Source organism: Gossypium hirsutum, chromosome A10 (genome assembly GCF_007990345.1).
Source record: "Gossypium hirsutum isolate 1008001.06 chromosome A10, Gossypium_hirsutum_v2.1, whole genome shotgun sequence".
NCBI lineage: Eukaryota > Viridiplantae > Streptophyta > Magnoliopsida > Malvales > Malvaceae > Gossypium > Gossypium hirsutum.
The window spans coordinates 78,731,562-78,803,650 of record NC_053433.1 but is presented as its reverse complement, the minus strand read 5'-3'; the positions used below and the strand labels follow the sequence as shown (position 1 = coordinate 78,803,650).

Below are 72,089 nucleotides of genomic sequence, written 5' to 3'. Positions count from 1 at the left end.
TCGGCAGCTTGAAGCTTAGATTTTTTCTTTCTTTCTTTGTTTGCTGCTGGAGATTTGTTTGTTTTGGGGGGGTTTAGTATTAAAAAAGAAATATTTTAGTTAATGGGTTAGTTTATGTAAGGTTTGATGGGTTAAATTTAATTTGGGTTAATTAGTGGGTTGGGTGATGATATGTTAAGTTAGTGGGTTGGGTTGGTTGTGTTGGATTATTAAGTTAGTGGGCTGAGATTGATTTGTGTTGGGTTGAAGTAATTTGGATTTTGTATATTTTATGTAGATTTTATTTGTAATTGTTCTAAACAAAAATTGGTCTTAAAAAAATAAAAAAACAATAAAAATATTAAATTTTAAAATGGTCGGGTCAACCTGACTCTATTGGCAGCAATCTGATCCGGTTAAGATCACCCACAAAGCCCCATTTCAATAGCCCGAGAAGAAAAGAGATTAATTTCAGTAATCCATAATATTGGGGCTTCGGTATATTCTTACCCTTTTTATTATTATTTACCTATTTCGAATTTAATATATATTTTTTATAACTATATTATGTACATATATATATATGTACATATCATTATTTTATATTATTGTTGTAAAAATTTTTTTATGTATTTTTTATGTATGTTTCCTAATATTTTATTTTATTGTAGATATTATTATTATTATTACATACTTTTATTATATGCATATACATATATATATATGTATTTTTATGCACATATTATTATTATTATTATTATTACCAAATATATCATTTTTTCTTATTTTATTATTAGTACATGATTTGTTTTTATTTTCCTTTTTTGTAAATATCATTATTATTGTTATTCTAATATTCTAGTATTCCATGTTAATATTTTTCATTAATGATATCATTTTTTTTGCGTCGTTTATCTATTTTTAATTTCTCACTTTAGGAATATTTTTTTCTCATGTTTTAATTAATTTCAATAAATAAGGCAATATTTCGCCTTTTGGAACATCAAAGAATTGTGCCCTAACTTACGGGGTTTCGGTTCTCTCGTTGGTTCTAAATAGCTAAATATCCTTTTGAGTTTTGAAATACACGGATTTCCAATTTAAATTAAAAGACGACCTTGTGCTCGGGAATTTATGGTATTGTGTCCTAACTTACGGGATGTGATACTCCGATATCTCGACATAAGGAAATCTTTAAACAAATCGATTTAAGTTAATTCAAGAATTTTAAAATCAGTATTAATAGAAAAGATCATATTTCAAGTCTCTTCCCGATTTTTAATTTTCGACATTAAGACACTAACTAATCAATTCGGTACCAATTTTTTGGGCATGTCGAGGGTGCTAATCCTTCCTCACACGTAACCGACTCCCGAACTCATTCTCTCAAGTTTCGTAGACCAAAGGCCCTGTTTTAGTAAACTAAAATTGATTTATTAAAACAAAGGTGATCCGATCACACCTAATAAAAGATTGGTGGCGACTCTCGTTTTAATTTTCACTTTCAAACAAAGTCGATCCTCGTTTTCAAAAGAATGGTTTCGACAGCTTGGCGACTCCACTGGGGACCTCGAGAGTCGAGCCTTAAATTGATTATTTTTTGTCTTTTGTCAAAAATCAAAAATCGGTTTTAAATTTACTGCATTGCATGTTGTCTGTTATTTTCGCGACTCTCTTCATAATATGCTTGCTTTAAGTGGTTTAATTCTTTGAGGGATCTTTGCATATCGCATCGCATTATTGGTCAATTTCACCCTCTTAAGTGGAAGTGAAAAACTACTCCTTCGTGAGGTCTTCACCTCCGTATAGGATAGTGGATCGCTTTCGGGATACATCCGTACCTGCGTCTTCATGAGGTTTTCACCTTTGTATAGCCGTAGGGAAATGTATTCCCCTGAATCGAACTCGGTCTGTATGAACCTATAATGGGTGAGGATCGAGGAATCTGCTGATTCAGGTACCTTTACTTTAGAACCAAACTACATGTAATGAGCCATAGGAGCCTACCCTAGGTAGAACCACACCGAACCCTAGTGGTTACCTGATTAGGTGCTTATTTACTCCTTATTTGCTTTGATTTCTATTCTTTGTATATAATACTGACTTGTTGTATTTTGATTATTTTCGCATGACATTTCATCATAAAAGGGTGTTGATTTACGTTCGGTTACTAATTAGAAGAGTTTAGCATGGAAAAAAGATTTCTTGATAGAGTGGAGGATAATGCGGCCGTCCGAGTGTGGTCTGAGAGAACGCAACAGGAGAAAGGAGATAGTTTGATCGAGGGATATGAATCAGAGTTATGGGATTTCACTCGCATCAGTGTGACTCAGAACGACCTGCAAGAGTTAAAGGACATATGGAATAGTTGGAATGGCAAAGTCAAACAACTCTTTTACTGTAACTACAGTGACTTACCCTATTTGCTCGATGTAAAAGTGGACAAGTACTTGTTTCGGGCCCTCGCGCAATTTTGGAATCCCGCTTACAGTTGCTTCACTTTCGGAAGAGTTGATTTAGTACCTACGGTGGAGGAATACATGGCGTTACTTAATTTCTCGAAGATTCAGGCTGATAGGGCTTATTCAAGACCTGTCAACGTCCCTCCCTTTTTGAAGAAATTGATGAATATCACAGGGATGAGCGAGTAATGGATTACGGCCCGCATCAAGCAAAAAGGGGATAGTAAATGTATTCCTTGGAGGAATTTGAGGGACTTGATCCTTGCACACCCAGATTCAAAGAAAAAGGTTGATGTTCTTGCCTTAAGCATCTATGGTTTGATCGTATTTCCTAAAGCACTTGGACACATAGATGAAGCCGTCTCAGATTTATTCGATCGACTTGATAAAGGTACCACACCCGTCCCGGCAATCCTAGCAGAAACTTTTCGATCCTTGAATGCATGTCGGAGAGCGGGCGAAGGAAGATTTATTGGTTGCGCACAGCTTCTTTTAGCTTGGTTCCATAGTCATTTTTAGAAGGTGGAAAATGTCTCCTATCGGGTATTCTCTAAGGATTATTCCCCATTAAGAGAATTAGTGGCCACATCGAAGCGGGACGACATCTCCGAAGTGAGGTGGATAACTATTCTCTAAAATTTACGGGCCGAAGACGTTGAATGGAGGGCTCTACGGTTGATTCTTGACGAGATCTTATATAGGTACGGTGATTTTGACTGGGTCCCTCCGGCTGGAATATGGGGAGCCGTTGGATACGCTCCACTGATGGTATAAGGCAGTATCGATCAAGGCAGTTTATACCGGTGACACAAGGGTTGGCACAATGTGAGTTCCCCTATAAAGACAACAATTATAAGAAGAGGGTTCGCGAGATATCAGATGCATGGAACAAAACTCGAAGAATGAAAGGATTCACCGCAGGCCCAATACGGTTAAGGTTTCCAGTCGGACATGCGTCAAAGAAGAAGGCAGTGGAAGAAAGATCAGGAAAGAAGGATCGCGAGAACCTTAGGCTGAGAACCAGAATGGTAGCCTATGGAATTCCCTCTTTTGTCAAGAACATTTACGTCTGCGGGAATGATATACCCAGGGCGGGATAATGCACAAGGCACAATGTTAATGATCGAAAAGGGTTTTCAGAATATCAGTATAAACGTCATTGACAAAGGAGCTAACGCAAATAAAGACGTCTCAAGGATACGTCCTTATCCCCTGGGTTTCAGGTTGAACAATTGGACTGCCGAGGATCTTCTTGTAGTTTATAAGTCTTCAGAGTAATGCTCAAACGTTAACATTTTGTTATGTCCTTAGATATAATAGAATTCTTTTTTAAGAGCCTACATTCGCTCTTTATCATTCAAATGAATATCAATGAAGATACATTTTGTCATAATCTTTCACATTATCACTAATTTCATAATCATTTTCTCATTTCATAGCCAATCCTTACATTTGCCTCATGCCATGCCATAACATTTCGTTTGTTGTTTCAAATACTTGGATGCCCCTCTATAGTTTCCTTTTCCATTTAACTTTCAGGTGCTCAGATGTCAACAGCATGAACAAATCCGTTACGAGTCCTGAAATCGATTTTGAGAAGGTTGTTTGTTTAGGAGAATTCGAAGCCGAAGAAAATGCTGAAGACTATATCTCGTCTCCTGACTTGCTAAGAATGGTGGAACAAGAGGATAAATAGATTTTGTCTCATCAAGAATCTGTTGAAACAATAAATCTGGAAACTGAAGAAAGGAAGCAAGAAGTAAAGATTGGGACTTCTATTTTAGGGGGCACTAGGCATAATTTGATTGCTTTGCTCCGCGAGTACAAAGATGTATTCGTATGGTCATATCAGGACATGCCAAGATTGGATGAAGATGTAGCGGTCCATAAGCTCCCGTTAAAACCAGAATGCAAACCCTTTCAGCAAAAGCTAAGACGGATGAGACCTGAGATGCTGTTAAAGATAAAAGAAGAGGCCAAAAAGCAATTCGATACGAGTTTCTTACAAGCTTCCAAATATCCAGAATGGGTGGCTAATGTAGTCCCGGTGCCAAAGAAAGACGGCAAAGTACGAATGTGCGTGGATTATCGTGACCTGAATCGAGCAAGTCCTAAAGATAATTTTCCCTTACCGCACATTGATACGTTGGTAGATAACACAGCAAAACATTCATTGTTTTCTTTCATGGATGGATTCTCGGGGTATAATCAAATTAAAAGGGCCCCTGAGGATATAGAAAAAACTACCTTCGTAACAATGTGGGGAACATTCTGCTATAAGGTGATGCCATTTGGGCTAAAAAATGCTGGGGCAACATATCAGAGGGCTATGGTGATGTTATTCCATGACATGATGCATAAAGAAATAGAGGTCTATGTCGACGATATGATCGCTAAGTCCCGAGGGGAAGAAGAACATGTGGTGAACCTCAAGAAGTTGTTCGGAAGGCTGAGAAAGTTTCAGCTAAAACTTAATCAAGCCAAATATACGTTTGGGGCTACCTTAGGAAAGTTGCTAGGCTTCATTATCAGTGAAAGAGGTGTCGAGGTTGATCCGGATAAAATAAAAGCCATTCAAGAGTTACCACCTCCGCGCATGAAAAAAGAAGTCAAAGGATTTTTAGGGAGGTTAAACTACATCGCCCGATTCATCGCTCAACTTACCAACCAGTGCGACCCAATCTTCGGCTTCTTCGAAAACATAACTCGAGAGAATGGAATGAGGAATGCCAGATGGCCTTTGATAAGATAAAACAATATTTGTCTAGTCCTCCAGTGCTAGTACCGCCAACTCCGGGAAAACCATTGATATTGTATTTGACTGTGTTCAAAAATTCAATGGGTTGCGTACTGGGGCAACACGACGAGTCAGGAAAGAAAGAAAATGAGATCTACTATCTCAGTAAAAAGTTCACTGAATATGAGGCAAAGTATTCATCCATTGAAAAATACTGTTGCGCTCTGGTTTGGGTAGCTCGGGGACTCAGGCAATACATGTTGTATTATACAACATGGTTAATTTGAAAGCTGGATTCAATAAAGTACATGATGGAATCACCGGCACTCTCAGGAAGAATAGCACGATGGCAGATCCTCCTATCGGAATACGACATTGCCTATGTAAGTCAGAAGTCGATAAAAGGGAGCGCAATAGTTGATTTCTTAGCCGCTCGAACGACAAAGGAATATGAGCCCTTGAGATTTGATTTCCCGGATGAAGACTTGATATGCATTACAGAAAAAGAATACGAGTCATCAAAAAATAAGTCATGGAAGATGAGCTTTGATGGTGCATCGAACGCATTGGGGCATGGAATTGGAGCAGTCTTAGTATCGCCAGAAGGGAACCATTACCCACTCACTGCCAGGTTGAACTTTTTCTGTACCAATAACATAGCAGAATATGAGACTTGTATCATGGGACTTCGTGCAGCAATTGGACGAAACATCAAAACTTTAGAGGTATACGGAGACTCAGCCTTGGTGATATACCAAATCTGTGGAGATTGGGAAGTGAGAGATTCGAAACTGGTCAAATACAGTGATCTAGTGGCAGGGCTGATTAAAGAATTCGAAGAAATAACTTTTAATTACCTCCCACGAGAAGAAAACCAATTGGCTGATGCCCTGGCCACTTTGGCTTCAATGTTCAAAGCAAACAGAGAAACAGAAATAATGCCTCTTCAAATGAGCATATATGAAGTCCCTGCACATTGTTTCAGCATTGAAAAAGAGCCAGATGGACGACCATGGTTCCATGATGTCTTAGAATATATTAAGAATCAAAAGTATCCCGAACACGCAAATGAGAACGACAAAAGAACAATCAGAAGAATGGCAGCTGGATTTGTTCTTGATGGGTATATCCTGTACAAAAGAGGAAAAGATCAGGTGCTCTTGAGATGCATAGATGCTGTTGAAGCCAGAAAAATACTTGAAGATGTCCACGAGGGAATTGGTGGGACACATGCCAACGGTTTCACTATGGCCAGGAAGATTATGAGACTCGGTTACTACTGGCTGACGATGGAAAGCAACTGCATTAGTTTTGCAAGAAAATACCACAAATGTCAAATTTATGGCGATAAGATTCATGTAGCCCCTTCGCCCCTTCATGTCATGACTTCTCCGTGGCCCTTTTCTATGTGGGGCATGGATGTTATAGGGCCAATTCCCCCAAAAGCTTCTAATGGACACCGGTTCATTTTTGTGGTTATTGATTACTTCACAAAATGGATAGAAGCTGCTTCGTTTGCCAATGTGAGAAAAACTGCAGTTTGTAAATTTTTGAAAAAGGAAATCATTGGTCGATATGGTTTGCCTGAGAGAATCATTTCAGATAACGCCTTGAATCTAAACAACAAGATGATGAAGGAAGTGTGTGAGCAGTTTTAAATAAAGCATCATAACTCGTCACCCTATCGCCCGAAAATGAACGAAGCTGTTGAAGCGGCCAACAAAAATATTAAGAAGATTATTAGGAAAATGACTGAGACATATAAAGATTGGCACGAGAAGCTACCATTTTCTTTGTATGCATATCGCACATTTGTACGGACATCTACGGGGGCAACTCCTTTCTCTCTGGTTTATGGAATGGAAGCTGTGCTACCTATCGAAGTTGAGATCCCCTCTTTACGAGTTTTAATGGATTCGAAACTAGAGGAGGCAGAATGGGTTCGAGCTCGATATGACCAGTTAAACCTCATCAAAGAAAAACGTTTAAAGGCAATTTGTCACGGACAGATGTACCAGAAGAGAATGATCACGACTCATGACAAGAAAGTACGGCCAAGAGAATTCCACGAAGGAAAACTCGTACTGAGAAAGATTCTTCCAATACAGAAGGACTTAAGAGGAAAATGGGCACCAAATTGGGAAGGACCATACATCGTAAAGAAGGCATTCTCGGGCGGAGCTTTAATTCTCACTGAGATGGATGGGAAGGAGTTACCGAATCCAATGAACTCAGATGCTGTGAAGAAATATTATGCCTGAAAAAAAAAGAGAATCAAGGTAAAAACCCAAAAAGGGCATATTGATTAACACAAAAGATTAGGATGGAAACCCGAAAGGGCATTCTAATGAAGCAAACCCGGGCTTAAAGAGCAAGGCGGTTGAACGGTGGGTTAAACAGCGAGACTACAGCATTTGAAGCATTTTTCAGTAGCTCAAAATCTTCTACGCAAGAAGCCATGCTCGAAAAGATTCTTGATAAGAAACATGGAAAAGTTCGTGTGTTGAATATCTAGAGCATCTGTATCCATTAAATGCGATCCCTTTTCTCTTTATGACACTTTCTCATTATCATTGGTTAATTTTCTTTGTTTGCCACGTTTGAAATAAATAAATGTGAGGTATCCCTTTGTCCCTACCTGACCATTTTCATGCATCTCATTATGTCGTTTATTTTCATGATAAATAGTGAAATGACATACTCTAAACAAAAGAAATGTTAAGCATTACCTGGATAAGAACTCGATAAGTACAAGAGCCTCAAAGCAAAGACAAAGTTTAACCAGGGGCAAGAGAGCGATAACTAAGAAACGCAGATTGTTCGTGAAGCCTGAGGACGGGTACAGGGCCTAAAGAGAAAGTCAAGAGCCGAAGTAATGAATACAGGTTATTGCAAAAATCATAACGAAGAAGGACATATGACAAACATGCCTAAAGCTCATAGCATAATCATGTAGGCATAAAATCATTCAAGACAACCATGTGCATATCATGATAACGTCATGCATGACATATACAGATACTCCAGTAGAGCGAGAGGATGTGATGATAGCTGTACTAAATCAAAGGAAAAGACACTTGAGTTCCACCAGATGACAGGTTTTGGTATTTTGATGTTGTTACTTCCGTTTTCAAAATTCAACTCATATTGCGAGAAATGAGTTGAGCCTCAAGACACGTTGAGGTAATTTCAATTTATGTTTTCAAAATTCAACTCATATTGCGAGAAATGAGTTGAGCCTTAAGACATGCTGAGGTATTTTCAATTTCTATTTTTCAAAAAAAAATCAACTCATATTACGAGAAATGGGTTGAGCCTCAAGACATGCTGAGGTATGTCTTTCAAAAAAAAATCAACTCATATTGCGAGAGGTGAGTTGAGCCTCAGGACACGCTGAGGTAATTTCAATTTCTATTGTCAAAAAAATCAACTCGTATTGCGAGAGGCGAGTTAAGCCTCAGGTCACACGTCGAGGTATTTTCAATTTCCATTTTTCAATTTCTACCTTTCAAAAAAAAATCGACTCATATTACGAGAGGTGAGTTGAGCCTTGGCTCACGTGCTGAGCTATTTTCAATTTTTGTCTTTCAAAAAAATCAACTCATATTGCGAGAGGTGAGTTGAGCTTCAGATCACACACTGAGGTATTTTTTCAATTTATATTTTTCAAAAAAATCAACTCACATTGCGAGATGTGAGTTGAGCCTCAGGTCACATGTCGAGGTATTTTCAAAATCTGTTTTTCAAATTCTGTTTTCAAAAATCAACTCATATTGCGAGAAGTGAGTTGAGCCTTGGCTTACGTGCTGAGCTATTCAATTTCTGTTTTTTTTTAATTCAACTCATATTGCAAGAGGTGAGTTGAGCTTTTTAATTTCTACGAGAGGTGAGTTGAGCCTTTTGCAAATTCTGTTTTTAAAAATCAACTCATATTGCGAGAAGTGAGTTGAGCCTTGGCTCACGTGCTGAGCTATTTTCAATTTCTATTTTTAATATCTAGTTTTAAATAGTCAATTCATATTACGAGAAATGAGTTGAGCTCAGGATCACATACCGAGTAAAGAATAAAGATTGGACAATTGAACAAATTTTAGTGCTTTTAAGTCTTTGCACTATCCTTGTTTCACAATGATGAGCAAAGAGGGGCAGCTGTAAGCACTAAATTTTTGTCCGACTAGAGTTTGTGTTTAATTTTCAAAATTTCAAAAAAAAATTAATAAAAAAATTACATTTTGACCCCTAAACTTTCTTTAAATTTCACTTAGACCTCTAAACTTTCCTTATATTACATTTTAACCTTAAATTTTCTAAAAATTACATTTAACCCCAGAAGTTTTGCTACATTTGTGATTTGATCCTTCAGATAGATTACGTGATTTGGGGCACCCACTTCCCAGATTTTCAGGCCAAAAACATGGGTAGTTGTTCCTTCTTCACCCACTACCTGCAAATGGCATAAAAAAGAAGCAAAATGGTAGAAATAAAGGAAAAGACCACACCAAAAAGAGAGGATTCTCTCCCATTGGAGAAAAAAGAGCAAAAAAAATTCCAGCAAAAAAAATTCCAAAAAAAAAAATTTTCAGCAAAAAAAACAAAAAAAAGGAACATTCAGCAATCTAAGCAAGAAAAAACTTCAATATCCGGCAAGCAACCAAGCAACCAAGGACTAACCACCATTAACACCACAACCAAGCTCCCAAACCGAAACCCACTCTAAATACTCGAGCCAATCGATTATAAGCCACCCCAAAACCCAAACCTTAACTACCCATAGCTTGATTTCACGTGGCGCATACGATAGCTGTTGGTGGCATGCACGGTGGAAGGAGAAAGAGGGGTTCGGCAGCTTGAAGCTTGGATTTTTTTTTCTTTCTTTGTTTGCTGCTGGAGATTTGTTTTTTTTTGGGGGGGGGGTTAGTATTAAAAAAGAAATATTTTAGTTAATGGGTTGGTTTATGTAAGGTTTGATGGGTTAAATTTAGTTTGGGTTAATTAGTGGGTTGGGTGATGATATGTTAAGTTAGTGGGTTGGGTTGGTTGTGTTGGATTATAAAGTTAGTGGGCTGAGATTGATTTGTGTTGGGTTGAAGTAATTTGAATTTTGTATATTTTACGTAGATTTTATTTGTAATTGTTCTAAACAAAAATTGGTCTTAAAAAATAAAAAAACAATAAAAAAATATTAAATTTTAAAATGGTCGAGTCAACCTGACTCTATTGGCGGCAATCTGATCCGGTTAAGATCACCCACAAAGGCCCATTTCAACAGCCTGAGAAGAAAAGAGATTAATTTCAGTAATCCATAATATTGGGGCTTCGGTATATTCTTACCCTTTTTATTATTATTTACCTATTTCGAATTTAATATATATATTTTTATAACTATATTATGTACATATATATATTTGTACATATCATTATTTTATATTATTGTTGTAAAAAAATTTATGTATTTTTTATGTACATTTCCTAATATTTTCTTTTATTGTAGATATTATTATTATTACATACTTTTATTATATGCATATATATATGTATTTTTATGTACATATTATTATTATTATTACCAAATATATCATTTTTTCCTATTTTATTATTAGTACATGATTTGTTTTTATTTTCCTTTTTTGTAAATATCATCATTATTGTTATTCTAATATTCTAGTATTCCATGTTAATATTTTTCATTAATGATATCATTTTTTGTGTCGTTTATCTATTTTTAATTTCTCACTTTAGGAATATTTTTTCTCATGTTTTAATTAATTTCAATAAATAAGGCAATGTTTCGCATTTTGGAACATCAAAGAATTGTGCCCTAACTTACGGGGTTTCGGTTCTCTCGTTGGTTCTAAATAGCTAAATATCATTTTGAGTTTTGAAATACACGGATTTCCAATTTAAATTAAAAGACGACCTTGTGCTCGGGAATTCATGGTATTGTGTCCTAACTTACATGATGTGATACTCCAATATCTCGAGATAAGGAAATCTTTAAACAAATCGATTTAAGTTAATTCAAGAATTTTAAAATCAGTATTAATAGAAAAGATCATATTTCAAGTCCCTTCCCGATTTTTAATTTTCGACATTAAGACACTAACTAATCAATTCGGTACCAATTTTTTGGGCGTGTCGAGGGTGCTAATCCTTCCTCACACGTAATCGACTCCCGAACTCATTCTCTCAAGTTTCGTAAACCAAAGGCCCTGTTTTAGTAAACTAAAATTGATTTATTAAAACAAAGGTGATCCGATCACACCTAATAAAAGATTGGTGGCGACTCCCATTTTAATTTTCACTTTCAAACAAAGTCGATCCCCGTTCTCAAAAGAATGGTTTCGACAATAATAATAATAATAATAATAATAATAAAGAAAAAAAAGAATGATAGTGGATGCATGCAAATTAAACAAAGAAAAGAAAAGAAAAAAAGAAAGAAAGAAAAGGAAAAAGGAGAAGAAGTGCACGGCTTAAGGGGGTTTGAAGTTCAAATCCAAATTGGTTAGTGCAATTTAGTCCTTATACTTGTAATTTTTTACATTTTTGGAATCCTGGTACTTAGGGCTACCCGACCCATATTGTAATTTTTAATATTGTTCAAGATTTTAGAAGTTGACATTGTTGAATAGTTTAAGTATTAGGGATTAAATAGATAGATTTTTAAGTTAGAAATGGAAAAGGACTAAATTATGGAATTAATTGTTGATTTTGAATAAAAGGGACTAAATTGTAAAAATTTTGAAATTAAAGGGTCAAATTGGAAAAGAAGTTAAATGTCGTTTAGAGTGAAATTAGTATAAAAATATGAAGTTAATTGTGAAGGTTAAAATTAGTCTCGGTTTAGGGACTAAATTGAAGAATAAGTAAAATATAGTGTAAAAATTGAAATTTAATGTGAAGTTGAAATGTGTAATATTAATGTGATTTAATTGTTTTATTCCATAGCTAACGTCGTACCAGAATCCTTAAGTAAAAAGGGGAAGGATAAAATCGACGTCGAATAGCTTGAAAATCACGATTTGTGTTTCTATAATCCGGAATTAAATAGTAGATTATTGCATATATAATTGTTTGCATATGGTAAGCATTTGAGGTGAGTACTTTGATACTTGGGAATTGAATTAAATTCATAATTGAAAAGAAATAGGTTGATTTTGTATATTATGAAATATATTGATTATGAATATATTTGTATTGAGAAAAATATGATTATTATCAAATTGAATATATGCTTATATGTGATGATATATATTCATGAAATTGAGCAATTGGTTGTATTGAAAAGTAAAATGAATCTCTATTAACCGTATTGGGCTGAGTCGGATATAGATAGCATGCCATAGGATAGGAAGAGTTCAGGGATTACTTCGACCTCTAGTCGATGAGGCACTGGGTGCCAATTTGCTTCGGTTTAACTGATGAGACACTGGGTGCTAATTTATATAGCGCTGGATGCAGTTATTACTTTGGATTTATCCTATGAGGCACTGGGTGCCAAACTGGTGTGTTGGTTGGATCCGTGTATCCGTCCGAGTCCGAGTCCGTGTCCGCGTCGTGTTAATTAATCTATCTGAAAAATTACAAGTGTACATGTAACACCCTGAAAATTTCTACAGTAAGATATTTTCCTTAATATAGTAAAATAAGGAAATAAAGTGACAAGAAGAGGAAAATTGAGTTATGTCATTGGGAAGTATATTATGACATATTGATTCAAGAAAGGACTAAATTGTAAAAGTAAGAAAAGTTTTTGTGGCCCAAGAGTAAATACTCAAAATTTGAGGGATTAAAGTGTAAATATGAAAATTTTGAAGGACTAATAGTGAAAATATTTTAAGGGTGGAATGATCTAGAAACTAAGAAAAATGGATGAATTAGGACTAGATTGAATAGGTGAAGAATTATGAGGGACTAAATAGTAATTTTACCAGATTAAGTGATGACTAAGGATGGAATTTTAAAAGATCACAAAGGGCAAAATGGTCAATTGGAAGAGAGAGAAATCTATAAAGTAATGATGATGTTGATGATATTTTATAATTATTTAATTAGAAAAATATAATTTTATTAATATTTAATAAGATATTTATTATTATTTTATTATTTTATTTAGTATATATATGTGTGTGTGTGTGGAAAGAAAAAAAGAGAAGAGAGGGAACAACACCATCCATTTCCATGCATCCCACGTCAAAAAGAAAAGAGAAGAAGAAACTTTTCTTTCTTTACAATTTAGTCCTTCCACAAAAAATTCACCATTTTCATTTAGAAATCAAAAGAATTTCTATATCTACCAAGAGAGAAAAATGTTAAGGAGACCAAGGGGAGCTAGAATATCAAGTTAGATTCAAGAAATAGAAGCTGGAGGAGAGAGAAAATCAAGTTAAAGATTGGAAACAATAAGACAAGGTAAGAACATCAAGATTTCCATGTATTTTTAAGTTTGATATTATTGAAAAAGCATGGAAATGAAGCTAAAGTAGAGTTTTCTTATATATGGTTCTATGTTCTTGATATATTAGTGAAAAGAAATAAGAGAAAGTGGTGGGAAATATTGTAGAGAAAGGAAATAAGGGTGTTATAAACTTAATAATTAACATTTTGCACTGAAACAGTTTTGGGCAGCAGCAGTAGTCTAACTTGAAAAAATCACCAAAAATTGTATAAATCGAATTAGAGAATGAATAAAATATTAAATTAAAGCTTATTAAGTATAGTTTCTTATAGAAGAAATTTTGTAGGTAATGAAATTGTGAATCATGAGATATAATAAATTTTGTGAGATAAAGTCAGAATGATTTTGGGTTCCCCTGTTCTGACTTTAGAAAATCATAAAAAATTGGAGAAAAATAATTAGGTTCTTAAAGTTATATGCTTAAAATTATGAATGAGTCTAATTTCAATATAAAAAAACGAGAACATCATCTGAATCTTGTACAATGAGATACTTAATTTTTAGTAAAGAATGGTCAAAATTGTCGACAGCAGAATATGAGTGATTTTAAAGAATAAACTGTACTTAATGGATAAACCAAAATTTTTTAAAATTTTATGGTAATAATATTCATAAGTCTAGTTTCATGTAAAATTAGCGGATATTAATTTCGAGTTCTGTAGCTCAAGATATAAATAATTTAGTGACTATGACGCAAATGGATAGTTTTGAATATACATATAAGTAAATAGTAAAATTATTGATAATGTTACTTGTAGCATGTTATATAAATTAAGGATTGGAATGGAGAGGAGGAGGAGGAAAATATGTATGAATATTCAACTAGCATGGCTAATTTGCATGTTTTAGGCTCAGGGACTAAATTGAATAAAAGTAAAACTTTTTGGGAAATTTTGTAAAAATGTTAGAAATAACCAATTTGCATGAAATGAATTATTTTATTATTTAAAATTACAAAATTTAATGAAATTATTAATTTAGTTCATGTTGAAATTATGGAAAATTCTGATATTTTTTAGAATTCATGGGGTTGTTATCAATTTGTATGAGAATAACGACTGGAAATAAGGATTAAATTGCAAGAATTTTATTTTTGAGCCTAAGGATGAAATCGTCATTAATTAAAAGTTTAGGGGTAAAATAGTAATTTTGTTTAGAGCATTAATTGAATGTATTAGAACATGAAATAAATGAAAACGACGATCAAATTTATTTGTAAAGACCCGGATAACTCGAATACAAGACTTGAACGTGGAAAAGAAAAGATATCTGATTAATGAAATTATAAACATGAACAAGCAACGAGGTAAGTTAGTGTAACTTGAATTGTATTTTTAAATGCATGAAATATCGATATAATGAACTATCTGATTTATGTTTATGAAGAAATGACAAGAGAATGATATTTATCATGCATGTAAATATGTGATTATCTTTAATACGTTGATACAAGGAAATTAAGTATATTGAGATGAGTAATAAATTCAAGTAAAACATGTCGAGAAAAATAAGTACGTTTAAGGGACAATATGTTTGATTTTAATTGGTTCCAAATATGAATGTTAGATGAAATAAAATATCTGATAAATAAAGCGACAACTCTGGTAATGCTCCGTAACTCTATTCCGGTGATGGATTCGGGTTAGGAGCGTTACAGTACATAAATGAAAATAATACACTTAGGGTACTGGATCCAACAATAATACATTTGTAATTCTCCCTAATTTGATTTCTAACTTTTTTTTCCTAATAAAGTAAGAAGTCCTGCTAGAAATTCTCTTTCCAGAATGGTTGTTGATTATCAAATCTTTACATGACCCAAATTATAAAATCATCTTTATACCATTTAAAATCTGTTAATTTTTTGCATTTTAAATTTGATAATAATTCTGAATTTCTATCTTTGAGAGTAAAATGATCTCCTATAAAGTATTTAGAGATTGAGAAAATCAAAGTTGCAATTGAATCTTAGATTTCTCTTCCTTGTTCATTTAAAATATTTTTTCCTTGATCATATTTTTTATTTTTTTAGAGTTTCTTCCTGTTTGTTTTAGTGAGTGCATGGTACCTTCATCCTTTTAATTGGCCAGTAAATCCAACAATCAAAAGGTTGATTGTAGCTTGATAACTAATCAACCCATGTTGGTTTTGAGTATTATAAACATTTGAGACATTGTCATTTGTTGCAATAATTTGGGAATATTTTATTCAAAAATTCCGTATATATTCCATTCATAAATAGTGTTAGCATTGTATTTATTTTGAAAAACAAAATTTTCTTCTATAGTAATGTTAGGTGCAATGATTTTTAGGTAATATAAATTTTTTGGTTCTTTGCAAGTCATTTTGTTAATTTATGATTCATCTGACTAGTCAAAGTCACATTGGGAAGATTGGTGCAATGTGTTTACTAACTGTTGGTCTTGCATTGAAGTACCTGGTGTCATTAATTCAGACTTGTAACCTTCCAAATTTGAATCTTCCAAAGCATTAAGTTTATTTTGGATTTCTGTTAAGAAATTATTTTGGGGATTTTGATTTTGGTATTTTATATGGTGTAAATATTGGTCCTTTAGAACATTTTTCAGTTATTTTTTATTGGTTCTTTCATAATTGGTTGGCTTTCTACCAAATTTTCAAAATAATCTAATTATTTTTATATTGTATGAAGGCTGAGATTAGTATAGTTGTTTTGTACCACTATCATTTTAATATCTTTTGATGATATTTGTTCTCTTGCATCAGGAGCTCTCATTCTTAAATGGTTTGCTTTTATTCTAGTATTTTTATGAAGATATTGAACCTCCGTTAAGTGGGATGTTGAGATTCAACTTCTCCTCCATTGTTTGCCATCTAGTATTATTTTGTATTGTATTAATAGATTTCAAATAAGGTTCTTCAAACCATTCAAATAATTTTATATGAATTTTATGAGTGTTCATAAATTTGTAATCTTCTTGGAGAATGCTCTCTTTCTTATTATTATAATTTTTAAAGTAATCTTCTCTCTCTCTCTCTCTCTCTCTCTCTCTCTCTCTCTCTCTCTCTCTCTCTCTCTCTTTTTGTTTATTCTTGTTAGAATAGAAGTGTCTTTTACACAATTCTTTATTTATCTCAAAAGATTTTCTAGTACAAAAAATTTCTGAATTTTATTCTAGCCTTGCATTATTAGTCATTGATGACTATGTTGGTGACATTTTAGGTAAATTTTGGGAGCTCCCTTCCTCTATGGTATAGATAGGTTGGGTTATATTTGATAAATTATCTATTCATTGTAAATTGGTTCTAAATGTTGTTGTGATGGAAGAGACAGAGCTCTACCAATCCTAAAGTTTGTTCTTTGTGTTTTAGGATTTGATTCTTATTCTATATTTAACCTTCTAAAGGTTGTATTGGTACTTCTTATTTCAAAAGAATGTCTTGGGGGCATTCTGGATGGCCTATTGAATATATTGGTGTTAAGAAATTTCACTTAAAGAAGTGTTTTTAATAGGGGTTGGTGCTACAAATGCTATAACACCTTCTAACTTCCATTTGACAAAGAGATTGGTTTTATGCCATTGTATTGTTTTTAGAATTATGATATGAAATCTTAAGGTGTTTGTTTCTATTAAATGATTTTTCTTTTTGGGCTCTGAAGTAAAATTTTGGTGTTTACTATGAAATACATGACTTTGAAATGGAATCGATAAACTAACGTTAGTACTTCGGATCCAGGGTGCATTTTGTAATTATGAGTATGAATTTGAAGAGTTAATGATTTTAAAATGTTTTTATCAGTTAATGAAACCATAAAATTTGGGTAGCAATTAAAATGTAATGGGTCAGTATATAGGCTTATTTTAATTATTCCTAGTAAGGAATCATTAAACATTATGTGTCTTTGGCCCTTTAGGACAATTAAAATTAAGATAATTTGGTGGCTTCAACACTAAGTAGTTTGACACCGACTTGGACTACTCCAAAATGGATATATTTATAATTTTCTTCCTTAAGTTTATTGATAACTATGCTATCTAATAATTAGATAGTTTCATATTCTTTTTGGATAGGTAAACTTTTTTCTTTTGTTTTTATTGCATAACTATAAAAGGCATTTAAAGTTTCAAATGTTGTTGTTGTTGTTGTTGTTTTTCTTTAATAAATTTGATTTGTTGAAACTCTCGTACGAGTCCAATTATCATATACTTGGGAAACATTTTCATAATATTCTTCTTATTCATTGACAATGTTATTTGATGTTTGGTCAGACTCTTAGAATTGATTGGAGGTAAAACTTGCAAAAGAATTGGTTCTCTTAAGGAAAAGAAACATCTTTTTATTTTCGAATGTCCTTTAGGGGTTCTACTATCATAATTTTTGGATTACTAAAATTGACTACAGGGATACTTTCTCCTTAACACGCCTAACCCATAGCTAATCAGACTGTGTATCAATACTTAGCAAAAATAATAATACATTAATAAAGACTGTTAAACCAAAACTCGAAAATATTGAAAACAAATTTGAAGATTTTCAAAACTTAGAACTACCTATTTCTTGTTGACTTTGATAATCAATAAAACACTTAAATATAGTATAGATTTTAAACTTTATTTAATAATTAATATCAGTGGAGTGGTAACAAATTTGTATTTTAATACTATTGAATACGTGTTTGGTTTTTAAATTTGTAATTATTTTATTTATAAATGATATAAAAGTATGAAAACACAAAAGTGTTATCATAATAATTTTAATTATAATTAAAAAAAGAAGAATTTTTTTTTGGTAATTTCATAGTCAAATTGGTGACATCAACTTAGTAAAAAACTTCAATATAGCATAGGTACATTTATTAATAAAAATTACGAGAAAAGGTAAAGAGTCATTATTTTTTATTATTAAAAAATTCAATTTTAAAAATAAAAAGTATTTTTTATTTATAAAAATTAAAGGAATTAAATAGCTCTCCTTTTATTTTGTTATTGTGATTTTAATTTTAAGTAATTTTATTGATTGAGATGATACCGAGTTAACTTGTGACATTAATTTAGTCATATTTTTTTTATTATAGTAAAAATATGACACATATTGGATAATATAGACATCACACACTTATAATTAGAATAATCACATATTATTTACTATCATAAAAAGTTATTCTAAAATAAAATTGATCTAATATTACTAAGCTTAATTAAGCGTCGTTTATTGAGTAAAGTATGAAAAAGATATATATAAATATTCCGTATTAGTGTTATGATCCGGAATTACACATCACCCTTTGATTGCCCTCCCTTTCACTTTTAAAAAAAAAAAAAAAGGGAAAGTTTTTTTCTCCTTTTATTTTCTTTTGTTTCGGATGCTTGGTTGAATTTTTGGAACCAAGCCTACCTGCCATGACCGAGCTTTGCCTGGATCTTAGTGTTCTTAGAAGCATGCTTCAACAAAAGACTTGACAATCACAGAGTGTCTCCTTGAGTTGGGATTGAAGATTCGGTTCCTGGTTAGGGATGGCAACGGGGCGGCACAGGGGGATTTTTGTCCACCCCGACCTTGTTCTGATTTCGACTCTTAAGAAAAAAAATTCGTCTAAAACCTGAATCTGAAATTTAATAAGAGACTCGATTTTGACTCAGCTTGAATTTAATGTAATTGTTTTATTTTTTTATTTTGAAGCAAATAAAATTATATTTTTAATTATTTTATTTTTTATTTTGAAGCAAATAATTTTTTTTTTGAGTTTAGACTTAAAACTTAATATATATATATGTATGTATTGATGATATTTTTGTAAATATCTTGAGGTGGGGTAGATTTACCTCAAACCTAACCTTGATTAATTTTCTAAATTCACCCGACCTAATTTGAACATGATTTTTCAAAAAAAAAAATTCAACCCTAACAAATCAAGTCTAATCGAAACCGTTGGATTCGAATTTATTTTGTCATCCCTATTTTTGGTTGGTTGGGAGATTAGTTTGTATATGATTGTTTGTTTCTTTTCTTCTCCTTGTTTGGTAAATCAAACAATGCCTATTCGTACTTGATTCACTTCATAAATATGATTCTTATTTTTAAAAGTAAAAAGTGATAAATATATTGTTTAAATGTCAGATTGTTAAGTAAAACAAACATGATATATAATAATTTGATTTATTATTTATTGTCATAAAATTTTAATTATCAAATAAAATATAAATCATTATGTAATTAATTTCTAACCGCTAATAGATTAATTGAAAATTAACATAATATGCAAATGTTACACACTTCTCATTTGACCTCTTCAGTTCTGGAGCTCACCGACCCTGGAAGGGAGCTAGCGTTACACTATATGGTCTCAATTGTGTCGACATATTTCTACGCGATACTATAAAAAAATGCCCAAGGCAATCTAAAGCGAACTCTATCAGAAGTCATCACCATAACCTAAAGCTTCCCTACAGCAAAAGCTCTGCAAATCTTCAAACTTCTCCAGTAAAATGAAGTTCCTACCAAACCTACTCCATGCATGTTTAATTATCATTATTATTTAATATTAGATAGGTTTACTATTATTTTAATTTAATAATATTTGTATTTGTTGGTAAATATTATGTTAAAGACAATGTAATATTAAAGTAATGATTTCTTGTAGATAAAATTTTGACTCATATTTGAATGATAAATTATTTTATTTAATTATTTAATGTTTTATTATAAGTTATTTCTAACAGTTTATTCTCTAAATCATTTTATAAAATTAATAAAATTTTACTATAAATTAGATTAATTCTTATTTATTTTTAAAAATTATAAAAATATATTATTTAATAGATTTTAAAGTAAATATGTAAAATTATGTGAAACCCACATAATACAAAAAATAATTTCATATAAAGATTTTTTATCACTTTATCTTGGACTTGATCATAGGCCGAACCGCCTGAAAAATGAAAGGGTTAGGATAAAAATTTAAGTCCAAAAAATAAATTTGGACAAAAAATGAGGCCCATTTTCAAAATGGACTAAACTTAGGGTACGATTTTTTTGCCCTGGCCAGGGCCCGACTTGGCCTAGATTTGTAATACTGAATATTTAATGTTATTTTTAATTTTTATACTAATTTACTTATACTAACCTCTCGTGTCCCATCTTCTCCCCTTAGCCTTCCCAAATCTCAAATCAATTGCTTCTTCTGTCATTGGCGTTCTTCCACCACACGGTCACGCACCCATTGGTCCATTGTTGTTCATCACAGTCGCAGCAGGACTAAGAACCTGAACCCAACTCAAGTTAGGTTTCTCCCTTTCTCTCCCAATCTTTACATTTATAACTTCAAGTCCATTCTTAACATTTTTGAGGCCCTAGACAAAATAATAAAATGAGGTTTTAGATTCCTTAAAAATTAAAAAAAAAAAATTTAAGTCCCTTAAAAGTTGGTAAAAAAAATTTTAGACATTTAAAAGTTAAAATTTTTTTAAACCCCTTAAAAATAAAAAATAATATTTTAGACCCTTTCAACTTTAAACCCTCAAAAATCTCACCTCATGAGCGCAGGGCAGGCATGCATAACTTTATATGGGATTGGGTTATGTCGTTAGATATTATATTATTTGGTTGTAGTCTTTCTATTGTTGGGTATCAAAACAATGAGTATACTACCCGAGCACCCCCCCCCCATATTTCATTTTCGACAATGCGAATTAGAATAGTGAATTATCTATTTTTATTTTCTTGAGTATTGCCATGCCAGCAGCAATAGCATGACTGAAGACTCGAAGTGCAAAGGCTCCCGATACTGTTGTTGCGCAATTTAACAGGAAGAGAATATTGTTATATGAGAGTGAGGGAGCCATGATTTGAATGTTAGGTTGATGAATTGATTGTAGGCAGTAGCTAGTTTTGGGAGCCAAAATGCTTGTCTAAACAAATAGAAATACGGGTCGGGTCAGATTGACTTCAAATTTAAGTATTATAATTTGGGTTGAGTTTAGATATATTTTTAAACTATTTTTTTAGTTAAGTTTGGGTATAAAAATGAAAATTGTGACCTGAGACCTTACCGGATGACCTCAACTCTACCCATAATAATTTGTCAAAATAATTTTATAATGAAAGTAGAAATTTTATGGGTTCATCGTTCCAAGCGAGAAAGGTATCTCTTTGCAGAAAAAACGTGTGGTTTTGATTGAGTATGTGAAAGGTAAGGGTTTAAATTGTTGGTACTGTAATTTTTTTTATGACTTATAAATTCTATACTGAACTTTCTAACAGTTAATTTTTCAATTTATTAAAAAACACTAAATTTTTTTAGGATAGATAACTAAATATAAAAATTAAGAAAGAAAAAGCTTATGCCCCAACTCTAGAGAAAAAAATTACAATTAAAAATATTACGGACATTTAACATTCATATATAGTTGTTATGATTTTTCTTAATGATTATAATTATTAATTTTCATGTCTGTTTTTTTTATACAATACCTATAATTATTTATAGTCCCCATTTAACTTATAAATAGGAGGATAATACGCTTCAGCGTACTCGAACATATACCCATACCAATCGAATTAAGACTCAATTGTTATTTATTATTAAATTTTAAGTAGATGGAATAAGAAAAATATTGCTTGAGCAAAAATGAAATTAGACACTGGATTGGTTTGAAGTGTTGGAGCAATGGATATGTTTTGATTATGAGAAATTCAAGTCTAATGATGAGACTTCGTGACACTTGAAATTAACATGTTGTAAACATTGATGGTTTAAGATGGTGTGTAGGACTACAATTTGCATGGTATCGTCTCTTTTTCCTTTGTACATTATAAAATGTAATGTATATTGTTAATAGAAAGTAGGTTGAAAGGCAAAGATTGAGGTGATTGGTTAAATATAAAACTAGTTCACCAGCTTTGAACCTGAGCCATGATCCTCAAAATTATTCCTTTCTGAACAACTATTTATAAGTTGTTCCATTGCTGCTGCTGCTTTAGATGATCCATCCCCACTGTTGCTCAAATCAAAACATGCATTCCTTGGACTCCTCTTTATGTCCAATGATCTTTGCCACACTTGTATCTTTTTTTCTTACACTTTCTCATTCATTAACGTTACAATCAGACATTGAAGCTCTTCAAGCCTTGAAACTTTCTGTTGATCCAAACATGATTCCACCATCATCGTACTTCACTACTTGGGATTTCTCCGTTGATCCATGCGACAATATAGGTCCCAAATTTCTAGGAATCTTATGTTCTTCCCCTTCAAACAATTCGAAAAGCCGAATAACAACACTTGAACTTGATGGCGCCGGATATGATGGCTTTTTACCACCCAGAATAGGAACCCTTACTGAACTAACCTCCCTTGATCTTAGCAGAAATAGATTCAGAGGGCCATTGCCTGATGCCTTAAAGAATCTCAACAAGCTAACTAAACTTTCTCTTTCAGGCAATTTTTTCACCGGCGGTATCTGGACATGGATATACAGATTGAAGAAGGTTGAAAGGATAGACTTGTCGGAAAACTGCCTCTCCGGCCGGATCCCTGCTCGGATTTCCAAACTACGAAGATTAACTCAGTTAATCTTGTCAAAAAATGAATTTTCAGAAAGGATTCCCAACATATATGCATTACAAAAGCTCCAGATATTGGACCTTGACTCCAATATGTTGATTGGAAGCTTGCCAAAGCTTCCACCTAGACTAAGAACTTTGAGACTGTCCCACAACAAGCTTACAGGGCATATCACATCATTAGTTAATCTTGATCATCTAATATCCGTAGATGTGAGTGATAACTGGTTTACAGGACCCATTAATAGGGGGGTTCTTGCATTACCTCGATTGAGTCACCTTAATGTGTCCTTCAACCAGTTCACAAAAATGGAGGTGAACAACTATTTCGGAAGTGGATCCCGGCTTCGAACACTAGATGCGCAAAGGAACCACTTGCGAGGTCATTTACCAGTTAAATTAGTGAATTTTGAGAGATTAGAAGTAATTAATTTAGCCCACAATCAATTTACAGGTCAAATCCCCATGGCATATGGGCAGAGATTGGGGAGACCATGGAGAACCCTGTTTTTAGATTATAACTTCTTATCAGGTCGTATTCCACCGGAGTTTGGCCCCGTCGCCGTGAGGATCAGAGGCAGCCTTGCAAATAATTGCTTGAGCTGCCCTTTAAGGATCCCACTTTGTAGGGGACAGCAGAGGCATGCTTCGGCATGCCATGGTGTGACTGATGGATAATTCACAAATAGTGAGATGAGATAACAAAATACAAAGTGAGTTTTTTACTGATTCCTTTATTTCTCTGATTTTAGATGTTACAAATGAATTATTATTTACATAGGATTAATATACTAAACATGTCGATTTTAATTTAAATTTAAAAATTTAATTTGATCAACCTAATTTTATAATGAGAAATTAATAATTTGAACTCGGAATAATCAAACAAGTAACTTAAAACTTAAATTAAATAAATATTTTTAAAAAAATTAATAAAAATAATGCTTATAAACTAAATTATTATTTCACTTTAAGTATAACTTGTAAATGTAACTGTCATTGTCTATTATCATAAAATATGCAATTTCAGCTTCTATCGATTGATAGAAAATTCCAAATAATAAATACGTAATAGAAAATTATATTTTATCTATTTATTTCCAAGTAAAATTAATAAGTGAAGAGAAATTATCAAATTACGATGCAAAGTTTCAAAAAAAATTGATATATTTCAAAATCTAAATATCTTTTATTTTTATTTTATTTGGCTATAAAAATTGAAATTTATTTTTATTCTAATTTATTTAAAATTTATAAAAATATTTTAAAAAATTTTTTCTTTTAGTTTATACATATCTTTTAAATTCTAAAAATCTAATCCCACAAATTTTTAATTAAAATATTGTTATTAACGAAAAAAATTAAAATTTGAGATTAAAAATATTATTAACAATAAAATATTTATAACATTTAAAAATAATGTAAATAAAAATAATTATTTTCACCTATCCAAAGATTCAACTTTTTATCGTTTTATATATTATGGACTAATTAATTTAAATTTATTATATTTTATTTCAAACTTATTTCTGATAATTATTAATTTTTATAATAAATTTAAACCGATTTAATTTTATTTTAAAATTAACAAATTAAAATTTATCGACTTTAATAATCAAATCTAAATCTTGCAAGTAACTTGATTTTAAACTTATTTGATTCAACAGAATCATTGTATTAAATTAAAATTGAATGACTAAACATGAAATGATCATAACCCGAACTTATAATGATCTAATGAGAATTACTCACTCACCACAGTGTTATTACATTTATACATTGGCCTATTCAATTAAATCAAATGATTGTTTGATTAATTGTATGATTTTATTAGTTATAATTCATTAAATTGGATTAATGATTATATAATTAATGTCATAATTATTCAATAACATTAGTAGACGGAAGGGTTTATAATTGATCAATACGGTTAAATTGATCAAAAATTTAAAATTAAACATTAGTGGTCCAAAGTTTTGATATATTTTACTATATGATAATAAATTCCACATATGTATGCTCAATGTTGTGTTTACATAGACCAATTTAATTGGATCAATAATTGTACAATTAGTTATACAATTTATTTAATTGAATCAATGGCTGTACGATTAATGTCATAATTCCTTTGATTACACTAGTATTTAGAGGAATATACAATGGATCAATACCTTTAAAAATACTTATACACTATGTACGATTAATGTCATAATTCCTTTGATTACACTAGTATTTAGAGGAATATACAATGGATCAATACCTTTAAAAATACTTATACACTACAATGCCATTAACTTCATAAATAGATTCATTCAATTAGAAAAATGATTGTACAATTAATATCATAACTTAAACTACGTTAAAAATTAGAAAAATGTAAAATTGATTATTACTTTTCAAGTTACTTGTACATCACAATGTTAGTACATTTGTACATAGATCCGATTCAATTGGTTCAATGTCATAAGCATTCAATTGCATTTGTAGTTAGGAGTGCATAATTGATAAATACTCTTAAATTGATCAAAAACTTAAAATTAAACATCGATGGTCCAAAATTTTGATATATTTCACTATATGATAATGAATTCCAAAATGTATATTCAATGTTGCGCTTGCATGGACCAATTTAATTGGATCAATCATTGTACCATTAATTATACAATTTATTCAATTAGATCAATGGTTGTACGATTAATGTCACAATTCATTCGATATTATTATTATTATTATTTTTAGTGAAAGGAAACAAAGAAACAACTAATTAATTACGCTCATACAATCAAATAGAAAACCTCTAGATTGGTCCACCTCTAAGAGATTCCGAACCATATCAAGAGGAAAATAAAAAAAATTGCAAATCAGCTCTAGAAGATAAAGCTCTTTTTGCCAAGCGATCCGCAATTGCATTTTGCTCCCTAGGATTATAACGCAATAGCCAAAAGTTCTCTTGAGAAAGAATACTCTAGATTCACTTAATCAGAGCAAAAGTTGTCGTAGTTAAAAAACTTCCTTGAATGGCCCGGATAACGTCCAGACTATCCAAAAGGATTATTAAGCAATCATAACCTCTTGGTTGAACGAGCTTTAGTCCTTCTAAAATGCCCCAAAGTTCAGCTTCAAAAATTGAGAGCACTTTCCAAGATATCGATTAAAACCAAATAGCTACTGTCCATTCCTATCTCTCGCAACCCCCCAAGCAAATGCATTTCCAGTGTCCAGTTGTATAGCCCCATCTGTGTTGAGGATGATCTTAGATCCATAAGCTTGTTTTTCCAATAGAGAACCAAGTCCGCCACTGGGAGTAACTCTAGAAGGTGAATACCATTGAGTAGCCCAACACAATGAATTATTGACAATCTCTCTCGAACTCCATGGTTGATCTTGAAAAATGAAAAGATTACGATTCTTCCAAGGTCACTAAATCAATATCCCAAAGAGACCAGCCCAGCTAGTTCCTCCCTCCGAAATCACTGAGACATCCTACACATTCAAAAGAATCCAATCTTGTAAATTAAGAGAGAAAAAATTTGTTAAACGATTACCTGGTATGATTGGGCTCTACACATCCTTAGCTACATTACAATCTCTAAGAATATGAAGAATATTTTCTGTAGGAGAGCCACATATAAAGCATGAATGATCAGCTGCTAACCTCTTTTAACCCTTTCAACATTGCTGAGGATACGTTGCTTAAGAACCAACCAAATAAAGAACCAAACTCTTTGTGGGCCTAGAGTCTTCTAAACGCACTTTCATTTTTCCTCCTTCGTATTCCACTCATCGTCCTTACAAATCTTGTAAGCACTTTTAGCCTAGAAATTTCCAGACGAAGTATGGCACCAAGTGATTCTGTCTGGCCCCTCAGATGGAAGAGGGAGAGGAATACCCATAATCAACTCGATCACCTCCTATGGAAGCCAAATTCTAAACAACTTAAGGTTCCACGAGCCGTCCTCATTGACCATATCTTTAAGACAGCACCCTGAGTCAAAATTAACACTAGCCGGAGTAAACTTGATCAGTTTCCCCACACAAGGAATCCAAACATCTTCCCAACATCGAATTTGACACCTTTTCCCAATAGACCAACATAAATTTTCTCAAAGTAACAACTAAATTTTAGTAAGAGACTTCCAAAGAAAAGAACTCCTATCCCTCCCAATAGAATTAGGAAAGATACCTTCCATACGGTATTTAGCTCTGATAACCCGAACACAAAGAGCATTTTACAAATTTATTTCACATTTCAACCCCTCAATTTACAAATTTCATAATTTAATCATATTTAAGCATTTTCATCAAAAATCACTTTACAAAACATGATAATCTATCACTTATCTTTCATTTTTCATCATCATCAACCACAAAGCTCAAGCATTCATCAATGTCATTTCACAAAATCATCAATACTTTCAAAAATTAAAGCATGGGCTAGCTAGAATACAAAGCAATGATCACAAAAATGTAGAAATCATAAAAAATTAAGCTAGCAACATACCTCAATCAAGAACAACAAGAGCTGAACCTTAAAATGCTTCCAAAGCTTTATTTTCTTTTGTTATTCGGTTAAGATGAAGAGAAATAAAAATAATATGGCTTTTGTTTTGTTAATTTCTTCATTAATAACCAAATTACTATTTTAACCTTATTATAAAACATTTAATATCATTTATTTAATGCCCATTTGTAACAGTCTGGTTTAGACCCTAGTCAGAACAGTGGTTTCGGGACCACATATCCGAGTTAGAAAAATATTTAAATAATATTTTTCATGCTTATGATATGTGAATGAGCATGTGTGAAAATCTCGTATGAAAATTTGAATGTTTGAAAAAGGACCTAATCGCGTAAAATATGAAAGTTACTTGCTACTTGTTAAAAGTGCTTAATCGATTTGGATTTATGATTGAGAGGTCCTATGATGCAATTCAACCATTGAACATATGAGTAGACATTTATGACCTTATAAGTTAATGTTTTAAATACTTATAATATAAGTGTAAAATGGTAATTAAAGAATTAATATATGTTTAATAAAATTAAATGCATGAAATTAGCCATTTTATTCATGTTTTTGCCGAATTCATCAAAAGAAAAAGAAAAAAAATAAAAGCTAGGGTTCGGCTTTGATTTTCTTTGATTAGGGTATGGTTTTGACTCGGTTTTTGATAATTTTTACGTTTTTGTAATTGTTGCTTCGTATACTATCAAGCCCAAGTCTCAATTTCTGATTTTTATGATGATTTTGAAATGTTCCATGGATGAATTCATGAGCTTTATGTTGTTAATTGATGAAATATGAAAGTTTGATGTTGGGTTTATATGTTTTGTCTTTGGATTTTTGATGATTTTGAGTAAAATGGGCTAAATTGTAAAATTTGTAATTTGAGGGACTAAAATGTAAAATAAATGAAATGTGTGGACTTGAATAAGAGCTATGAATATTTGGCCAAACATAAGTATATGCAAATTATGTGTATTTTGTGATTTTGTGAATTAGGGACTAAAATGTCAAAATGTGAAAAGGTGAGGGCTAGTTTGCAAATTGCCCTAAATATGTATCTATGGATTGTTTTGAATGAATTTGTGATTGAATAAGTTAAATTTAAATTTATATAGATCAAGAATTAAAGAAAACCAAAATTAGATCGGGGAAAGTTGAAAGTTGTCGAGTAACCGTTCTCATCCATCCGAATCCGTACGAGGTAAGTCAATATACAATAAACGTGTTTGAATTGAATTATTATTGTTCATATGATATTGAATTATGATGAATGAATATTCAAGCTCAATATGTGCTATTCGAGAAAATATCGACAAAGTTCCGACGTCTGAAAAGCCCCGTATTAACTCTAGGAATAGTTAGGATACATATGTCATGACATAGGATTGCGTTATGTGATTTCCTGTAAAACCACGTCTGGGACATTGGTATCGACTTCTGTTTTAAGTGTAAAACCATATTTGGGACATCAGCATCGTATCTGATTTCGTGTAAGACCCTATTTGGGACAGTGGCATCGATGTTTGATTACATGTAAGACCACGTCTGAGACATTGGCATTGTATATGTTCTCTGAGCTATCTACGTATCCTTATGTTTCCGAACGGTTCAATGGGCATTCCGAGAAAATGAATGAATAAGTGAACATGTATTCGATTCAGGTACGTTTGAATTGTGTACTATATTTGAAATGAAAGGTAAGTATATGTGCAAATGATGATCTATGATTCAAGTATATGAATATGAGGTTTGTGTTGGTATTTGGATCCAAAGTATAAGTAATTTGATGATGTTTATATGCTTTAAATGATAAGTTTATTTTTATATCGCTTACTAAGCTTTTGAAAGCTTACTTTGTGTGTGTTTACATTGTTTTATAGATATCAAAGCTACTGTGAGCTCAGGGATTGTCGAGGATCATCACCACACTATCGAATCTCATTTTGGTACCATTTGAAAATGTATATAGTAAAGTATGGCATGTATAGGCTAGAAGTACTTTGGATAGGATTTGTAATATTTATATTTAGATATGTGATATGGCTTGATATAGTTGTGTTTATGTTTTGATTTTGGTATATGAAATGTGATGCAAAATTATCTATTTGATGTGTTCATGAATGGCTAAGAGAAATGGTAAGTTTGGCAAGTTTTGGTATGAGATTTGGTCATGAGTTTAGAGATTATGAAACCATATGTTTTGATATGATTTAATCTTATGTTTTGGCACAATTGAGTTGAGTTTATAAGCATGTAAATGGTTGATAATGTTTTGGTATGAATGTTGTATGGTTTGGTTTAGAAATTGGTTGAAATTTTTGTGTAAATATGCTTGGTTTGGTGCTTATAGGTTTGACCCAATTGGGGTGGCAAGTTGGCTATTCAAATAGCCTATTTTTGTCCAAACGGATAGAGGCACAGGTGTATGTCTCAGCTGTGTGTGACACACTGCTATGTTGCACAGCCGTGTGTCCCCTGGGGTACCCTACAATGGTAAGTCAGGCTCGAGCATGGTCAAGGCACACGAGCGTGTGGCTAGTCGTGTGGCCCAAGTCAGATTCGACCACGACTAAGGCACACGGGTGTGTCTTGTGGTCGTGTAAGCAAGTCAGTATGTACGCCCTATTTCGACACGGCTTAGAAGCACGAGCGTGTCTAATACCATGTAAGGCACATAGCCTGTTTTCACGGGCGTGTGACCTGTACTTTTTTGAAAATGTTTAAGTTTTAGAAAAATTTGTATGTGTTCGATTTAGTCCTGACTCCTTTCTGATGTATGTTTAAGGTTTCGATGACCTATATAAAGGACTTTATATTGATATTTGATCTCTGATGCTTTGATGATTATGAAATGTATGTTAATTGTTTCGATTCGTCTGGTAATGCCTTTAACCCTAGTCTAGCGACGGATACGAGTTAAGGGTGATACATTTGGTTAGTATTAGAGCTATGGTTTAGTTGGTTCTAGGACTATCAAAGTGTATGTGAGTCTAGCTATACATGTCATATTTATGAACTGTGATAGTGTGATGAATCCTGACACTAAAATTTGCTTTTATATAGCAAATGGATCCTGATCGAGCTGTAGCGGATGATGTTGAAAGTAATGTGCTTGCTCCTGTGCAAGGGACGGCGCCATCCGATTCTAGACCGGCTACGAGTAGCCGTGATGGTGAGGCTAGACAAGCTTTTTATCAGATGATGAACGATTGGTTTAGCCAATATATTAGAACCAATCTGGCTGTTCAACAACCTCCACCCCCAGTTAATTCGCCACAATCTCCTGTTATGCCATCAGTGAATCCAGTTCAGTTAAGGAAGCCTCCGGTAGATAAGATTAGAAAGTATGGGGCTGAAGAGTTCCGAGCTATAACGAATGATGATGCTGAAAAGGCCGAGTTCTGGTTAGAGAACATGATCAGAGTATTTGATGAATTGTCTTTGAATCCTAAGGAATGTATAAAATGTACCGTTTCACTTCTGAGAGATACAGCGTACCATTGGTGGAAGACTTTGACATTTGCAGTTCCGAGTGAACGGGTTATTTGGGATTTCTTTCAAGCCAAATTTTGGAAGAAATATATCAGTCAGAGATTCATCGATCAAAAATGTAAAGAGTTTCTTGAGATGTCTATTACAGAATACGAACGAGAATTCGTAAAATTAAGTCAGTATGCTCATGAATGTGTATCTTTCGAGGCAATAATGTGCAAAAGATTTGAGGATGGCTTAAACGAAGATATTCGTTTGCTGGTTGGGATTCTTGAGATTAAAGAATTTATTGTGCTTGTTGAACGACCATGTAAAGCTAAAGATCTTGGGAATGAGAAAAGAAAAGTTGATTATGAAGCTAGAGAAATGCGAAAGAGATCATCGGGCAAGTCATTTCAACCTGCATCAAAGAAGTTTAGAGATGATAATAGCTGCTCAAAGGCTAATGTGGGATATCCGAATAGAGATCGTGCTAGATCGCATTCAAACTTCAAAGCTCCAGCTACATCTGTTGCCAGTGTCGAAAATACTAAATCCAATCGCCCTGAGTGCAAGTATTGTGGTAAAAGACATCTCGGTAATTGTAGACTGTATGATCGGGCTTGTTTCCGATATGAATCCTTAGAACATTTTATTCATGATTTCCCTGAATCTGTCGAGTAAGAAATTGTACAAAATCCGAGGCCAAGTGGCAATGCATCTCGTGGTAGACCTTCCAGAAATACAGGAAATGTGAGTGGCAATCAGAGGGGAACAAAATATGCAGCTATTAGATCCGAGGCTTGTGCACCTGCCAAAGCCTATACAATTCGAGCTCGTGAGGAAGCTTCATCGCCAGATGTGATTATGGGTACATTTATTCTTTATGATACTTCTTTGATTGCTTTGATAGATCCTGGATCAACACATTCGTATATATGCATGAACTTAGTGAACAGTAAGACTTTGCCTGTAGAGTCTACTGAATTTGTAATTAGAGTTTCAAACCCGTAGGCAGATGTGTTTTGGTTGATAAAGTCTGCAAAAATTGTCCGTTAATGTTTCGAGACATTTGTTTTCCGGCTAATCTGATGCTGTTACCTTTCGATGAATTTGATATAATTCTGGGTATAGATTGGTTAACTTTATATGATGCCATTGTGAACTGCAAACGAAAAACTATTGATTTGAGATGCAAGAGTGATGAAATAATCCGAATTGAATCTAGTGATTTGAATGGATTGCCTGCTGTGATATCTTCGATAAAAGCTTTGAGTATTGTGAGAAAGGGTTGTGAAGCCTACTTTGTTTATGTAATCAATTCGAAAGTGTCAGAAAAGAAAGTTGAATCAGTGCCTGTTAAATGTGAGTTTCCTGATGTGTTTCCTGAAGAACTTCAGGGTTTACCTCCTATTAGAGAAGCTGAATTTGGCATTGAATTGGTACCTGGTACTACTCCGATTTTGATAGCTCCATATAGAATGGCTCCGACTGAATTGAAAGAATTAAAGTCTCAGTTGCAAGAATTGATCGATAGAGGGTTTGCTAGACCTAGTTTCTCACCTTGGGGTGCTCCGATTCTATTTTTAAAAAAGAAAGACGGTACAACTAGAATGTGTATAGATTATCGTCAGTTGAATAAAGTGACTATCAAGAATAAGTATTCTCTGCCTCAAATTGATGATTTGTTTGATCAGTTGAAAGGAACTGTTGTATTTTCAAAAATAGATTTGAGATCGGGCTATTATCAGTTATGAGTAAAAAAGCACAGACATTTTGAAAACTACTTTCAGAAGAGGTATGGCCACTATGAATTCTTAGTTATGTCTTTCGGATTAACTAACACACCTGCTATCTTTATGGATTTGATGAATAAAATTTTCAGACCGTATCTAGATCAATTTGTTATTGTATTCATTGATGACATATTGATTTATTCACGTGATGAATCCAAACATGCTGAGCATTTGAGATTACTGCTACAGATTCTACGAGATAAATAGTTATATGCAAAGTTTAGTAAATGCGAATTCTGGTTGCGAGAAGTTGGTTTTCTGGGTTATATTGCATCAACATCTGGTATTCGAGTTGATCCGAGCAAGAATTTAGCTATTTTAGATTGGAAACCTCCGAGAAATGTCTCTGAAGTTTGCAGTTTTTTGGGACTTGCCAGTTATTATATAATGTTCGTAAAAGGCTTTTCTATGATTGCAACTCCGTTAATGAAGCTACTTCAAAAAGATGTGAAGTTTGAATGGCCTAAAAAGTGTCAGAATAGCTTTGATCATTTGAAAACTTTGTTGACTGAAGCTCTGGTATTGATACAACCCGAATCGGGTAAAGAATTTGTGATTTACAGTGATGCTTCGTTGATCGGTTTGGGGTGTGTTTTGATGCAAGAAGGTAAAGTCATTGCTTATGCTTCGAGACAATTGAAGCCTCATGAAAAGAACTACCCAACGTATGACCTTGAGTTAGCTACGATTGTTTTTGATTTAAAGATTTGACGCCATTATCTATTTGGTGAGAAATGTCACGTATATTATGGTCATAAGAGTTTGAAGTATATGATGACTCAGAAATATTTGAATCTACGATAGAGAAAGTGGCTTGAATTGCTTAAAGACTATGAACTTGTGATAGATTATCATCCGGGAAAAGCAAATGTTGTTGCTGATGCCTTGAGTTGAAAGTCGTTGTTTGCGTTGCATGCGATGAATGTTCATTTGGTTTTGTCCGATGATGTTTCAGTTTTAGCTGAATTGAAAGCAAGACCTTCGTTCTTACAACGGATTATTAAAGCTCAGAAGATTGATAATGAATTTTAGCTAAACAAGCTCAGTGTGATTTATAGTTGATAAACCGTAATTTATACATATTTCTATCCCATGCTTAGCACATTTTATGGATGATTTTTCCTTAAAATTGGTGAATTCGTTGCTCCTAATGCCTTAATTTCATGTTTTATACTTAGGAGAGCATAGGAGAGTGAAAGGAACGAGAAACGGGCCAAAAACGAAGAAAATTAGCCAACGTACGAAATCAACATGGCCTGGACTTCCTCACACGGGTAGACCACACGGCCGTGTCCCTTTGGCAAGGTCAAAGCACGATTTACACGGGTAGATCACACGCCCGTGCCCATTTAACAGCCTTGAACACGACCTTAAGCAATCACACACGGGCGTGTCCCTGCTAAGCCCAAGTTTAGTCCAATTCAGAAAAAGCCAATTTTGAGGGCTCTTAGGCATTCCAAAGCCTATTTAAACATCTGATGAGGCACTTAGACGGGGGACGCAGAGGAGGAAGCAAGGAATTGCTCAAGGAAAGCCGATCGATCCATCTCAGAAGCCAGATTCACCATCAAGATTGAAGATCTCCCTTCAAATTCCCTCAGGAGTTTTGGGTTTTCTTATGTTTTGTTATTTTTATTCTTTTGAGATGTTTTCTTTCATTAGTATGAACTAAAACCCTTAAATACCTAAGGGGAATGAAACCCAAGACGGATCTTGTTATTATTATCTGAATTGTATGATAAATATTTGACTTGTTCTTAATTATGTGTTCTTAATTCTTGTTTTGATATTCCAGGATATTGATTCAAATTAAGCTCTTATTTACAGGAGGAATAGACCCTGTCTATGAGTAAATTTGTCATAATTAAGCGGAGTTGATTGCGCGCCTAGAGATAGGGTGACAAGATTTTACCGGATTAGGGTGAAACCTAATAAGTGGATGGCATTAATTAGAAAGAGATTTCAATTATTCACTCTAGGGTTAGACGTTGTTAGTCTTGAGAGAGATAATAATATAACTTAGGGATCTCTACGGAACAAGTTGAATGAATAAATCGTCTGATTTAGAGTCAAAACAAGTGAAGTCTAGGTGGATTTTTCATTAGGTATTGTCTTAATCAATCGAGTTTTCCAAAAAGTATTTTCCCTAAATTTCTTTTTCTGTAATTTCTTAGTTTAATTAATTAGTCAGATAAACAAAACCCTTTTATTTTTTAGGCTAGATAGTAAAAAGAAAGTTGATACTAGTAATTTTAGTTCCTTTGGGTTCGATAATTCGGTCTTGCTAAAGCTATACTACTGTTCGATAGGTACATTTGCCTTCATCGTGATAATAGTAAGTTTCAAGAACGATTCATTATAAATATTTAAAACCTGTCACGAATATCACGTATCAAGTTTTTGGTGCTGTTTTCGGGGAGCTAAGATATTAGGAACACTCGATTTTTATTACTTTAGCCATTTTACTTTTATTGTAATTTAAATTTTTATTTTCTTTTCTAATTCTTCATTTATTTTCTTCTGACAGGTTTTTCTAGTTTATAACCAGGAGAAACCCGTAAGGACCATAACTGTTTGATAGTGAGATCGATCGCACAGTTCGCAGAAACCGATGAGAAATAAGGTGAAGCTTACGTTACACAGAAAAGCAAGAGGAAGATAATTCAACCACCACCGAGGAGATGGCTGAAAACCAAGAAAATCTGCTACCTCCTGTGATTGCTGTTAGTCCAGTAAATCAGAATCCTGCTCTGCGCACTATGTATGATTATGCTAAACCTTCTTTAACAGAAACTGAATCGAGCATAGTTAGACCTGTTGTAGCTGCAAATACTTTTGAACTGAAACCTAACACAATTCAAATGATACAATAATTTGTTCAGTTTGATGGTTTGCAGGACGAAGATCCCAATGCTCACTTAGCAAAATTTTTGGAACTATGCGGTACATTTAAAATTAATGGTGTTTTTGATGACGCCATTCGCCTTCGGTTATTCCCTTTTTTTTTGAGAAACAAAGCTAAACAGTGGTTGAATTCGTTACCACAAGGGTCAATCACTACTTGGGAACAAATGATCGAAAAGTTCTTATTAAAATACTTTCTGCCGACTAAAACGGCTAAATTACGTAATGATATCTCTTCTTTTGTGCAGATGGATTTAGAAATACTCTACGATGCGTGGGAGAGATACAAGGACCTTTTGCAAAGATGCCCTCGCCATGGGTTACCACCCTGGCTACAGGTTCAAACTTTTCACAATGGCCTGAATCCTTCGACTCGACAAATGGTTGACGCAGCTGCTGGCGAAACCATCAATAATAAAATATCTGAAAATGCCTATGAATTTATAGAAGAGATGTCACTGAATAACTATTAGTGGCAAGTCATGAGGATAAAGCCAATGAAAACAGTCGGTGTTTATAATGTCGATTCGGTCACCATGCTCTCTAATCAGGTAGAACTCTTGAATAAGAAAATTGATGGTTTTCTTAGTTCTTCACAGGTTCACCTAGTAATGCAGTGCGAAGCAAATGGAGGTGGATCGAGCAATTCAGAATACCCACCTTATGGCCACAACATGGAGAATGAGCAGTTAAATTACATGGGTAATAATCCTCGATCTCAAAACAATCCATATAACAACAATTACAATACAGGTTGGAGGAATCACCCAAATTTTTCATCGGGAGGCCAAGGAAATCAAAAACCACCACCCCCTCCAGGCTTTTAGCAACCACCATACCAACAGGATAAAAAGCCAAACCTTGAGGAGATGCTAACCAAATTCATCTCGGTGTCAAAGACTCGTTTTCAAAATACCGAGACAACACTCAAATCAACAAGTATCGATCCAAAGGCTCGAAACTCAAATTGGATAGCTGGCTAAGATAATTTCAGAAAGAGCACCAGGAAATCTACCTAGTAACACCGAACCCAATCCAAAAGCACATGTGAAAGCAGTTACACTAAGGAGTGGGAAAGTGTTAGCTGAATCGAAAAAGAAGCCACAACAAGAAGCTGACAAAAGCAAAGAAGATGAGGTAAAACCCGAAAGCAATGACAATCCAATCCCAAAAGAATATAAACCACCAATTCCATACCCAGAAAAGTTGAAGAAAGACCGCATGGATGCACAATTTGGTAAATTCCTTGAACTTTTTAAACAACTACATATTAACTTACCTTTTGTTGAATCTATATCGTAGATGCCTACATACGCAAAATTTTTAAATGAGCTCCTAACAAACAAAAGGAAGTTTGAAGACTTATCTACAGTGAAACTTAATGAGGAATGCTCGGCTATACTCCAAAAAAAACTGCCAACCAAACTAAAAGATCCAGAAAGTTTTACTATACCCTGCTTAATTGGTAGTTTTAACATTGATAAGGCACTAGCTGATTTAGGTGCTAGCATTAATTTGATGCCATATAAAATGTTTAAACAACTTGGTCTTGGGGACCCTAAACCCACTAGGATGAGTATTCAAGTAGCTGATAGATCTGTTAAATATCCTAGGGGTATTATAGAGGACATACTTGTAAAAGTAGATAAATTTATATTCCCTGTTGACTTCGTTGTGCTTGATATGGATGAAGATATTGAAGTGCCTTTAATCTTAAGGCGTCCATTTTTATCCACCGCAAGGGCTATTATTGATGTGGGTGATGGTAAAATGGTACTTAGAGTAGGTGACGAAGAAATCATTTTTAAAATTTATGATGCCATGAGATTTTCTAGGAAACAAGATGACTCGTGTTATTTTATTGACTCTATTGATCATGTTGCTCAAGATTCTTTTCAGGAAATCATACATAAGGACACGTTGGAACTGTGCCATGCCCAAGGAGAGGAGATAGATGACGATGATTCTGAGATAGGTAAAATAAAAGTTAAACTGAACTTCAATGAATCTTCCCAAAGACAAGTAGAATATGAGGACATTAAAGGGAACGATGATTTTAAGCAAAAACCCTCTATTGAAGAACCTCCCAAACTGGAACTCAAACAATTACCAATCACTTAGAATACGCATTCCTTGGAAATAATTCTACATTACTAGTTATTATTGCGTCTAACTTGCAACCTAAGGAGAAAGAGGAATTAATCCAAGTATTAAAAGAACATAGAAATGCCATAGCTTGGAAAATTTCTAACATTAAAGGGATCAGCCCTTCTTTTTGCACCCACAAAATTTTAATGGAAGATGAATATAAACCATGTCTGCAAGTTCAAAGACAACTGAACCTCAACATGAAGGAAGTTGTTAAAGCCGAGGTAATTAAACTTCTAGATTGGAATTATTTATCCTATTTCTGACAGTTCTTGGGTAAGTCCAGTGCAGGTTGTTCCTAAGAAAAGAGGCATGACTGTGGTAGCCAATGAGAAGAATGAACTAATTCCAACTAGGACAGTCATAGGTTGGAGAGTTTGCACTGACTATAGGAAGCTAAATGATACCACGAGAAAAGATCACTTCCTCTTGCCATTCATTGACAAATGTTGGAAAGACTATCAGGGCACATGTATTACTGCTTCTTAGACGGACTATCTGGCTATTTTCAAATCCCAATAGCTCCTGAAGATCAGGAATAAATGACATTCACATGTCCATACGGTACATTTGCTTATCGAAGAATGCCCTTTGGATTATGTAACGCTCCTACTACGTTCCACCACTACATGATGGCCATCTTTGATGAACTCGTAGAAGATATCATGGAGGTATTTATGGATGTTTTCTAGGTATTGGATAACTCTTTCCATCTTTGCCTTAAAATTTTAAAACGAGTTCTAATAAGATGTGAGGAAACGAACCTTGTACTTAACTGGGAAAAATGTCACTTTATGGTTCAAAAAGGTATTGTGCTAGGACATAAAATTTCTAGTAAAGGGATTAAGGTTGATAAATCTAAAGTTGAAATCACTGAAAATTTACCTCCTCCAAGTTCGGTTAAGGCTATTAGAAGTTTTTTAGGACATGTTGGGTTTTTATAGAATATTTATTAAAGAATTTCCTAAAATAGCTAAGCCTTTAACCAAATTACTAGAAAAAGATATGCTCTTTAATTTTGATCAGGAATGTTTAGAATCATTTAATACTCTAAAGGATAAATTGATTAATGCTCCAATTATAATAGCACCTGATTGGAATTTACCTTTTGAACTAATGTGTGATGAGAGTGACTTTGCAGTAGGTGCAGTTTTGGGACAGCGAAGGGACAAGCACTTTCAACCTATTTATTATGCCAGCAAAACATTGACAGCCGCACAGGAGAACTACACCACCAAGGAGAAAGAATTGTTAGTTGCGGTTTTTGCATTCGATAAATTTAGGTCATATCTAATATTGTCTAAAGTTGTCATTTATACTGACCATTCTACCCTTTGTTACCTGTTAACTAAGACTGAGGCAAAACCTCGACTCATTCGATAGATTTTGTTATTGCAGGAATTCGACTTGGAAATTCAAAATAAGAAATGAGCAGAAAATCTCGCAGTTGATCATTTATCCAGGCTTGAAAATTCAAGTACTAAAGAGCTAGATGAAGTGGAAATAAATGATTCATTCCCTAAAGAACAATTTTTTGCTATTTCTGACTCGGAGGTACCTTGGTTTGCAGACATCGCGGATTTTTTAGCCGCTAACGTTATCCCAAAAGGATTGACACATCAGCAAAAGAAACAATTCTTTACTGATGTAAAAAAACAATTTTTGGGAAGATCATTTTCTTTTCTGTATATGTGCAGATCAAGTCATTCGGCGATGCGTTACAAGAACAGAAGCATTAAAAATCTTAGAACATTGCCACTCAGGACCAGCTGGAGGACATTACGGTGGAAATAAGACCACACATAAAATACTTGAATCAGGTTTTTATTGGCGCACCTTATTCAAAGATGCCAACAGGTATGTTATTTCTTGTGACAAATGCCAAAGGACAAGGAATATCTTTAACCGTGATGAAATGCCTCAGACATATATGCTTTCATGTGAAATATTTGATGTTTGGGGTATCAATTTCATGGGTCCATTCCCTATTTCATTTGGAAATAAATATATCTTAGTAGCTATCGATTATATGTCTAAATGGGTTGAAGCCCAAGCTCTGCCTACAAATCATGCTAGAGTAGTCGTTCGTTTCCTTAAAAAACTTTTCTCCTGATTTGGAACACCTAGATTAATCATCAGCGATAGGGGGACTCATTTTTGTAATGCCCAATTTGAAAAGACAGTTTACCACCGAATAGCTACCCCTTACCACCCTCAAACTAGTGGCCAAGTCGAAGTGGAAAATCGAGAACTTAAACGTATCCTAGAAAAGACGGTAGAATTAATCAGGAAAGATTGGGCAACGAAAGTAGATGATGCATTATGGGCTTATAGAACTGCTTGTAAAACCCTTATAGGAACATCACCATACAAACTCGTTTATGGAAAAAGTTTTCATCTACCATTTGAGTTAGAACACAAAGTATTCTGGGCTATAAAATTTCTAAACTTTGATCCCAAACTTGCAGGTGAAAACAAGTTGATGCAGTTAAACGAGTTAGACGAATGACGAACCTATGCATATGAAAATTCAAGACTATATAAGGAAGCAACGAAACGACGCCATGATGCTCGGTTAAAACAAAATAAACAATTTGAAGTTGGAGATCTTGTACTATTATATAACTCAAGACTCAAATTGTTCCCTGGGAAACTTAAATCACGATGGTCAGGTCCATTCGTAGTCAAAACAATTTTCCCATACGGCACCATAGAAATAAGTCACCAATCGCAATGTACTTTCAAAGCAAATGGACATCACCTCAAACTTTACAATGGTGAGAAATTTAAAGATGACAGGGAGGAGCTACGGCTCCACGAATCTCCTTAAGTATACTCACACGGTAAAGTTTAGCTTAGACTTTAAATAAGCTTAGAAATTTTAGTTTTTAAAATCTAACATACTAACCAAATCATTGAACACAGGCTTTTCAGAACCACACGGACATGTCGTAGGCCGTGCACATATTACGGGATGCAACACGGCCGTGCGATACGGCTGTGTGAAAACAGGGTAAAATTTTTTTCCCCAACACGGGATGCTATAAGTAGTCACGCCTGTCAATTTAACACAGGCGTGCGCTTGCATACACTAGCGTGGGAGAAGCGAACGGAGATAGACACGACCGTGCAACATGGCCGTGCACACCAATGCGCCTAATTTCAAAAATTACGAAACGCACGGGCTAAGCTTAGAGCACACAAGCGTGCCCCACGGCCGTGTACCCTAATTTCTCTATAAACATCTATTATTTATTTTATTGTATTTTTATCTCTATATTTTGAAATTATTTTTTAAAGTCCTTTTAATACTATTTTATCCTGAGTTTTTACAATTTTATTCTTCGGCTATTTCGTTACGAGTAATTATGCTTCAGTATACCTCTTAAAGAGTTCCTGATTTTATCACAGTCAGAAAGAGCTCCAAAGCTTATCCTCGCATAAGAACTAAAAACTCCACCGGGAAAGGTTCTCCACGACTACTATGTCCTACTCGACCACGACCATAGCTACCACCAGATATAATATTCTTTTGGCGTAGGACTTATGGACTAATGAACCTCTACCACCACCGGAGTATCCTCCTCCACTATCACACTGATTATCCTCCAAAACTCCAGTTCAAGGAATTCATTCATCATTCAGGAAGTTTCACTTCTCTCTCTATCTTGTGATTATGAATCTATCTTTTTCATTATATCTATCTTTGTACATTGAGGTCAATGTACATCTTAAGTGTGGGGGGTCTTTTATATCATCATTAGAAATCCCTGAATTGTGTCTTATTCTCATGTAAATCATTTATATTACTATTAGAATGAATTTTAATTAATTTATGATTTTTATTGATATGTCTTGAATTAAAACATAGGCATTTATGCATTGAGTGTTTAAACTTTAAGACATTAGGGAATCAAGCATGATAAGTTGATTTTTGAAGAATTAAAAACTTTTAGGTTGTTTTTCCCAAGTTTAGGTATTATCTTGAGTTGAAATTCACAGGTTTAAACATCACAAAGCCATAATTTTTGTGAGATTTTGAGCCTTTAGAGCATCTATCATTTCTTTCATGCTCACTTTTATTGTTACTTTGAGTGCGTCAGTATTGAATTGTTATTCTAGAACTTGCTTGATTATGCATGTGAAGACAACACCATTTGAGTTGATAGGTCAAAATGATAAAGGCACTTAGGTTTAACCTACTCACTCCACAAAAGCCTACCTTCATAATTAACCCTTAGTGAACCCCTTTGAGCCTAACAAGCCATTAATTGATTTACCCTCAATATTAACCCATAAACCATTATTGTTGAAATCCCCTAATTTGATCCATATTTTTTCGAGATTTGATTTGAACTAATTGCTTAGCTATGTTTTGCTCTTCTATGTAGCTGACTTGTTCTTAAAAAAAATCATACTTACATATTAGTAGTAATTCAGTATTGTTGAGCCGCAGTATCTAAATTCCATCTTCTGAGAAGAAGCTCACTTGTACTCAATTGATGTTTAATTACTTTTTCTAGTTAGGCAATTTTTCAATTCAATCTCGATTCTAACCTTTTCTTTCAGCTTGTGACCACACCCTCTAACCAAAGCCACATTACAACCCTTTAAAGACCTTTTGATTGATGTTCGTCTCAATATATAGTGGTAGAGATTTGATTTTCATGTAAGCTCGAAGGTAATTACTTAGATGAGGGGATACACCTATGCTTTCATGATAAAATACTCAACTTGGAATGTTTGAAACTTTGATGTTCTTTCAGTTGAATTTTCAATGTATGATTACCTATGGATTATTTTAAGATATTATCGATAGAAATTATAAGTTGAGAAGAATTTATTTTGATTATGAGTTGAAGGTTTTGCTTGAGGACAAGCAAATGCTTAAGTGTGAGGGTATTTGATAAACCATAATTTATACATATTTCTATCACATGCTTAACACATTTTATGGATGATTTTTCCTTAAAATTGGTGAATTCGATGCTCCTAATGCCTTAATTTCATGTTTTATACTTAGGCGAGCATAGGAGAGTGAAAGGAACGAGAAACGGGCCAAAAACGAAGAAAATAGGCCAACGTACGAAATCAACACGGCCTGGACTTCCTCACACGGGCAGACCACATGGCCGTGTCCCTTTGGCAAGGTCAAAGCATGATTTACATGGGTAGATCACACGCCCTTGCCCATTTAACAACCTTGACCATGTCCTTATGTAATCACACACGGGTGTCAAGTTTAGTCCAATTCGAAAAAAGCCAATTTGAGGGCTCTTAGGCATTCCAAAGCCTATTTAAACACTTGAGGAGGCACTTAGACGGGGGACGCAGAGGAGGAAGCAAGGAATTGCTCAAGGAAAATCGATCGATCCATCTCAGAAGCTAGATTCACCATCAAGACTGAAGATCTCCCTTCAAATTCCCTTAGGAGTTTTGGGTTTTCTTATGTTTTGTTATTTTTATTCTTTTGAGATGTTTTCTTTCATTAGTATGAACTAAAACCCCTAAATAACTAAGGAGAATGAAATCCAAGACGGATCTTGTTATTATTATCTGAATTGTATGATAAATATTTGACTTGTTCTTAATTTTTTGTTCTTAATTCTTGTTTTGATATTCCAGGATATTGATTCAAGTTAAGCTCTTACTCAGAAGAGGAATAGACCCTGTCTAAGAGTAAATTTGTCATAATTAAGCGGAGTTGATTGCGCGCCTAGAGATAGGGTAACAAGATTTTACTGGATTAGGGTGAAACCTAATAAGTGGATCCATAGATCGAGTTAATGCAACCCTAGAGCATTAATTAAAAAGAGATTTTAATTATTCAATCTAGGGTTAGACGTTGCTAGTCTCGAGAGAGATAAAATATAACTTAGGGATCTCTATGGAACAAGTTGAATGAATAAATTGTTCGATTCAGAGTCAAATAACAAGTGAAGTCTTGGTGGATTTTTCCTTAGGTATTGTCTTAATCAATCGCGTTTTCCAAAAAGTATTTTCCCTAAATTTCTTTTTCTGTAATTTCTTAGTTTAATTAATTAGTCAGATAAACAAAACCCTTTTATTTTTAGGCTAGATAATAAAAAGAAAGTTAATACTAGTACTTTTAGTTCCTTTGGGTTTGATAATTCGGTCTTGCTAAAGCTATACTATAGTTTGATAGGTACACTTGCCTTCATCGTGATAATAGCTAGTTTCGAGAACGATTCATTATAAATATTTAAAACCTATCACGAATATCATGTATCAATAGTCTAATTCAAAATTCAGAATTGATAAAGATGATTGTCTGAGATTCTGAGATAGAATTTGTGTTTCGAGAAATCCAGAGTTAATTCAGATGATTTTGAGTGAAGCTCATAACAGTCGATTATTTGTGCATCCGGGTAGTACGAAAATGTGTAATGATCTGAAACAACATTATTGGTGGTCTGGAATGAAAAGAGATATCTTTGACTTTGTTTCGAGATGTTTGATCTGTCAGCAAGTTAAAGTTGAACATCAGGTGTCATCTGGTTTGTTACGACCGATTATGGTTTTGGAGTGGAATAGTAACAATGGATTTTATTTCAGGTTTGCCCCTATCCCCGAGAAATAAAGATGCTATTTTGGTCGTAGTAGATCAACTGACGAAATTAGCTCATTTTATTCCTGTTCGATCTGATTACTCACTAGATAAGTTGGCTGAGTTATACATTTCTAATATTGTGAGATTACATGGTGTGCCATTGTCCACAGTGTTAGACAGAGATCCGAGATTCACATCACGATTCTGGAATAAATTTCAAGATACTTTGGGTACTAAATTGCACTTTAGTACTGCTTTTCACCCACAAATGGATGGTCAATCCGAGCGGATCTTTCTGATACTCAAGGATATGTTGAGATGCATTCTTGAGTTTGAAGGTACGTGGGAACAATATTTGCCCTTCATTGAATTCGCTTATAATAATAGTTTTCAGTCTAGCATTAAAAGGGCACCATACGAAGCTTTATATGGTCGTAAATGCCGTACACCTTTGTATTGGATTGAGCTCAGTGAAAATAAGATTCACGAAATTGATTTGATAAAAGAAACCGAACAGAAAGTAAAAGTGATCCGAGATAGTTTGAAAGTAGCTTCTGATCGTCAGAAATCTTATACGGATCTGAAAAGAAAAGATATTCACTTTGAGATCGATGACAGAGTGTTTTTGAAGGTGTCTCCATGGAAGAAATTTCTTCGGTTCAGTAGAAAAGGAAAATTGGGTCCGAGGTTCATTGGGCCGTATAAGATTACCGAGTGTATTAGGTCGGTAGCATATAGATTATTGTTGCCACCAGAGTTAGAAAAGATTCATGATGTGTTTCATGTATCGATGCTTCGACGATACAGATTCGATCCTTCGCATGTGATTCCTCCGTCTGAGATTGAAATTCAGTCTGATATGACTTACGAAGAAAAGTTGATCCGTACCTTAGCTCGAGAGGTTAAAGAGCTGCGTAATAAGATTTTCAAAGACGAATATCCCTAAAGGGGGGAAAATTGTAACAGTCCAGTTTAGACCCTAGTCAAAAAGTAGTTTCGGGACCACATATCCGAGTTTGAAAAATATTTAAATAATATTTTATGTGCTTATGATATGTGAATGAGCATGTGTGAAAATCTCGTATCAAAATTTGAATGTTTGTGTGCTTAAGTTTGAAAAAAGGATATAATCGCGTAAAATATGAAAGTTGCTTGCTACTTGTTAAAAGTGCTTAATCGATTTGGCTTTATGATTGAGAGGTCCTTATGATGCAATTCGACCATTGAACATATGAGTGGACATTTATGACCTTATAAGTTAATATTTTAAATAATTATAATGCAAGGGTAAAATAGTAATTGAAGAATTAATATATGTTTAATAAAATTAAAAGCATGAAATTAGCTAGGGTTCGGCTTTGATTTCCTTTGATTAAGGTATGGTTTTGACTTGGTTTTTAATAGTTTCTACGTTTTTGTAATTGTTGCTTCGTATACTATCAAGCCCATATCTCAATTTCTGATTTTTATGATGATTTTGAAATGTTCCATGGATGAATTCATGAGCTTTATATTGTTAATTGATGAAATATGAAAGTTTGATGTTGCGTTTATATGTTTTGTCTTTGGATTTTTAATGATTTTGAGTAAAATGGGCTAAATTGTAAAATTTGTAATTTGAGGGACTAAAATGTAAAATAAATGAAATGTGTGGACTTGAATAAGAGCTATGAATATTCAGCCAAACATAAGTATGTGCAAATTATGTGTATTTTGTGATTTTGTGAATTAGGGACTAAAGTGTTAAAATGTGAAAAGGTGAGGCTAGTTTGCAAATTGCCCTAAATATGTATCTATGGATTGTTTTGAATGAATTTTTGATTGAATAAGTTAAATTTGAATTTATATAGATCAAGAATTAAAGAAAATCGAAATTAGATCGGGGGAAGTCGAAAGTTGTCGAGTAACCATTTTCATCCATCCGAATCCGTACAAGGTAAGTCAATATACAATAAACTTGCTTGAATTGAATTATTATTGTTCATATGATATTGAATTGTGATGAATGAATATTCAAGCTCAATATGTGCTATTCGAGTAAGTATCGATAAAGTTCCGACGTCTGAAAAGCTCCGTATTAACTCTAGGAATAGTTAGGATACATATGTCATGACATAGGATTGCGCTATGTGATTTCGTGTAAGACAACGTCTGGGACATTGGCATCGACTTCTGTTTTATGTGTAAAACCATATTTAGGAATTAGCATCGTATCTGATTTTGTGTAAAACCCTGTCTGGGACAGTGGCATCGATGTTTGATTACATGTAAGACCACGTCTGAGACATTGGCATTGTATATGTTCTCTGAGCTATCTGTATATTCTTACGTTTCTGAACGGTTCAACGGGCATTCCGAGAAAATGAATGAATAAGTGAACATGTATTCGATTCAGGTACATTTGAATTGTGTACTATATTTGAAATGAAAGGTAAGTATATGTGCAAATGATGATCTATGATCCAAGTATATGAATATGAGGTTTGGTATTTGGATCCAAAGTATAAGTAATTTGATGATGTTTATATGCTTTAAATGATAAGTTTATTTGTATATGGCTTACTAAGCTTTTGAAAGCTTACTTTGTGTGTGTTTACATTGTTTTATAGATATCGAAGCTACTGTGAGCTCGGGGATTGTCGAGGATCGTCACCACACTATCGAATCTCATTTTGGTACCTTTTGAAAATGTATATAGTAAAGTATGGCATGTATAGGCTAGAAGTACTTTGGATAGGATTTGTAATGTTTATATTTAGATATGTGATATGGCTTGATATGGTTGTGTTTATGTTTTGATTTTGGTATATGAAATGTGATGCAAAATTATCTATTTGATGTGTTCATGAATAGCTAAGAGAAATGGTAAGTTTGGCAAGTTTTGGTATGAGATTTGGTCATGAGTTTAGAGATTATGAAACCATATGTTTTGATATGATTTGATCTTATGTTTTGGCACAATTGAGTTGAGTTTATAAGCATGTAAATGGTTGATAATGTTATGGCATGAATGTTGTATGGTTTGGTATAGAAATTGGTTGAAATTGTTGTGTAAATATGCTTGGTTTGGTGCTTATAGGTTTGACCCAATTGGGATGGCAAGTTGGCTATAAAAATAACCTATTTTTGTTTACACGGCCAGAGACACGGGAGTGTGTCTCAGCCGTGTGCGACACACGGCTATGTTGCACGGCCGTGTGTCCCCTGGATTACCCTACAATTGTAAGTCAGGCTCGAGCATGGTCAAGGCACACGGACATGTGGCTAGCCATGTGGCCCAAGTCAGATTCGACCACAGCCAAGGCACACAGGCGTGTCTTGTGGCCGTGTGAGCAAGTCAGTATGTACGCCCTGTTTCGACACGGCCTAGACACATAGGCGTGTCTAATGCTGTATAAGGCACATGGCCTGTTTACACGAGCGTGTGACCTCTACTTCTTTGAAAATATTTAAGTTTTGGAAAAATTTGTATGTGTTCGGTTTTGTCCCGACTCCTTTCTAATGTATGTTTAAGGTCTCGATGGCCTATATAAGGGACTTTATATTGATATTTGGTCTTTGATGCTTTGATGATTATGAAATGTATGTTAATTGTTTCGATTCGTCTGGTAATGCCTTTAACCCTAGTCCGACGATGAATACGGGTTAGGGGTGTTACACCATTTATGTCAAATTCCACTATCAATGGTCTAATTTCATTATAAGGACTTCCAGATTTAAATTTCATAGCCAATAGACACTTTTAACAAGTAGAATGCAACTTTTGCATTTTACGCGATTTAGTCATTCTTCTCAAATTGAGTTATTAAATGATAAAATTAGCTCACGAAATTTTCACACATATATAATCACATGCTGTAAACACATAAAATAATATTAAAAATAATTTTTTGACCTCAGATTTGTGGTTCTGAAATCATTGTTTCGATTCAATTAAAATCGAGCTATTACAAGATTAAACAGAATTGTCCCCATAGTATGCATTAATATATGATTTTGCTCTATTGAAGATCCTGCGGGCTTTGCTCCCAAAAGACCCACCTCCAAAATAATATCAACTGCATATTTCTTTTGACAAATAAATAACCCCAAATAGCTACGAGCTACCTCTATCCCCAAAGAACTGAGATACTCCTTAAAAGTTTTAAAAACACTGGAATCATTCCCAAAAATAAGCAAATCATCAACATAAACTAGAACATTAAAGCGTATAAATTCCTTAGTGTATGTAAAGAGAGAATAATCAGATATTATTAAATAAATCCATAACCTTTCAGTGCAGAAACAAACTTCACAAACCAACATTGAGGAGCATGTTTCAACTCATACAAAGACTTGCGTAAATGGCAAACCATTTCAGGCTTACCAAGAGAAAAACTTGGAGGAAGCTTCATGTAAACCTCTTAATCAAGATCACTATGTAGGAAGGCATTATGGACATCCATCTGATGTAACTCCCAATTTTTGAAGCTATAATAGCTAAGGAAACCGAACAGTCACCATTTTCTCCACAGGTATGAAAGTTTCATTATAGTCAATACCTTCCACCTAGTGATTACCAAAAACAACAAGTAGAGTTTTAAGTCTTTCAATACTTCCATAGGAGTCATATTTAATCTTGTACACCTACTTATTACCTAGTGCTCTTTTTCCAGGAGGAAGTATTTTCATAGACCAAGTGTCATTATCCTTCAGAGCACAAATCTCATTTTGCATAGCATCATGCCATCTTGTATCCTTCACATCCTCTTTAAAAGACTGTGACTTGACCCCTGCAGTAATAGCTGCAAGAAAATTTCAATGTTTTATAGTAAATTTGTCACAATTAACATATGCAATATACGAAATAAAGTACCTGAGGAAGGCTCTAAAACAGGTATGAGTGATAAAATCTCAAAGCTTCATAAAGGGAAATTTCTCCTTATGCCATCGTCATAATTCGGACACATCATTACCCAAAGCCCTCTATACAACCATGTCATCGGAGAAAAAAGAAGATATCATAGGTGCCGGAGAACTCACAGGTGGCGAACTCAAAGGCTGCAGAGTAGCAAGCGGATGAATTGTCATGGGTTCTAACACCTCTAATTCACCAAAATATGTATAAAAAATTATGTCTCCCATATGACAAAGCAACATTGTCAAGCTCAATTGTTGCAACATTCTTATTCAAATATGGAAAAATATCCTAAAAGAATTTCCATCGCGGGATACAAAGAAGTTCTTAGAATTTAGATCATATAAATAATTGTTAAGTTTAGAACTTGGAAAAAAATGTTAAATCACTATTTGAAGCCTGAATTTGACAACTATTCTCATATTGGAGCTTGAACTTTTCTATTATTCAAACTAGACACTAAACTTAATAATCGCCTAATGCTGTGAAGTTTAGAACTTAACTTAGATAAAAAAATTTAACTCCAATACGAGAACAATTATTAAATTTAAATCCTAATTTTGATTAAAAAATTTGATACCCTAATGTGAAAAAATTAGGGAGCTAAAAAATATTTAACTCGTAAAAAATTTATACCTATTACCAAGTTCATTTAATCATATTTTAATCAAACACTTTCCGATAAGAAACTTTCCTTGGAATCACAAATTCTAACGTTTGAAGAATCATAACAAGCGAAAGAAGCGGTTGTGCTTTATATGACAAATCGTACTTTGTCACTATTCTTAATGTAAAAGGATACAATACAAGTCTCTTGAAAAGGTTTGAGGTTTGTGATGGAAGGTGCTGAAGCAGAGGAAACCTTGAAGGTGTTGGACGCCTCTCTCTCTCACATCAAATGGCGTCTTAAATCTTCTTCAAAGCGTCGTCTCCAAATAGGTCCTTTTTTCGCTTCTCTTCTTTCTTTCTGAGTTATTTCCAATATTTCACTTTCTGGGTTTTCTCTACTTTTCCTTTTCGCTCTGTTTTCTTTTTTGGGTATTTTGTTTTCTTAAATAACTGAAGGCTGAAATAAGCTAAACTTCTAATTTTTGTATTGCTGAAAGGCATAGTAGTTTTAGTTTACTCGGTTTGTGGGTGAAAAGCATGAATTTTATTGTTCTTTGTTTCAATTCCTTTGCAAAATCAAGGTTTGACAATTTAATTTACTCTCAGTCGAGGTAAGTATAGGATATGGGTACATGTTCGACATGAGTATACTCAATTTTCCAATGTGTATTTGATACTTCAGCAAAAATGAACATGATTTTGCTTTTGTGTGGATCAAATAGATTAAATGTCTGCAAAATACTTTGTTCAATTTTGATGAAGTCTGATTTTGATTTTTGTTGTTGCCTAGATGCAAAAGCAACAATCAAATGGAATTTGTTGTAGCTTGGCAATGTTTTGACATGTAGTGCAAAAACTAGAATGTCCTAACCCATCTATTGTATCCATGAACTGCCCTATTGCATATTGAAATCGAAAGAAGTATGGTATCTCTAGAAGTTGATCTTTTGTTATGTAAAATTGAATTATTCCAATCATAACTTGGTACTAATGCTTTGGAAGATGTTCTGGCTGTCTGCACGAGAATGAGGCCAGTTGTGATGATTGACTATGGTGGGAAGATGCCTGAACTGCAAGAAAATCTTTGTGCATTTCTTGAGCACTGTCGAAAGGTCTTACTCCACATTGATTTAATAGATTATTTGAGGAATAGAATTTGAATTTATATATCCTTACAACCTTTCTTTTTATTGCTTGTTCTGGTTTTCTTGCATTTAGAGTTGTGGAATCCGCTTTTCAACGAGCTAATGTTTTTTAATTGATGTTTATATCACACTACATCTCATTCTGTGCCTTGTTTGATCCGTACGTAGCTATATCATTGAACTGCATAGTGATATGAAGAACATATGTAGGCATTTTTGGATATGTAAATCGTTTTTGTCCTCAGTTTTATGTTTTACAAACTATGGGATTGAAACCTTTCCATCAAATTATTTGTAGAAATTTACTTAATTTAATCCTTTTCATATCTAAGTGGTAAGATCCTTTTTCAAACTTTTTACACTAATCAAGTCACTTTTTTTTTAACCTGGAATAGTATCATCTTTATCAATGATTTATAATAATATTTTGGATATCAACCATCAAAAACGCCTTGCAAGTATACTGATTTAAACCCTACTATTTTGTGGCTGCAGACAAAGAATATTTTTGGTTATTGTAAGCTAAAATCCCATAGGCATAGTCAAATATCAGTAACATTGCATCATATAAATAGTCTTGCTAGTTACAATCATAACTATTTGTCGGATAGGCGATTCTAGTTGTAGTGGACCATCTACTTTTGTGTTCATACCGGTTTCATATTGAAAATGTCTGTGCTAGATGCCCTACACAATTGTTACATCTTTTGATAATGTTTGTTATTGCCTTTTCTCCTAATATAATTTCATTCAGGATTCAACCATTTTTGAACCGCTAAGAGTAATGGTTATAGAAGATATGATATATTTGATACACGTAAAAGAAATGGCTGAGTATGTGAGTTCAAGCTTGAGTTTGGAAGTGGAATGGCTATTTGTGGATCTAGAACAGGATCCAGCTAAGGTAAAACTTTCCTAAGTGCTTTAACTTTCCATAAATTTTTTCTGTCCTGTCTAAAGGATTCATCTTTTACCTTCTGAACCTAGAACTTCACATTTTTGTTCCAGATGAGAACACTAGACGACAAAAGTTTACTAGGGATGCAGCTTATATCAATTCAGAAGTTATTCTCTTTATATTTTCCTCTTGAAGGAATGAGAAATGATCTCTTGCCACCTGGCAGGGCAGAACCCATGGCAGATTCCAAATCCTTAAGCAAGCAGATTGGTTCTCAGTCCTCTGTACTTATGGATCTCAGCAGCTGCATGCATGACACTGAGGTCACTGTGCCAACTGTAAATGGGTATCTTTTAATATCATTACATATTTGTATAATTTATACCTATAGTATATCATGTCTCTATACCAACACATACTTTGTTAAACACATGCAGCTTTTTGAGAAAAATACATGTTATTTGGACTTGGGTCTGAGTGTTAAATAAGGATATGTTTTCCAATACGGATATATTCAATTTTTTCTAAGTTTTTCCATTTATTTGAGGAATCTTGGAGGATCATATCCTGATGCCTGTATCTGAATATGCATCAGATGTGGATGCCAACCACTGTACAAACTTTTGATAATATGCTACCTAAATGTGCTCCAAAATGGTTTGTCCACATTGAGAAGTCAGTGGCATCGTCTAATTTGGGCAATTTTCTCTGTTCCTAAGTTCTTACATAAGCGACTTGCCATTGTATCCCTGGCATATAAGTTGGCTGACTATATAATATCTCGAAAACCATGTTGATTTGCTGCAGGTGGTTTCTACATTTGTGGTACCTTACATATGACTTTGATTTCTGTCCTGGTGCAGATGGCTTCTTGGTTATCCAATAGTGTACTTGTTTAGCAAGGATCATATTGAAGATGCTATATATAACCTTTCCACAAAATTTCTTCGCATCTACAAAATTTTGGTATCAAGGTTTGATTTTCCGATTCTTGTCTTTAGAATTTTTAACTTTAAAATATAAATGAAGGTCCAGCAGTCTCTAGAATGATAAGAAATTCCACTATGTCTGAGTACATGCTGGAAATTTTATTGTTTCTCAGTTACATATCCTAGCTATGTTCCTGGAAATTGCCTAAGAAGGTTGATCTGGTCTGAAAAATCCAAATTTTGAAGCTTACAATGAAAGAAAGTGAAGTAATTAGTATAATATGGAGGAACTGGATTGGAGTAAATATATTCCTCAGTATCTGAATGAATCTGTTAAAATGTATGGTATATAGGTTCAACTTTTGAGGATCACCATGAGTTTCTTTCCCAACTTGTGTCCTCAAGAATGCAGATTCCTTATCTGATATATTGCTATAAACGACATAAAGCTAATAGTTTGTTCATGTTAAAATTTTGAATTATTTCAGGACGCTAATAGTTTGTCATGTTAAATTTTGAATTATTGCAGGACAAGTGCCCCCAATAAAGGATCCCAACCAGAAGAATTAATGAGGTAAGTTCCTTGTAGTAATTTGTAAGAGTCTCCAGGTAAGTTTTAATTACATTCTTTGAGAGAGCAAGAAGAGAAACACCATTACATTTTGCCATGCTCCCTGGGGTGGCACAAGGGCTCTGGAGCGACAAACTTGTGATTCTCTAGCGATTGCCAGTCCCAAATTCGACTGTTACAATTGAAAGCTTGGATATTATACGTAGATATTACTCAGTTGTAGACTTTAATGATTGGAAACTAGTTTCTGCAGAAGCTGCATTCTTTGTTGCAGCCACAACGACACACACACATATATGCATCATGGTAGAACTTATCTTTTATATTCAAGATTACATCAATGTACTTTTACGCAGTTTTTCAGTTCCCTATGAACTGAGCATGAGAGGGAGCAATGAGCCATGGGTGGAGACATTCTTGGCTTGCTTGCAGTCGAAATGGGGAAGATGCAAACAAACTTGGAGCTCCTTGGAAATGGAGGTTAGCGAATGCTACCCACAAGCAATTGCCTTATAGCAAAGGCTACCTCTCTAATGCCAATCAAACCCTAGTTCCTTGCTTATTCAGAAAAAGGAAAAACCCTAGCTCCTTCCTGCCCCCGTTTCAGTGTGCATGGTCAATATTTACATTATCCAACACTGTATTCAAATCTAGATGAAAGATAATGGTAATGTAACGAACGATATAATAGGATCCAGATTTTAGTTTTGTTTGTATCTATGCTACTGCTGTTTTTCAATTTCTTTTAGTAGTTTTAACGCCTCTGTTGCAAGTAAAAGATATGTTTTAAATAATATTATTATTAATAATATTTAAAAAAAATGATCATTTTTTTAATAAGAAAAAAATTATCAATTCAAGGGTTAAATTTTCTATATTCAAATAATTAATTGCTCAAAAAATAAAAATTGACATATAATAATTTAATTGATATATAAGATTCATTATATAATAATGTGTGAAAATTGTAGAATTATAAAATGTATAATTTTTAATAAATAAGAGAGAAAATTGTAGTGCAAAAGAATATAATTAAAGCTTTAGCTTAAGGATAAAAGAAAAGAGTTGTAAATGTTTGGATTCTAATACCACAAATTTTGGATATAATCTCTTAAAACATAAACCTCTGAATCTAATAAATTAAGCGTAAAGTTCTATTATTAAATATTTAGCATTAAAAAAATTATTTTTGATCTATACTATAATTAAAGAATCTACTCATTATTTAAAAAAAAAAACTCCATGAATTTATATATCATGATATGAATTTAATAAAAATAGTATCTAAAAAAAAAACCATCAATTCACACGCTATTCTTTTAGATTACAGTCATACATTGATGAAAGAAAAAAAATGAAAAAAAATTGTTTTTGAAAAGTGATATATTACTGATTTTCATATTTAATAAGATGTGCAACTTATTTTAAAATTTAAATTTTGGTACATTTAAAATTTAGTTTTTCTTTTTAATTTAAAAATATAAATTTAATTGTTTACATTGTTAATATTTTTCTGTTAAATTCATGTCTATTAGAATGAAATATCATTGGTTATATTCTAATAAATCTATCAAGACAATTTGACTGTACTTATAATTAGAATTGAATTTTTTTAAATTCAAAAATAGAAGAATTAAATTTTTAAAAATAAAAATAGAGGAATAAATTCTAAATATGTGAAAAAATACAAGGAGTTGAGTATATTTTAATCCAATTTAAACTTAGAGTTAGTAAATACATTTTAAAAAAAAGTTGTAAGACTGGAGATAACAGAATACGGACATAAAAACTAACACAACTCATACCAACGAAGCGGTGGTAAGTTGAGCAAAGAAGTTAGCCAACTTTGTTTAAGAAAGGGGCCTCCATAAGATGTAATTTAGGGAGGATAGGATATCATTAACAGTAATACAGATAGGTTGATGCTTGCCTTTTGGTAGTATGTAGTTTGTGAATTTAATGAGGATGTGTTTTATTGATTAAAGTTTCGATTTTGTTACCTCAAGTTTTGGGTTTTATTTTATTTTTTTATATATATGGTGTTTTAATCAATAAAATTTGTTATGTTTACACAAATTAAATCGTAGGTAATCAACAAAAATTCTCATCATGCGATGAATATATTTGATCTCGTTATACTAATTTGTATCTTTGCCTCATTATGTACAATAAAGAAACATATATCACAAATTTCATACCTCAATTGATTTATTCTTTTAAATAAATTCCACAGAAATAATTATCTCTCCCTCAGATCCATTGAGATAAGCTCAATTTACAAATCCTCTTTTATATAAATTTCCTTCCTTTTTGTTCAAATATCATTTAAAGTTTTTAATACCTTTTATCACAAAATTTATATACATTTTCTATGCGCACATATCTTTTTGTTCATCTAAATTCACACAATATAGACACATAGAACATCATAATTTTAAAAATTTTCTAAACTCAAATGACAACTAGTCATACATATTATAAACATGATTTTTACCTCAACTAATAATTAAATCTTCTAAGCCTACCAATTATTGCAAAAAATAAAATAAAATCGAAATTCAGTCCTCAATTCAAAACTTTGTATATTATTTTTCCATTATTTATCCAGCAAATATGGATAAGAAAAATCACCCTCATAAAAATTGTAACTTAATTTCATTATTTATATCTTTAATGTTGATTGAAAAAAATATATATATTTTCGCAATTCAAGATTAAAACATTAAATTTGAAAAAAAGTTAGGCATAAACTTTAGTTAGATTGTTTATGATTAATTGATGATCCTAATTTGTGAAATCAATAAGAGACCACACTTTTGTTAAATGATGCTTAACAAAAACAAGTAAAAAACAATTTAAATATACTTAACATATATATATACATATATTACTATCACTGCTGCATCATATGTCGCTCTATCACATATCATTATTTTCATGTTATCATCCCATCCAAAACCACTTTCAGCCCGAATTATGCATATAATCTGCCACTGGCTTTTTACAGTCCTCAAATGATTTTCCACATGCTTTGTATCTTATTGGACTCGAAATCTTTTAGAAATAGCTACGACAACTCGATTAATAGAAACTGCTTTGAAAGTGTACAAGCCCAAAACTGCCCGGGCCCATACAAAACCAATGATAAACATAAATAAAAGTCCAAATTTATTAACAGTCTAAATGTCCAAAACAACAGGCCCAAAATACAATAAAACCTATGGCCCAACAAATTATCAGCCCAAAAATTTAAAACCCTAGAGCCCAAATAGCCCAAAACTTAAGCTAATTTTTCAGCAAAAAAGGGCAAAAACCCTAGCTGCTAGCCGCCGTCACTCCTTCTCGTGCCTCCATATCCACACGCCACCTACGGCCTCCGTACCTACAAAAAAGGGACAACAGTAAGATAGTAAGGAAAAAAACGATAGAAAAAAAACTTTGTATTTTTCTTTCGGCTATAAAGGCTAAAGAGAATGGATGTATTTTTTTACACACACACAACACAGAAATAAAAAAATAGCAATCAAAAGAGAACAAAAAATTTCTTAAGGTGGTTCTTTTTTCTTTCTTTATTTTTAACTTCATTTTTCTTAAATAAAACATAAAGTAAAAAGAAATCGGAACTTACCCCTTGTTTTTTTTTATTCTACAAAAAAATTTGACTTTTGACCTTTCGGCCGCTGTGAACTGCAGCGCCATCATTGGCGACCGGTGGCCAACGTGGCAGGCGATGGTCGGATTCTTGGCCTGGAATCGGGAGGGGAGGGAGAGAATTTGAGAGAATTTTGGAAGTTTTTTTTGGAGAAATAAGGAAAAATGAATTTTTTTTCTAATTTTTTTGACTTATATAGGCCATCCAAACGACGTCGTTTTGGGCTTAAATCACTGACGCCAAAACAGTGTCGTTTTGCTTATGACCCGATTTCGACGCAAACCAGAGCCCAGGATCTGCATGTTTTTTAAAATGGAAGGGCTAATTGAACCTTTGGCCCTTCCGCTTTTTTTTATTGTTTTACAATTAAGCTCTTTTCATTTTTAAATTTTGGCCCTATAATTTATTTCGACTCGTAATTTGGTCTGCCTTAAAACTGTGCATTTTGGAGGATGGGATTATTGCCCATTTTGGTACCTTATTGTTATTCTCGCGTTCAAATCGGTCAACTTCCTTTTGCTTATTTTTGATTTACCCCAAAATTTTGTTTTAAGGTTCGATTTTGTCCTTTTTTTGTTATTTTTTGCTATTTTGTTGTTAAATTAACTAATTTATTATATTATTACTATTATATTTCTATTTATATTTAATTATCTAACTTTTCTTAAAAATACATTTATTTTATTATATCTTCTCATCATTTATTTATTTATATCCTTTTAACTATGAATTATTCATTATTTATGTTAATCTTATTATCATTATTTTTTTAATACACATATCTTATTTTATCCTCACTTTTGTTATTATCAGTTTTATTATTTATTTAGTTATATCTTTTATATAAATTTTAAATATTAGATTTTTTTTCATTATATTATTACTAATATCATCTTCATTATTGTTAATATTATTATTAAATTGTTTTACGTAATATTTATTCATTCTATTTGTTTAATATTATTTATATCATGTTATCTATTTATTTAGTTTATTTATTTATTACTCTAGCACTCTCTTTTTTTATAATTGTTTAATCTCTCATTTGTGTAAAATTTGTTTATTATCATCATTTTATTTAAAATTTTTCTTTGTTATTTATTTATTTCCCTTTCAATACTTTCATGTTCACCTTTCATTTTTTTATCATGTGTATTATGTTCTTGTTACTTCAAATACATGTTGCATTATTATTTTTCGCCAAGTATGACCCTTTCCGCGTTTTAAATGTTTTTCAACGTAATCAAATAAAATACGCACATGTCATTTTAAACCTTTTATTATTATTTTTAATTCATAAACGAAATTTTGAAAATAAGCGATATTTCATATTTTGGGAATTCGGGAAATCTTACCCTAACTTATGGAGTTTCAATTTTCTCGTCAAATCTAAATAGCCAAATATCTTTTTAAATTTTAAAATATATGAATTCTAAATAAAAATAAAGGTAATATTCGACGATTAGAAACTCGAGAAGGTCGTGCCCTAAATTATAGGGTTTCGATTCTTTTTCTCGTTGGATTTAAATAACCAAATATTCTTTTTTTTTAAATCGAAGTACGATTTTTAAAATAAAACAATTAAAAGGCAAGCTTATTTTCGAGGGTTCAAATGATGTGTCCTAACTTACGGGATGTGACATTTTGTTATCTCGAGACGAGAGGACCTTTAATGTCCATTTTAATTTATTCAAGCGTTTTCTCTTTTAAATAATATTAATACAAAAGGATCATATTTTAAATTCTTTTCGAGTTTTCAACTTTCGACATTAAGACATCAATTAATCAATTAGGTACCAATTTTGGGCGTTATAAGGATGCTAATCCTTCCTCGTACATAACCGACTCCCGAATCTATTTTCTCGAATTACGAAGGCCTAGATTGTTGTTTTACTAAGTCAAAACGTTTTATTAAAACGATTAATTACAAGGTGACCCAATCGCACCTCATAAAAAAAGGTTGGTGGCGACTCTTGTTTTCGTTTTCAAAATAAAAGTCGACCCTCTTTAAAAAAAAAGAGGTTTCGATAGCTTGGCGACTTCGCTGGGGACAAATAAGAGAGTTAAGCCACAAATTGATTATTTTTTGTCTTTTTATCGAAAATTGGAAATTTGGTTTAAAATTACGATCCTGTCATTGCATTTCATTTGTCATTTTTTTTATTTTTGCTTTATCAGTTCGAGTCTTGGAATGTTTTCGCATATTGCATTGCATATCCGTTCGATCTTATCCTTTTAAGTGAGAGTGAGAAGCTAGTCCTTCGTGAGGTCTTCACCTCCGTATAGAATAGTGGATCGCTGTCGGGATACATCCGTACCTATGTCTTCGTGAGATTTTCATCTCAGTATAGCCATAGGAAAATGTATTCCTTTGAATTGAACTCGGTCCTTATGAGCATATAATGGGTGAGGATCGAGGAATCTGCCGGTTCGGGTACCTTTTCTCTAGAACCAAACCACATATAGCGAGCCTTAATAGCTCACCCTAGGTAGAGCCACTCCAAACCTTAGTGGTCACCCAAATAGGTGCTCTGTCTGTCATTTATGTTTTTTTGTACTGACATGTTTCTTTTGTTCTGGTTATGATTGCATTGCATTTTCATCATAGAAAAGAGGTGTTGATTCACGTTCAGTTGCTAAATAGAGAGCTTGTCATGGAAAATAGATTTCTTGATAAAGTGGAAGACAATTCAGCCGTTCGAATATGGTCTGAGAAAACATGAGAGAGGGGTGATAGCTTGATGGAGGAGTATACGAATTTGCTTCGTTGCCCAAAAATTCAAGCTGACAAAGACTATTCAAGAGCCGTCGACATCTTGACTTCTTTTTAAAGAAGCTAACGAGCCTCATGGGGATGAGTGAGCAATGAATCGTAGCCCGGATCAAGCAAGAATGAGCTAATAGAGGCATCCATTGGAAAGCTCGCGAGATTTGATATTAATATCGAGATATGAAGAAAAGCATCGATGTCTTTGCCTGGAAAAGACTGTATATGTATCCATTTTATATAAAGAAATTTATTTTCTAGAAAAGTTGTTCTAGTAGGATTGAATCAAAATCAATGTCTCTTTTTGCATTCATCCCATACATTTGCATTACATTGCATCATATGCATTAAATTTCACAAAGAGACCCTAATTAAAACAAAATTATTTTAGTTAATCTGGAAACCAACAAGAGCCAACCAATCGAATATCGTTACGATACACAAGAAAAGACTAAAGCAATGGATCAAAGGTTGGAGAGATTAGAGCAAATGCAGATACAGATGCAAGAGCAGTTGGCCAAAATTCTACAAGATATGAAAGATCAGATGTTAGAACCCCAAAGAAATATGATGAGCCAGTTAACTCAGTTGTTGGCTGGAGGGTTAGAAAAAGGAAAGAGCTCTATGATCAATACTGGGGACAATAACGAGGACCCTACTTATCCTCCAGGCTTTACCCCAACAAACACCTAAGCACAACCAAACGCGTATCCACAAAGGGTGTCCGTTAACTTCAGACCCCAATGCCAGACCGGTACCTCGGTACTGGTAAACTTCCCTACAGATTTAGGTTCTAACCCGGAGGTAATTTAACCAATCCTATTGTCCTTGATCTGGATAATATAGCAGAAATAGAAAAGGCGAGAGTGAAGCTCCCAAAACAATTTGAAGATCGTTACAAACGGAAAAGGCGAGAGTGGAACTCCCAAATCAATACTTTAAAGGCAAAGAAGAGGAAAAATAATGTGAATAATACGAGTATGTATAACAAAGGCTATTTAGAGCCGATTACTGTAAGCCAACCAAGGATGGCAACTACTAGACATCAGATCTCCCCAAGGCAAGAACCTAATCCGAAACCGAACTCAGAAAAAATTCAGTTCACACCCATCCCAATCATGTATAGGGAGTTGTACCAAAGTTTGTTTGATGCACATATAGTATCCCCTTTCTACCTAAAATTTATGCAGCCCCCATACCCCAAATGATACGACACGAATGCCTAATACAAGTACCACGCAGGGATCACAAGAGACTCGATCGAGATTTGCACTGCTTTCAAAAAGATAATCAAAAGACTCATTAAAATAGGTATTGTGAAATTTGATGATCCATCTGGTGCAGAAAATTCGTTATCCAACTATTCTGATAAAGGGGTAAACGCAATAATCAAGAGTGTAGGGAAGAGAATCAAGATAGATGTAGCAGAAGTAAAAACCTCGCTGAGGGAGGTTTGGAAGAAAATGGTAAAAGGAAGATTAATCAAACAGGATTTAGGGGAGAAACCTGGAGAAGCAATGAACTACTGTGAGTTCCATGATGAAGAGGGTCATGAGATTCAAAAGTGCAATAAATTCAGAGCCTTAGTGTAAGGCCTGATGGATAATAATGAACTAGAATTCTTTGAATATATTGAAGGCCCAGAAGGAATGTTTCGAAATTGGAACCTCAATGCTATATCCGAAGAAGGAATTGGAAGAGAAAATTTATAAGGCATTTGCCCTTATAAGCTTGGAAGTGTTCTGAACAATTGGATTGCAGAAGAGGTTCATGTAGTTTTTAAAGCTAATTCAAAGTAATTTCAAAACATGCTTGTTGCTTTAAGCCTAGAAACAATAAGAATCCTTTTATGAAATAGACTTATGTTTAACATCTTTATTTTCAATGAAAAATGTATTTTTATGTCTCACTTTGAGCAACATTGAGCAAATATTCTTTTATTCATTCATTTCATTCATTATCATACCACATAAATAACGGTTCTTAGATTCATTTATTCTTTTGAATATTCCTTCGCACCTACAATAGATCTCCAGATATCAACGATATGAGTGGCGCTGTTACTGACCCAAAATCTCCTTTTGAGAGAGATATGTGTCTAGAGGGATCTCAGAACTTTGAAGATAATAGAGATTGTGACCTATCTCCTGATTTGTTAAGGATGGTAGAACAAGATGAAAAATAGATCCTACCTTACAAAGATTCAATGGACATTGTGAGCTTAAGAGAAGAGAAAGAGGTGAAAATCGGAGCCTGTATCACCACAAAGACAAAGCGAGACATCATCTTAAGAATTTCAAGATGTTTTCGCACGATCGTATCAAGATATGCCTGGGTTACTAAGATGTGTGGACGCTGTTAAGGCTAAGAAAATCTTGAAAAAAGTCCATAAGGGCGTCTGAGGAACACATGCTAATGATTTTACATGGCTAGGCAAATCGTGAGATTCGAGTACTACTGGTCCACCATGGAAGGGGATTGCATCAGTTATGCCAAGAAATGCCATAAGTGCCAAATTTATGGAGATAAGATTCATGTGCCTCCTTCATCTCTTTATGTTATGACTTCTCTATAGACTTTCTCTATGTGGGGCATGGACGTCAGTGGGCCGATCTCGCCAAAATCTTTTAACAGGCATCGATTCATCTTTGTAGTCGTCGATTACTTCACTAAATGGGTGGAAGCTACTTCATATGCCAATGTCACAAAGTCAACAATCAGCAGGTTCTTAAAAAATAAAAAAAAATAAAAAGAAGAAGAAGAAGAATAAGTCATATGTCGGTATGGAATGCTAAAAAGGATCATATATGACAATGCAGTAAATTTAAGTTTGCGGTCTATTTAAGATCAAACACCATATCATCCCAAAATGAAAGGTGCAGTGGAGGCAACAAAATAAATAAATAAATAATAGTAATAATAATAATAGATTGTGGGGGAAATGATCGAGACTTGTAAAGATTGGCATGAGAAGTTACCATCTACCCTCTATGCTTATTGAATGTCTGCGAGGACCTTCGCCAGGTAACACCTTTCTCATTAGTTTATAGAATGGAAGCGATTTTGCCCATTGAAGTTAAGATTCCTTCTTTTCGAGTTTTGGCTGAGTTAAAGTTGGATGAAGTAGAATGGATCCGATTTCGATATGATCAAGTGAACCTGATTGAAGAAAAAAGGTTGAAGGTCATCCGTCATGGTCAGATGTACCAAAAACGAATGATGCAAGTTTACAATAAAAAGGTTCACCCCAAAGAACTCCACGAGGGAGACTTAGTATTGAAAAAGATCTTTCCCATATAAAAGGGACTTCAGAGGAAAGTGGATGCCAAACTAAGAGGGACCTTATGTGGTAAAGAATGCCTTCTTTGGAGGGGCGTCGATGCTGACCAAGACAGATGGCAAGAACCTGCCTAATCCTGTGAATTTCGATTCAATCAAGAAATATTTCACCTTAAAAAAATAAAAAGAAAATAAAAAAAATAAAAAAAGAGAAAACAAAAACGAAAAAAAAAGAAAAAAAAAAGAAGAGGTCAAGGCGAAAACTCGCAAAGGGCACATTGAGACTAAAGGGGTTTTGAGTTTAAAATCCAAAAAAGGACAACTTAAATTTTAATCGAAGATGGGGCATGTGGTAGTCTTGTCCTCTCAGAATTAATAAAGATGAGGAACTTTACATCTTGGGGCATTAACAAAGTACTCTAGGTCTCCTAGACACATCTCAAACTCAAAATAGTCCTCAAGAAGTTTGTGCATATAAGCTTATGCTGCGATATTTGGGGCACATGTTTTCATCTTACTCATTTTGAATTTTAGCAAAGTTTGCTATCTTTGATTAATTTTTTCGTTTCGAGCTATACTCTCAATCAATTTATTTCTTATTGTGTTTTCCATCTTTGATTAACTTATTCATCTCGAGCTATGCCCTCAGTCAATTTCCTTCTTGTCCATCATTATGATCTTTTTCAAGCATTTTGCATTGAAATAACGATTAATGGGCTAATAATACTTTCACAAAAAGAGTTCTGCATATTACTCTGAAAGCTTTTAAATAGTACAAGAACTTGAAACAGGATTATTACATAGAATTCACCAAGCCTAAGGGTTGGAAATATTTGAGAAAGAAGAGTCTAAATTGTGACTATTTCTTTGGGTTTTCTGTCAAAGGTATTAACTGAACAAGAAGATAGGATATTGCGTCAGTGATAGAACCTTGTTGAACAATGAGTAATGACAACCCAAACATTAAGAAGGGATCATTCTTATGACATTCTGCATTCATGTAAATATTATTCATACACATCTAGTTAGGAGCATTTAATTCATTCTGATCATGACATCCTAATCATTTGGCATAAGCATAGGCCCATGAAATTGATTCTACAGGTCATGTCCCCCAGAAGACGATGTAGCAAGATTGGTGAATCCACAAATCTCATCTTCCTGAAGTAGCAGTGGAGCAGATTGAAGTTGTAGATCTTATTTTCTTAAAGTTACAGTGGAGTAGATCGAAGATGGCGGATCTTATCTTCTTGAACTTGCAGTGAAGCAGATTAAAGCCACTAGCTTGATCTCCCTGAAGTTGTAGCGGAGTAGACTGAAGACAGTGAATCTTATTTCCCTGACGTTGTAATGGAACAGATTAAAGCTTCAAATTGTGGCGGATCTTATCTTCCTGAAGTTGCAGTGGAGCAGATTGAAGCCACCAGCCTTATCTCCCTGAAGTTACAGCGGAGCATACTGAAGATAGCGAATCTCATTTCCCTGAATTTACTATGGAGTAGATTGAAGCTACAAGCTGTGAGTCTTATCTCCTTGAAGTTGCAGTAGGAGCAGACTGAAGATAGCAGATCTTATTTCCCTGAAGTTGCAGTGGAGCAGATTGAAGCTAAAAGTTGCGAGTCTTATCTCACTAAAGTTGCAGTAGGAGCGACTAAAGATAGCAAATCTTATTTCCTTGAAGTTGCAGTGGAGCAGATTGAAGCTACAAGTTACGGATCTTATTTCCTTGAAGTTACAGTGGAGCAGCTTAAGGCCGTTAGCCTTATCTCCCTGAAGATTGCAGTAGAACAGATTGAAGATAGTGGATCTTATTTCCCTGAAGTTGCAGTGGAACAAATTTAAGCTACAAATTACAAATCTCATACCCCTGAAGTTGCAATTGGTTGGAACGAGGCTACCTGGAGGAAAATGAGCACAAAAGAAGTCGAAATTCAGAGACCAGACAAGATTGGTCCTTTTCAAAGGTCTTTGCTTCATACCCGGTACACGACAATCAGTAAAGAGGGGCTGCTGTTCAAGCCCAAATCTGCCCAGGCCCATACAAACCAATGATAAACACAAATAAAATTCCAAATTTATTAACAGTCCAAATGTCCAAAACAACAGGCCCAAAATACAATAAAACCTATGACCCAAAATACAAACAAATTATCAGCCCAAAAATTAAAAACCCTAGAGCCCAAACAGCCCAAACCTAAGCTAATTTTTCAGCAAAAAAGGGCAGAAACCTTAGTTGCTAGCCACCGCTGCTCTTCCTCATGCCTCCACGTCCACACTCCACCTACGGCCTCATACCTACGAAAAAGGACAAAAAAAGGGACAACAGCAAGATAGCAAGGAAAAAAACGATAAAAAAACCTTGTATTTTTCTTTCGGCTATAAAGGCCAAAGAGAATGGATGTACTTTTTTACATACACACAACAGAGAAATAAAAAAATAGCAATCAAAAGAGAACAAAAAATTTCTAAAGGTGGTTCTTTTTTCTTTGCTCTATTTTTTTTCTTTCTTTATTTTTATCTTCATTTTTCTTAAAAAAACATAAAGTAAAAAGAAATCAGAACTTACCCCTTGTTTTCTTTGATTCCACCAAAAATTTTGACTTTTGGCCTTTCGGTCGCTGTGAATGATAGGACCGTCATCGACGACTGGTGGCCGACGTGGCAGGCGATGGTTGGATTCTTGGCTTGGAATCTGGAGGGGAGGGAGAGAATTTGAGAGGGTTTTTGAAGTTTTTTTTTGGAGAAACAAGGAAAAATGATTTTTTTTTTCTAATTTTTTTGACTTATATAGCCCATTCAAACGACGTCGTTTTGGGCTTAAGTCACTGACGCCAAAACGACGTCGTTTTGCTTATGACTCGATTTCGACCCGACCCAGAGCCTAGAATCCTCATGTTTTTTAAAATAGAAGGGTTAATTGTACATTTGGCCTTTCCGCTTTTTTTTATTGTTTTACAATTAAGCTCTTTTCATTTTTAAATTTTGGCCCTATATTTTATTTCGACTCGCAATTTAGTCCGCCTTAAAACTGTGCATTTTGAAGGGTGGGATTAATGCCCATTTTAGCCCCTCATTGTTATTCGCGCGTTCAAATCGGTCCACTTCCTTTTGCTTATTTCTGATTTACCCCAAAATTTTGTTTTAAGGTTCGATTTAGTCCTTTTTTGTTATTTTTTGCTATTTTGTTATTAAATTAACTAATTTAATATATTATTACTACTATTATATTTCTATTTATATTTAATTATCTAACTTTTCTTAAAAATACATTTATTTTATTATATCTTCTCATTATTTATTTATTTTTATCCTTTTAACTATTAATTATTCATTATTTATGTTAATCTTATTATCATTATTTTTTTAATACACATATCTTATTTTATCCTCACTTTTGTTATTATCAGTTTTATTATTTATTTAGTTATATCTTTTATATAAATTTTAAATCTTATATTTTTTTCATTATATTATTATTAATATCATCTTCATTATTGTTAATATTATCATTAAATTGTTTTACGTAATATTTATTCATTTTTTTAATTGCCTAAGTTTTTGTTTTATATCCATTTTTTTAATACTTAAATTTCATGTTACTGATTTATTTATATTCTTTTACTTTTAAAATACTTCAATCTAATATTACATATATATGATTTATTTATTCATTTATATGTTTATTTATTCCTTTATTTGTTTACTATTATGTGCATGTTCTAAAAAATATATAATTGTTTATAATCTCTCATTTGCGTAAAATTTGTTTATTATCATCATTTTATTTAAAATTTTTCTTTGTTATTTATTCATCTCCCTTTCAATACTTTCATGTTCATCTTTCATTTTTTTTTATCATGCGTATTATGTTCTTATTACTTCAAATACATGTTGCATTATCATTTTTTGCCACGTATGACCCTTTTCGCGTTTTAAATGTTTTTCAACGTAATCAAATAAAATACGCACGTCATTTTAAACCTTTTATTATTATTTTTAATTCATAAACGAAATTTTGAAAATAAGCGATATTTCGTATTTTGGGAATTCGAAAAATCGTACCCTAACTTATGGGGTTTCAATTTTCTCGTCAAACCTAAATAGCCAAATATCCTTTTTAAATTTTAAAATATATGAATTCTAAATAAAAATAAATACAATATTCCGCATTTAGAAATCTAGAAGGTCGTGCCTTAACTTACGGGGATTTGATTTTTTTTCTCGTTGGATTTAAACAACCGAATACCTTTTTTTTTAAATTGAAGTATAATTTTTAAAATAAAACAATTAAAAGGCAAGCTTATTTTCGAGGGTTCAAATGATGTGTCCTAACTTACGGGATGTGACATTTTGTTATCTCGAGACGAGATGACCTTTAATGCCCGTTTTAACTTATTCAAGTGTTTTCTCTTTTAAATATTATTAATACAAAAGGCTCCTCGTATAATCCTTGATTAAGTAAATCATTAGGATCAAATCCCATTATATGATTATGAATGATACAACAAGCGAAAACTATATCTACTTGAGTTTGAAAATTCCAAAATGGTTCAGCTTCTAATACACGAAACCGTTTCTTCAAAATCCCAAAAACACGTTCAATAGTGATTTGCAATGATGAATGGCAAAGATTAAAGAGTTCCTTTGTATTTTCAGGCCCCTGAGCACTAAAATCTTTTAAATGATATCGGACACCACGAAATGGGGTAACATATCCATTTGGGATGCCATATCTAGCATCAACAAGATAATATTTACCTACAATTTTACAAAACATAATTATTACTAATAAATTATGAGCTTACTAGAACTATTTGGTATTTATAATGTTAATTCTTACCTTCCGAAATTCTTAATCCTCTTGGGCGTGAAAGTGCTTCACTTAAAATACGAGAATCATGTGCACAACCTTTCCAACCAACTAGAACATAGAAAAATTTCAAATTAAATGTAATGATAGCAAATACATTTTGTGTCGTCCTCCCTTTACGGTTACGAAATCTTCCTTGAATACGACGTGGAACGGATGCATGAACATGAGTTCTATCTAATGCTCCAATACAATCTTTAAAATAAGGATAAAACCTAGGATTGTTTCTGATTTCACTAGGAGTTGACTCATCAAGTAATCTAATAACTAGTTTATACAATTTCAAAATAGTTCTCAATACAACCCTAAAGTAACGGTGAATTGTCTCAATTGATCTATAATATTTAGATCCAATCACTCGAAGCCTTACATTATGACCAATTATATGTAAAAATATAACTACTTGCTCCCTAATATTCACCGATTTAGTTGATTGTAACAAATTATTCCTACTAAGAATATCACATAAGTTTAAAAAGGCAATTATTCTCATCTTTATCACATCAATATAATGCTGGTTACCACTATATAAAATACTATTAATATAATTTTCTCTTTCATAATCTCGATTCACACGAGGATGAGAAGTAATTTCCTTCCTAGTTTTTAATTTTTTTAATTCAAAGAGTCCCAAAATCTAAAACTGATGCCACGACTCCGACAATTGCATTTTGATCTTGATTATAATCCATCTATACAAAATAATGCCACACTAATATTTGATCACTACAAAAAAGATGCAAGCTTTTCATAATATCACATATATAACTAAAGTTACCATGACTAAAGTGTGTACATACATATATGAAAGTTTCTCAAGCAATGATAAGATAATAATTGCTAAAAATCTTTATTGATTTTGCAAAGAGACAATTAGAAAAGTCATATCAGATTAATAATGGGAGAAAAATCTTTTAAAGTTTCTCAAGCAATAATAAGATAATTAATTGCTAAAGACAAGTCATGCTAAAGGCAAGATCAACTACTCAACAAAAGGAGCTACTAGTGAACTGAGATATGCATATCAAGAAGGTCACCAATGTAATAGGTAGATTCAACAAAAACTATATTAATTGACTATATTAATTAAGTTTTAATTAAAAATAGACAATAATAGGTTGACTAGTCATTGGTCTAATACACTAGTAGCTCATGAAGATATCTGATTTTCTTGGCATACATACTGAATTGGTAATTGGTGGTTTCAAATATATAAACTTGGCTTTTTGTTTTATTTGAGCTTGCCACATACTCCTAAGTTGTATATATCTTTTATCTTGGTTTTACGATCCATAAAGATTCTAATTAAAAGAACTTACAGAGTATTCCCATAACAGGGTCTGGAAGTTACCATTTAGACCAGATTCTTTTTCTATCTTAGATTTTTTTTTATCATCCTAAATCCCTATAGGGACAAATACAACAATTTGGCTCCATTGCAATAGGCACAGAAACCTTCTATAGTTACCAAGCAATTCTACCTAGGAAAAGTAAAAAGGAATGGAGTTCAATTTACAATTGTTTACTAAAAGTGTGATAAATTCTACAAATCAGTTTGAACATACATCCACAAGAATTATAGATACAATCATGTAACCAAGCTATTCAAATTGTTTTTGGTAACCATATCAAATTGGACACCTGAGCACATGACTGCTTTGGACAGTTATTTTATATATTTAATATCACTCTCTCCATTCCCCTAGTTAATCGGAGTTTAATGGTTGGATGTGCTATCTGTGTTTTAAAACATGCTGCATAACCTATATATCAATCATCCTTAAAAAAAACCTTATATAGCTATAACGCCATAGTAGAGAAAGTAAGGTTTCATTACCAAACTGGTGGTACATTGGGGTTTCCTTTCTAGAAAATGGTACCTCTGGAACTAATGCTATTTGGTGCATCATTTAATATTTTAAATACTGATGAAAAAGATAGATCAAGCTAACATCAAACAAATTAGGGACTTCTACATTTTCATCTATAGTTACATGCAACTGATTCAAAGCACAATCATAAAAAAAAGACAAAAGTAGATAGAGGAACCAAAGCATGAAACTAGAAAAGCTAACAATCTCTACTTGGATCTAAATTCAGACGCAATCATCGTTTTAAGTAGCACAGACTAAAATAAAACTCGCAAATTTCAATCATGGCAATCAAAACAACTGCAATTAAGAGAAAAATTAAATAAATACAATGCAGCTGTTTCAATGAAAAAAGAAAATTCATTCTAATTAAAAAGAATCAAGTGTACTTGATAGGATTTTCAGCTGCTACCTCACTCCCAGTTCCCTCATTAGAACTGATGTACAAAATAGAGAAAAGTTTCACCCCAGTCAAGCGAATGACAGTGGGTATTATGACAAGGTAACTATGCATTTCTATTGATAGATCTATAATCTAACTTTTAGGTTTAAGCACTAAATCTTTCTTGTTCTTCTAGTTGGAGAAAATAAAGAAAGAAGCAGTTGAAAGATGCAAAATCCAAATAGATTAAACAAACAGATGCAAAATCCAAACAGATTAAACAAACAGATGCAAAATCCAAACATGAAATATAGATTAAAAATCATAAAAAAGTTACATGGATGAAGAAGGAAAAGGAAGGTGAAGAACGGAAAAAGGAGGAAAGAATTTGGTAAGAGTTTTGGAAGATGGAAAATGTCTGATAGAAATAAAATTGGTAAGACATTTTCCCTAAAACCCATTTCATTTTACTTATGTTTTAAAAAACGTTTTCCAAATGTAATTTGTCTTCAATCACACAAACACCGTAAAACCAAGAAAACATTTTCCGAAAAATGTTTCCCTAGCAAACAAACGGACCCTTAATCACTTAACAGAAAAAAAAATACAATTTGATCACTAAATTATACATTTTCCTGGCAAACAAATAGACCTTAATCACTTAACCAAAAAAAATTACAATTTGATCACTAAATTATTAAAAAGTTTCTATTTAAGTCATTAGCTGTTTAACTCAATGCTATATGACTCTTTTTGCACTGCTTGACCAATTGAAAACTCTCTTTCCCTTTTTCTTTTACAATTCACTTTTTTTATGAAACAACTTTAGTTGTCACAAATCTACTAACCAAAATTCAATTTTTTTTCTCCAATCTTTATCATTGACCATTAGGTCGACTTGGATCTAAGGTATATTCTCCAAAGTATAATTTAGTAACTAATAATGTAGTTTACTCTTATGTTTATTTTCATTCTCTAAGGGTTTGTTAATGACCTTATTGATTGTGCTGACATCCAAAGAATTTGGGCTCACATTAATAATAAAAAGCTTCTAAATTATCATAGTCAATACTGATATACTAAGCTCTCCTTTATCTCTATTAATTATTTCACTTATAATTGTTTCTTGACAAATACCTCCATATAGATCCTTAGCATCATCTCTTCTATCAATGCATACCTGATTGCACTCAATGTGATGCTATCTTAATTCATTGTTATGTTCGGCAATTAAAATCCACAAAAGTCAATTCATTTAATGCTTATCGTTTGCTCTTTCATTATCTCCATTCTAACATGAATATTTTTCTCTACCCTTTTCAGTTATTTTTACTAGAACAATAAAACCACTTGATTCACTATTCGATGGAATTGGAGATATGAATTTGTTGAGCTCAAATTACACCAAGAATAGGGTGAATTAGTATTTAACATTAAGGAAATGAAAATTTTGACATAGATTTTAAAGTGGTTAGGCACCAATTGCCTACCTTCACTATCTTAGCTTGAAACAATTAAGGATTTTCCTTAATCCATTAATTGGTACCTTTTTAGGACAATGTATAACCTTTGCACAATCTCTATCTTTTAAATTGATAAGATAACACCATTACCATAGTATTAAATTGTGGTTGTAGATTCCG

General features: G+C 33.2%; 2 protein-coding genes and 1 non-coding gene across 3 annotated transcripts; 2 read left to right on the top strand and 1 right to left on the bottom strand.

Moving 5' to 3' along the window:
* The first annotated feature begins 22,630 nt into the window (after positions 1-22,630).
* On the top strand, positions 22,631-23,857 carry LOC107915403 (leucine-rich repeat receptor-like serine/threonine-protein kinase BAM1). Its single transcript, XM_016844567.2, has one exon. The coding sequence runs from the start codon at positions 22,631-22,633 to the stop codon at positions 23,855-23,857; it is 1,227 nt and encodes a 408-aa protein (XP_016700056.2).
* Positions 23,858-36,072: 12,215 nt separating this feature from the next.
* LOC121209241 (small nucleolar RNA R71) lies at positions 36,073-36,179 on the bottom strand. Its single transcript, XR_005904358.1, has one exon. It is a non-coding gene; the product is annotated as a small nucleolar RNA R71 (small nucleolar RNA).
* Positions 36,180-50,119: 13,940 nt separating this feature from the next.
* Positions 50,120-54,364, top strand: LOC107896927 (uncharacterized). The gene is made up of 7 exons (XM_016822237.2): positions 50,120-50,412; positions 51,085-51,194; positions 51,982-52,131; positions 52,236-52,471; positions 52,989-53,099; positions 53,584-53,628; positions 53,982-54,364. The coding sequence occupies exons 1-7, from the start codon at positions 50,310-50,312 to the stop codon at positions 54,139-54,141; spliced, it is 915 nt and encodes a 304-aa protein (XP_016677726.1). The 5' UTR covers positions 50,120-50,309; the 3' UTR covers positions 54,142-54,364.
* Positions 54,365-72,089: the final 17,725 nt, after the last annotated feature.

Coding starts and splice junctions, on each gene's coding strand:
- LOC107915403 (XM_016844567.2), top strand. CDS start 22,631: ATGCATTCCTTGGACTCCTCTTTATGTCCAATGATCTTTGCCACACTT.
- LOC107896927 (XM_016822237.2), top strand. CDS start 50,310: ATGGAAGGTGCTGAAGCAGAGGAAACCTTGAAGGTGTTGGACGCCTCT. Junction 51,195..51,981: donor TTCTTGAGCACTGTCGAAAG/GTCTTACTCCAC, acceptor AATTTCATTCAG/GATTCAACCATTTTTGAACC. Junction 53,629..53,981: donor CAACCAGAAGAATTAATGAG/GTAAGTTCCTTG, acceptor ACTTTTACGCAG/TTTTTCAGTTCCCTATGAAC.